This window comes from Labeo rohita, chromosome 6 (assembly GCF_022985175.1).
Source record: "Labeo rohita strain BAU-BD-2019 chromosome 6, IGBB_LRoh.1.0, whole genome shotgun sequence".
Taxonomy (NCBI): Eukaryota; Metazoa; Chordata; class Actinopteri; order Cypriniformes; family Cyprinidae; genus Labeo; species Labeo rohita.
The window spans coordinates 10,308,683-10,380,771 of record NC_066874.1 but is presented as its reverse complement, the minus strand read 5'-3'; the positions used below and the strand labels follow the sequence as shown (position 1 = coordinate 10,380,771).

The 72,089-nt window shown below is 34.7% G+C and overlaps 3 protein-coding genes across 4 annotated transcripts; 2 read left to right on the top strand and 1 right to left on the bottom strand.

Annotated features, from left to right (window-relative positions):
- The first annotated feature begins 5,592 nt into the window (after positions 1 to 5,592).
- fhl2b (four and a half LIM domains 2b) lies at positions 5,593 to 16,007 on the top strand. Of its 2 annotated transcripts, none has more exons than XM_051111609.1 (6): positions 5,593 to 5,705; positions 7,629 to 7,802; positions 11,885 to 12,059; positions 14,412 to 14,581; positions 14,660 to 14,846; positions 15,440 to 16,007. In XM_051111609.1, the coding sequence occupies exons 2-6, from the start codon at positions 7,647 to 7,649 to the stop codon at positions 15,589 to 15,591; spliced, it is 840 nt and encodes a 279-aa protein (XP_050967566.1). In that variant the 5' UTR covers positions 5,593 to 5,705; positions 7,629 to 7,646; the 3' UTR covers positions 15,592 to 16,007. The 2 variants fall into 2 exon arrangements, with proteins under 2 accessions (XP_050967566.1, XP_050967565.1); XM_051111608.1 differs by having other exon boundaries at positions 5,617 to 5,709.
- Positions 16,008 to 17,721: 1,714 nt separating this feature from the next.
- Positions 17,722 to 40,720, top strand: tgfbrap1 (transforming growth factor, beta receptor associated protein 1). Its single transcript, XM_051113005.1, has 12 exons — positions 17,722 to 17,878; positions 19,787 to 20,488; positions 23,459 to 23,653; positions 26,630 to 26,784; positions 26,881 to 26,963; positions 28,245 to 28,586; positions 28,924 to 28,981; positions 30,728 to 30,871; positions 30,958 to 31,104; positions 31,208 to 31,367; positions 35,300 to 35,736; positions 38,738 to 40,720. The coding sequence occupies exons 2-12, from the start codon at positions 19,801 to 19,803 to the stop codon at positions 38,930 to 38,932; spliced, it is 2,604 nt and encodes an 867-aa protein (XP_050968962.1). The 5' UTR covers positions 17,722 to 17,878; positions 19,787 to 19,800; the 3' UTR covers positions 38,933 to 40,720.
- A 3,033-nt stretch (positions 40,721 to 43,753) lies between these two features.
- Positions 43,754 to 67,265, bottom strand: mrps9 (mitochondrial ribosomal protein S9). Its single transcript, XM_051113381.1, has 11 exons — positions 67,131 to 67,265; positions 66,442 to 66,624; positions 58,237 to 58,299; positions 58,112 to 58,142; positions 57,929 to 58,008; positions 49,692 to 49,777; positions 49,445 to 49,520; positions 49,186 to 49,354; positions 46,810 to 46,918; positions 46,067 to 46,236; positions 43,754 to 44,154 (listed from the first exon to the last, which is right to left on the bottom strand). Exons 1-11 carry the CDS (start codon positions 67,227 to 67,229, stop codon positions 44,063 to 44,065), a joined length of 1,158 nt encoding a protein of 385 aa, XP_050969338.1. The 5' UTR covers positions 67,230 to 67,265; the 3' UTR covers positions 43,754 to 44,062.
- Between the last annotated feature and the right edge of the window lie 4,824 nt (positions 67,266 to 72,089).

The window sequence follows — 72,089 nt, the reverse complement described above, 5'->3', positions numbered from 1 at the left end:
ATTCCAGAAAAGTTGGAACGTTTCGTGAAATGCCATAAAATCAAGAATATATTATCAGTTCATTCTCTTTAACCTTTATTTATTTGACTAAAGTACAAAGAAAAAAAAATCCAATATTTTCAGTGGCCAAATTTTAATTTTATTTTGCACATTTTATTTTTATTTTCATGGCTTCAATACACTCCAAAAAAAGATGGGATAGAGAGATGTAAAGGGGTCATCGGATGCTAAGTTCACTTTTACATGTTGTTTGAACATTAATGTGTGTTGGCAGTGTATGTACACATCTACCCTATAATGATAAAAATCGATGCTGTGGATTTTAATTAATTTGTAAAAATAATATCCCCTTTTTTAAATCGAGCCATTCTCAGATGCCTGTCAGTGTGGCCTGTCGGTGTGGCTGCTCCCATGATAGTTGATTGACATGAGCGTCTTACCTCAGACCTGTCAGCTGTAACAGTCCGACCTCCGTGGTTTCGATGCTGGAGCAGGGATGTAAGTTAGACAAGAATATCTCAGATTGAGGTGTTATGTTGCTGGATGTAATAATGAACAGAGTGGTCGTCATTTACTCCCCAAATCTGAGCTGCTGAAGATGCAGTGGATTACGTTTGTTTGTGAAGGGAATGCACCTCCCGATCTACATATATCTATCTATGTTTGCGAGAATCATTCATGATTCAGCTTCACTTACAGCAGAAGTGAGTATCCACCTTATTTTTCAGTGCGGAAGTAAGCTGTTTACTGGTAATGTGTTAGACGTCCGGTTCATAATCTGCCATAGGGAAATAACGAGAAGAATACTGAAGTGCAGTAAAGGGTAAAACAGTTTGCACTACAAACCAGTGTGTTCATAATTAAGATAATACATTAAAATAATATGGTAAGACACAACAGTTTGCAATGTCAAGCAAAAAGTACAATGGCTGCACTCACTCTTACGGGAACAATAAGGTGGATAATGAGTTATTTTTGTTTTGTTTTGTTTTTTTTAAGAATCTTTGTGATCGCCTTTTCTAATAATGTGCTAGTTAGCAAGTTTAGCGGCTAAACACGGCTAAAGTAAACGGGCTCGTCACTCCACAAAGAGAAGAAAGGGGTGGGGTGAGCAGAGCTCATTAACATTTAAAGCAACCTCAACCAGAACAGGATGATTTTTGCAGAGCTGATTTTGGCAAGGTAAAAAAGGTGTTACTTACACTACCATTGAGAAATTTTAACCAAAGCATGTTATAGACTTTTCATTAAGACCCTAAAGAGCCATATCAACTTGTGGAAAATGGGCATCCGATGACCCCTTTAACACTGTGCCACATCAACTTTCCCTTTTAATTACAATGTAATTGTTTGGGAATTGAGGGATTTAATTATATTTATATTTTATATTTATAATTATATTTAACACCGCAGCCTGACAGTTTCTTATGCAATGCCGTCTGAAGGCTCAAAGGTCATGCACATTCACCTGAGGAGTCTTGCCCTACACAGACTGACATTTCTCTGGATTCCCTGAATCTTTTCACAATATTATGTGTGGTAGTTGGTGAAAGACCTAAATTCTTTGTGATTTCCTATTAAGAAATGTGATTTTTGATTTGTTAGACACTTTTGTCATGAAATTTGCCACATATGAGAAATGATCCACTTTGCTTGCAAAGACTGAAATGCTCTTTTTATACCCAAACATGATATCTTCACCTATTTCCATTTCACCTGTTTACTGTGAACTATTTAAAAAGTTTAATTTAAATATTCTATAACCTTTTCACTTTTATTTTGCCTCTGTCACAACTTTTTGGAGGGTGTTGCAGCCATGAAAATCTAAATTTGGTTATATTTACAAAATAAAATTAAAAGTTGGCCACTGAAAACACTGGAAAAATTTTCTATGTACTTTTGTCAATTAAATAAAGGTTAAAGAGATTGAACAGATAACATATTCTTGATTTTATGGCATTTCACGAAACGTCCCAACTCTTTTGGAATTGGGGTTGTACTTAACCACAAAGACATCCACAATTTGGAGAAAAATCATGAAATGTTTCCTCAAAAAACTTAATTACTTTTCAAATGAAGAAAGAAAGAAAGACATGAACATCTTGGATGATATTTTTTGGCCTTTTTAGATGATAGGACAGTGGAGATTGACAGGAAAGTATTGGGTGGAGAGAAGGGGAGTAGGATCAGCAAAGGACCCTGGGTCAGGACTCAAACCCAGGTCAGCCAGAGGCACAGTTGTCCTATATGTCAGTGCACTAACCACATGACTACAGGCACTGACTAGGAGTTAGAGTCTTTACTGTGTAAGTGAACTAATCCGTTAAAGGTTCTTTATGGAACCAGCCAATAAATATTTTTAAGAGTGTATAGACAGCATTAATGTTCTCAAAAGAGCTCATCTTGTTTTAGGAACCAGGGTTAAACAAAACTCATATATGCTCTGAATTGATCTACACCTAAGGCCAGGTATTTTATGGAGAGATGCTATAGGCCAAATCACACTGTACTATAAAAGGAAATCATATCCCAACATTAACACATCTTTTTTAGCTGCGTACACTGTTGTCAGATCTGGCAGGGCAGGTTGATTTACAGCCAGTGTGATGGCCCAGGAGGATCAGTGCTGACCTTATAGAGCTTGAGCTGTACCTCTCATACTGTAATCTAGACAGTTGCTGGATTTATCCAAAGCCTTATCACTGGGCAGAGAGGCTGGCATGGCATCAGCGAGGTGTGTGGCACTGCCAGCCCTGCGTACGTGTGATAATCAGCTTGGCCTGTGCACTTATGGTGGCATCCATGGTTCTGTCCTCACATTCTCGTGTTGTATTGATGGTATGAACTATCAACACTGTGAGGCCCAAGAAGCTGGGTTTCCCTCTAGTCTGCAGTTGGAACAATCAGCTAGAAATACTTAAATGGTTGTCACTGAAATTAATATCTCTCTGATTGCTTTGAGACATTGAGACTATATTTGGCCAGAGTATCTGACATTGTCTTCCGTTCAAGTTCAAATCAGACAGAAGTATGCATTAAGACAATGTGATGTATTTTAAATGACACTAATTTTCCACTGCAAAACCACTTCTGTTTTGGTGTTTGCATTGTCAGAATAACTGTCTGCTGCTTGTTTTGTCAGTGGTGCCTTTTATTAGACAGGGATGGCATAATATCTTTTAGATTGTGTAATAATCATTAATCCTGTCAGTTTTGTTGCACAAAAAGTGTGCATGAAGGAAATGCACCACAAAAAAATCATTAGCAGTACAGAATGGTTATGGTTTTTGTGTGGTCTAATTATAATCTATTTCCTTTGGAAATAACAGTCACAGCCAGGGATAAATGACGCCTCCATTAGCAATCTGATCATGGGAATTCAAGTGTTAACTGATGACTGGCATAAGATTTCAGCTCCTTAGCCATAAGGAAATCTTAGTACCCATGGGAGTGACAGATGAGAATGGATAAAGTTTGGAGCAAACAGGTGTTGGGACTCACCATCTCATTGTAAACCATCAGCCCTAGTGACTAAGCAACTGTAGAGTATCACACACAGACCTTTGATCATACTGTGGCCAGAAGGATGGGGACGAGCCAGGGTGGGGCAGAGGAATCCAAAGGACATGATGGAAAGCCAAAACCTACAAAACTTACTGTTTTCTTTGCAAATATTCAGGCATATATACAACATTCTGTGTGGGTATACCATAAGAAAAAAATCTTGCACCAGCAATGCAAAGGCCATAAATTCAGTTCCTAAGGAATGAATGAAGCGAATGGTTAAAACTTCTTCTTAAATGGTTCTCATACTTTTAAGACCACCCGGTCACCATCTTAACAAAAGCCATAGAAAGTCCAAGGATGGCATGACCTTAAATTTGAGACACAGCTACATATAGCGCAAGAACTTGGTTCAAAGATTTAAAGGGGTTCTATTATGCTTTTTCACTTTTTGAATTTTAGTCAGTGTGTGGTGTGTATGTTTGGGCATAAAAAAGATCTACAAAGTTACAAATCTCAAAGTCCACTCTAAAGGGAGATATTTTGTTTTTTAAAAAATCCCTTTTCAAGAACTACAACGAACAGCTCCTTTGGAGCTTTGTTTTCTGGGTGTTATGATGTCACAAAGCATGTTCGAATGGTTGGGGGGTGGGTAGGGAGGAGGTGGGGGATTAGCCTAACTTTAGCGATGCAGTGTGGAGAGCTGCTTCTGGGACGCTTCAACAAGCCAGTATAAACTGCTAGTATAAACACAGGCATTAACTAGAGTGGCGATCAGCTCCCGTGGCCTCATCAGAGCTGTAACATACCACAGATGTGTGTGGTAAGAGATTTATTAATCATACAGTGTAGATAGATTCACTTATAACATTTTTTTTTTTTTTAAATGCATAAACTTGCACTAGACTAGGCTAGGCTAATCAGTGATGATGTTCTTTGATACTGTTAATGTTCTTTGCTCGTTTTCTGTAGCTGCTTTTTGAATAGCTAAGGAAATGTAAGCATTACAATTAGTAACTTATAATGTTTTAATTCAATTGTTGTCCTGTTAAATACAAATTAAGTCATTTAAAAATATTTGGTTGATTTTAACCTTATGCTGGAGCTGGTTTCGGACAATGAAACTAAGTATGTAAATAATTCAATAAATTAGCACAATGATATCATGTATCGGCGATCTCGCAGGCTTACGATAGGACCCAACACTACTGTAGCATCAACTATACCTTAATACATCCTTAACTATAATGGAGCAGACGGAACTTGCTGCTTTGGCAAGGGGCGTGGCAGTACTTAAACACCGTCTAAGCTGTTCGCCAATCACAACGCAGTGGGACAGCTAACCAATCACAACACATTTTGTTTTTCGGAAGGCGGGCCTTCATCAAACCTGGAACTAATCAAGCCATTTGTGCCAGGAGCCATTTGTGGGGAGAAAGGTATTATAATAATGTAACTTGTGTAAAAAATAATGCGTTTTTCAAACCACCAAGCATGATAGCATGTTCTAGTACACCCCCAAAACAAAATCAAGACTTTGTATAAGTGCATAAATAGAAATGCAAATGTAATATCTTGCATGTGGAATGAAAGAGACAGCATAGATGATTTTCAGGGCATGAATGACTGAAATAAGATGGTGCTTGTCTAAAATTCAAGACAGTGGGTATCCCAGTGGCATCCCAACATAAACTTTAGAAGCAACAGAACTTCCTTTATCATCCAGCATGGTATTATTGGTGGAATTGTATGAAAACATTAAAAAGTATTGTTGGTTATCATCCAAGGCTGTGTTTCACAAAAGCATCATAAGCCTCAGTACATCATAGACCTATTGACACCAATGGAACTATGACCAACTTAGGCTTACAATGCTTTTGGCAAACACAGCCCTGGTCTAAGATGGTCTTTACAGTTTAAAAGACAACTTTAGGATGTGAATGTGAGTTTCCTATATGTTGTAATGATTAAATTCACATTACACCGAATTGGTACAAATGAACGTGCACTGTGAAGTACTGGCTTAGTAGTGCCTATGTATTTATAGTTCCTGATAAAGTGTCCAACCCATTTCAATCACCCCATTGCCCCTTCCAAAGGGCGGGTAATCCAATAAAGAGGAGGACAGGAGCCGCTCCTCCATCGCTCTTTCAAGAACCAAAGACGCATAGCACAGCACATCACATCACTGCACAGGACAGGCAAGTAGGGCTTCTCTTCTCTTCTCTTCTCTTCTCTTCTCTTCTCTTCTCTTCTCTTCTCTTCTCTTCTCTTCTCTTCTCTTCTCATTTCTGAGTTTTATAGCTATATGCTTTTTAAAGATTTCACCTTTTTCCCCACACTAATTCCACCAGCTTTTGCCTGTTGCTTTATATTAGCATCTAAAAAGCTGCACTGAAGCTGAAATCTGCAACTTCTCAATCTGCACTAAAACTAGATTTTTTTTTCTAAAAAAAAAAAAAACATCTGCACCACAATATTAGTATCACTCTCTTTTTAATATAATATTAATATTAATTATTCCAATGCATAAACAGTTGTTTCACATTCTATCTATCCTGAAGAATTCCATTCTGAATTCTATTCTATTCTGAAGAATTTTAAACTATTTTTTTGACTGTCCATGTACAGATGGTTTACTTTCAGACAAATACTTTTCTGTGCTCTATATTTTACTTATATTGGTTATTTATTATGACACATTAGAGATGGAACAGTGAAAAGTGGTGTGGAAAGTATTTTAAAACTGTCGATTATAAAATGTTTATTAAAGCATAAATGAGTATTTGTATTTTGTCTGTATTTTTTAAATGGATGTAGTCTCCATCCTCTAGGTTTGAGATTTATACCTCAAGCAGAGTTTTAGTACTGGCAGAGTTTTACCAGAGATTCAAGCAGAGTTTTAGTTTCAGGCAGAGTTTTAGTACTGGTATTTAGTACTTTTTTTATTTCCTAGTTGGTATGGGTGTAAATAAATGTGTCAGGCATCTCCATAGCCACCTGTCATTCCTTTATCCAGTTATGGATGAAGGGTTCCACTTCTTGTAGTCTTTAATTAGCTGCACATTTCACTTTATCACTCTTGGTTTAATTGGAAATGAGAGGGTTGGTTTGAGGCTTCCTTATGGTTCAAAATTAATTCAAATGACTCAAAAGATTCTCCAGCTAAGCTCCTTGTTTGAGACAAAGGAGACTGAGGGAGACATGTCTCTTTACTGATAGTAAGGGACACACTGGGGACAGCTGGAACCACTGAGACTTGTCTTGATCTGGTGCCCAGTGTTGGTGCCAGCCAGCCAGGCTGAGGACACATCAAAGAATCCATTCAGATACAACAGTGTGATCTGACAAGTGTTTACAGTGCAGATTTAGCTAACTCCATTACCTTTCTACGGGAGACACACAGTACATAAAGGAGTCAATCAAGTTTATTTAAAGGTCAAAATGACCTCGAAACACTTTCACCACAGTGCATGATTTGTAAACTAAGATTAATCACATTTGCATTACATAAGTAGCTGTATGGACTAGCTGGATGGCTTATTTGACATTGTAAACTTGCTCTGCGGCTCACCTGGTAGGCTTACAGTTTTGCACTTGAGATTTGAAAAACAAATCACGACACTTGATGAAGAGCTCAACAAATTGGTTAACCATTGGTTAGGTTTAGAGCAGACTTTAATATATTAGCCACTCACTAGACATTTTATTTCCAAACTCTTAAGAAACTTCTTGTTGTTTACTGAACTGACTATGCCAGATAAGGTTTATAGAGAAGTTTTTGCATCTCTATAAGCCACAAGTTTGTGTGGAGCTCACAATGGGTAAGCATTGTGTGCACAAAAGCCAGTCTGGACACAGTTCTGAGGGATAATGCAGGAATATTAGCAGGGCTTTACTGAGGGAGACACAGCAGCTGGGACTAATACACTGGCACGCCTTCCGCTCTTGCTTTAGAACATTTGCGTCATAAAGTTAGCCTTTATCTAGCAGATGTTAAGCACTGGGATTATAGGCCTACAAGTTAAGTTTCATACTTAACAATGCCATTTTCAATGACCCCCTCAGCCTGTCTGCACCATTTAAAACATGTTTTTAAGAACTTTGCTTTTACATGCTTTTAGGAACTTTTTAAATCCAAGATGACTGAACGCTATGATTGCCACTACTGCAAGGAGTCTTTGTTTGGGAAGAAGTATGTTCTGCGTGATGAAAATCCATACTGTGTGAAGTGCTATGAGAGCCTCTACTCCAACACCTGTGAGGAGTGCAAGAAACCCATTGGCTGCGACAGCAGAGTATGTTAATCTTCATATTTTCTACTTTTGCATACAAAAAAAAAATAAAATATATAAGAGTCCAAATGCACTACAAATGCACATTCAGTATCATTAAATCTACTTCTTTTTCAAGAGTGCTCCAACTTAAATAGCAGAAATGATCTAGAAATATGCACTTTTCCATTACTTCCATTAAATGACTGTTCTAGCGGACTGTGCACTATATTACCAGTGTTGGGAAGGTTACTTTGGAAATGTAATAGGTTACAGATTACAAGTTACTTGATTTAAAATGTAATAAGTAGTGTAACTTTTCAATTACTTTGTTAAAGTAATGTAACTTATTACTTTTAATTACTTTTTGATTACTCTTCTAAATTTCTAATATTTTCAACTGCTAATCATTTTGAAACATTTAAACCAGGCAAAGTTAACCCTATAGTAGCACTCAACACTGATTACTGTCAGACTTTCAAAATCCTTTATCACTTAAATTAAAATTATAAGTAAGCGATAATATATATCTTTATTTTGCGATAACAACTGGCTGAATGTACATTTATCTCACTTATTACACAGCTGCTTGATAGATTATTTAGATGTTTCGTGTTAATTATTAGACACAAAACACTGATCTGAGTTGAAATATTTGAACACAAAGCTTCCATGAATAAACCAGTTGCTAGAAAATGGCAAGTTCAAACTAGACATTTTATGGATACAGTGCAGTCATACCAGTTTTCTTACACAACATTTCACCACATAAATAATTAAGTAGTAGTACCAGTTTGTTAGTTATCTTATAATCCATTACTATGTACAAAAAAAAAAAAAAAAAAAAGGCAGCAGCTGCGTTGTATGACACAATAGAGCAAGTCCACGATACCAGGATGGCAGAATTAAGAAATTGTCCACATAATATTGAATTAAGCTTTAATATTTTATTAGCTAACCAAACGCAAAGCTTCCGCCAAGAAAAATTATCAAGCATATAGCACTGACTTAAGTTGCCCCAAAATAGTCTGAGCTGTGTAATAATTTCATTTAAAGCACAGCTACCACAAATTCTTAAAAAGACTTTTTTTTTTTTCTTTTTACTTATATTTTTGGGCTTTTTATGCCTTTTACTGTGATAAGACAGTAGAGAGATGACAGAAAAGAGCTGGGAGGAGAGAGGGGAGCGGGATCGGCAAAGGACCTCGAGACAGGAATCGAACTCGCGTCACCGTGAGCGCAGTTGCGCTATATGTCATAACAAGATCATAACATACATTACATCATAACAAGAAATAGTTTAATAGCTATGATACTGGGCTTGAAATCAAATGTTTGCATAGTTATGACAGAAAACACTAGCATCTAACAATGCATTGGAAAAACAATCTTAAAAAATAAAGTTTATGCATAAACCCAAATAGGAAATAAAACAGTAATCGAATAAGCATGTGTCCTATTCTGTGTCCTAAACTTCTGAAACATTGGTGACTCATTTTAGAGCAGTCAATGCAATTTAAAAGAAGTCAATTAAATCTGTAAGTGGGGGTGGGTGTGTGGAAAAATTCAGATGTAATCCCCTTTGTAATCACTGGCATTTTTCAAAAGTAACTGTAATTTAATTACATATTTTTTCTCAGTAACTGTAACTAATTACAATTACATTTATTTTGTAATTAAATTACGTAATTCCGTTACATGTAACTAGTTACTCCCCAACACTGTATATTACTCAGAACTCAGTATCCGGAGCGAGATGGCTAGCACTGGCTATTTGACCATTTTTATTTAGTAACACTGTACACAATGATTTAGAGCTTTGTGTGACCACTTGAAAGCTGAGAGATCACCAGGAGAGCGGTAGGGAATCGTGGAGAATGAATGCCAGCTCATGCACTCTGGATTGAACCCAGCAGGAAATCAGTGCTGGGGAGTGAGTCCAAAACCAAACAAAGAAACCAGATGAGCTTTTCTGGAATTACCTGCACTCATTCACCTTGGTAATGGACACGCTGACCTCCATTGCCATTTCAAAGATAAATTTAAACTTTTTATACACTTTACTTACTATAAACATTACAGATAAAACATGTCATTTCAACAAAAACATTTCAGTTTTTTTTTTTTTTTTTTTAAGGTAATTTATATTATAATAGGTACCTTTTACATTATCCAGTTCCAATTCATTGGACATAATGAACTAACAGTGGACAGCAGAACTGTTCAGCCTTAAATAATGTAGAAATTAATATTTACCAAGATTAATATATTCTGTAAAGGTATTGTAAAGGCAAACATCACTATACTTTTCATACATTAAATAGATTCAAAAATGAAAATTCTGTCATCTTTTACTCATCCTTCTCCATTCCAAACCATTAAATAAGACTCCCATTCGTCTCCAGGAGCACAAATTATGTAAATATATTTGTAAAGGTCATTTTGAAATCACATTGAAAGTCCACACAACCAAAATTACGATACAAAAAGACATATGTGTATTTATCAATGTTTATGAATAAAAGCCTAAATTAAAGCACTTTAGAAAAATGTACAAAAGTTGTCACTGATTGCGCTACCCTTTGAAAAGATACTAATATGTACCGTTAAGGTACTAATATGTACACTTTTGTGTATCTTTAATGTACAAATTTGAGCCTGGACCACAAAACCAGTCATAAGTAGTACGGGTATATTTATATTCAAAAATACATTGTATATGTCAAAATAATTGATTTTTGTTTTATGCCAAAAATTATATATTAAGTAAATATTAAGTAAACATCATGTTCCATTAAAATATTTTGTAAATTTCCTACCGTAAATTTATCAAAACTTAATTTTTGATTAGTAATATGCATTGCTAAGAACTTAATTTGGACAACTTTAAAGGCGATTTTTTTTTCAATATTTTGATTTTTAAGCACCATTAGATTCCAGATTTTCAAATAGTTGTATCTCTGCCAAATATTTTTCTTTCCTAACAAACCATACATCAATGGAAAGCTTATATATTCAGCTTCAGATGATACATACATTTCAATTTTAAAAAATTGACCCTTATGTCTGGTTCACAAATATGCACCTTTCATGGGTAAATAGGGTACAACGGTGTACCTTTTGAAAAAGGACTGCGCTTTTTTACTCTTTTTCTCAGTGTTACAGTGTCTTTTTGAAGCATTAATATTTTGGTTGCGTGGACTTTTAATAGACGAACAAAAACGATAAATGTGTGTGGAAGTCTTATGGGATTGGAATGACAGAAAACTGATGAAGATGAGGATATAACAGGAAATTTTTCATTTTTAGCTACTCCTTTAAAATCTATGCTATGGACCTGTACTTTAGAGGTAAATCATACTTCAAGTGTGCTATTGCACAATCATATTGAATTTATTTATTTTTTTATTCCAGATGATGAAATGGGTGAAAAATCCCACCACTGCACCATGTTTCATGCTAAAAAAAAAAAAAAGTGTTATGGTAAATGTTATAGAAGATATACAAGAACCATATAGTTACAATGTTACTTTAGAAATACATTCCCTGCCGACTGCTTCTGTGACTTTCTGTCATTAGTGTCACATTACATGGTCATTAGTCCTGATGAGGAGGCTGTCACCAGTCTGGAGGACAGGCCTGGGGTGGGGCCACATCTGTGTGGCCCGTCCTTGGCCCAGTTAGCTGCTATTCCCCCCTCTAGTCACAGGCAATCAGAATGACCTCATAGCACCTTGGGCCAGCTATTTAACAAGCACATACAATTTCTCTCTTTCCAAATTGGTGGATAATTAAAGCACTGGTGTCATAGGCTCATCCCAAGGCAATGTGTGCTCACAGCCCAGGACAGATTCTCACTAACATACTCCGATTGGCAGATCACACTGCGATTGGTCACAGAAACCAGCACCTGCGTCTCTCATTGGCGAGCGACCTGCTGTGAAGCTGACATTGAGGAACCCTTTACCCTCCCGCTCTCCCTAATTAGCTGTTCAAAGGCTAAGGCCAAGCACTGAGGCCAAGCACACTCTCCCTTAAATCCGAGTTTAATGCATGTGAGACAATGTAGGTTCAAACTGTCCTTACCAATATGCGTTTGTCCCCAGGATCTGTCTTATAAGGACCGTCACTGGCACGATGACTGCTTCCACTGCTTTAAATGTCACCGTTCTTTGGTGGACAAACCGTTCTCCACCAAGGACGAGCAGCTACTATGTACCGAGTGCTACTCCAATGAGTATTCCTCTAAATGTTTTGAGTGCAAAAAGACCATAATGCCAGGTAAGTAAAACATTTGCTTAATCTGTTCTTTACACATCTACTTCAGAAACAGAATGATACATTAAGATTCATACGTTTGTAGTGTTGGACAGCAGCTAATGACATAACAACAATAGTTAACTTTACTATGGGAGAGCTGAGAAACTGAATGAATCAATTTAAAGGGATAGTTCACCCAAAAATGAAAGTCACTTCATCACTTCACGTCATCAATTACTCACCCTCATGTTATTCAAAGCCCATAAGACTTTCATTCCTCTTTGAAACACAAATTGAGAAACCTGAAAGATTTTTGTTCTTCCACTGAATGTCCATTCCACCAAAACTTCAAAAAGTTCCTAAAGACATTGTAAAAGTAATGTATGAATTGATTAGTTTAATCCAAATCTTCTGAAGAGATTTCATTTCATATGATGAAAAGATTTAACCCCTTAACTGATAAAATGCACTATCATAACTGAAATTGTTGTAATTCATGAATGCTACAAAGCTAAAAGTGGCTTTTTGGAGGCTCTTTTTTAAAGAAGACAATCAGCGGATTATTGCTGAAGTGAAATCATTCAAAAAATTAAAGTATGAAGAAGTTATAGAAGTTTAAGTTTACTGTAAAGAAAATGTACTAAAAAGTATTTACACTCTTAAAAAGCAATGCCACAGAAGAGCCATTTTTGGTTCCACAAAGAACCTTTCAGTGAAAAGTTCCTAAAAGAACCATTTTGAAGAACTTTTTAAAAATCTAAAGAACCTTTTTCGACTATAAAGAAACTTTTCTGTATTTGAAAGGTTCCATGGATGTTCAAGGCTCTTCATAGAACCACTGATGCCAATAAAGAACCTTTATTTTTAAGAGAACAAAATAAATAAATATGTTACAAAATATTTTTAATCTAAAACTACCATAAAATTAAAGCTATATGTCTAAATAAGTTATGTTCCAAATTTCAAGTTGATATAAAAAAAAGAGGTTGTGAGATATTTAGGGTGTTATACCAAAAATAGCCTCCACGTAACACCCAGATTTTTTTGATGCATTTTCCTGTCACATATTATGGAAGACAGTTCCCGCCACTGAATAAAAGATTTAAAAAAAATCGATATTGCAACGTTTTATCTTATAAATCTTACTTTTTTCTCAGAATTGTGTGATACAAACTCACAATTCTAACTTTTTTTCTCAGAATTGTGAGATATAAACTCGCAATTGTGAGTTATAAAGTCAGAACTGAGAGATATAAACTTGCAATTCTGAGAAATTAAGTCAGAATTGCGAGATTTAAACTCGCACTTCTGACTTTTTTCTCAAAATTGCGTCATATAAAATCACAATTACGAGAAATAAGTCACAATTGCGAGATCTGACTTTTTTTCTCAGAATTGTTAGATATAAACTCTCAGTTGCGAGTTTAAAATAAAAGTCCAAAGTCTTTATAAAGTCCAAAGTCTCTTTTCAGAATTGTGAGTTTATATCACAATTCTGACTTAACTGTAATGAAGTCAGAATTACGTAAACTGCATAAACTTACAATTCTGCAAAAAGATCACAATTGATCACTTTATTTCTCTCTCTCTCTTTTTTAAAGCGCTTTTCACGATACATATCATTGCAAAGCAAGTTTACAAGTTTATTTCTTGCAGTTCTGACTTCAATTTTCAGAATTGCTAGTATCTCATTCTGACTTTATAACTACCAATTGTGAGTTTACATCTCACAATTCTGATTAAAAGTCTTTAAAGAATTTTTTTTTTTTTTTTTATTCAGTGGCAGAAACGGGCTTCCAAACGAACATGCTTGCATGACATGTGAAAACAAAATTCATTGTAATTCTTTCACAATGTCTTTAGAAATTTGTTTTTATGTTTCAAGGTTTTGGTGGAATGGACTTACCTCAATAGAGAGAGACACATAAGGGTCTTTTAGTAAGAAATGATGTCACATACAATAGATGTAGTGTCTTAATGAAAAATGTGTTAAAATTAATGTTTTTTTTTCCCTAGACTTACAAATTGCTTGTGCAAAATAGCACAGTATTGCACAATTGCAATAACATTAATAATGACTGAATTTACAGCACCTTCATAAACTGATTTAAAACTTTTGACAGCAAAAAAACACCTGACACACATTCTCTATTCATTATTCTGTAGATGTAGAGTTAAAAACTGTGTTGAATTTTATACATAAATGGTAAATACAAAAATCCCCAGTAAATAAATGCACCATGAGTAAATAAGGATTACATTTTTGGGGTAAACTAACCCTTTAATACATAGGCTATAATCCATCCTCGCTATTATCCAGCCAAGTCATTGAATATTTGCTTGATTGTTTCCAATTTGCTCTATTTCTCCCAGGCTCCAGGAAGATGGAGCACAAGGGGAACAGCTGGCATGAGACCTGCTTTACCTGCCAGCGCTGTCAGCAGCCTATTGGAACCAAGAGCTTCATTCCTAAGGACAACAGTAACTACTGCGTGGCCTGCTACGAGAAGCAGTTTGCACTGCAGTGTGTGCACTGCAAGAAGGTAAGGACAGCTGAAATGCAACATTTTGCTTTGAATAAAAAGTTTTGTATGACATCACAAATGTATAATTCCTCTCAGCCAATCACCACTGGGGGCGTGACCTACCATGACCAGCCATGGCATAAGGACTGCTTCTTGTGTACTGGCTGTAAGCAGCAGCTGTCTGGCCAGCGCTTCACCTCTCGTGATGACTTTGCCTATTGCCTCAACTGCTTCTGCAATCTGTATGCCAAGAAGTGTGCTGCCTGCACCACGCCTATTAGCGGTATGAGCAACCAACACATTTTCTTTGGAAGGTGCTTATCAGTACTGTACTGTATATCTGACTGAAACAGATGGGCAAAAAAGTTAAAAATGTAAGGCAGGGATTTGTTTCTATCCATCAGTTGATTGAATCAAGACTATTTCTTCATTACAAAAAAATGATTGTTGTTTAATCGTGGAAAGTGAATCAGGATTGGAGCTATTAAACTCAACATTGACAGAAAATGACAATGAAGTTATAATAAAAGAAGTTTGGCTGAGAATTTGTGCAGTATTTCTGGTGTTCAGAAGCCATACAATTGTGATTATGTAAGAAACAGACCAAAACTGACATCTTTTATCAGTTTTATGATATTTCTATTGTGTTTTTACGTCATTTTAAGCCCAATTTCTAATTAATGTTTATTATACCCAAAAATCACCTTTTGGGTTTCATGGAAAATAGAAAGTCCTACAGGTTTGGAATGACATAAGGCTGTAAAATAATGATTATTTTGATGCTGAAATGGTCTCTCTGACCTCAGGACCTGTAGTCTCCCATGATATTATTACTATCTGAAGCTTTGTTATTTGTTACTGTCATGTCCTTTGCAGGTCTGGGAGGTAGCAAATACATTTCCTTTGAAGAGAGACAGTGGCACAATGACTGCTTCAACTGCAAGAAGTGTTTGGTGTCCCTGGTGGGCCGTGGCTTCCTGACGGAGAGAGATGACATCCTGTGTCCCGACTGTGGCAAAGACATATAATCAGAGAGCATAGCACTGCAATTCCTAACATTTTATTCTTTAATTAAATAGCATTTATTCTTAGAGTTAAATAAAAAAGCTTTTATCAAAAATAATATATTTGTCCAATAAATGTTCTCTTTAGAAAATTAACTTTTGAAGAGGCCTGTGCATGCCTATTATTGTAATAATGTGTCTTGTTTTAGTGATCAGGGTTTAAAATCCAGCCAATCAAAAGAAACATCCTATATGCAGTGTGAAAATTATATATATTTCTTTAGATCTAGAGACATACAGCACAATGAATGTTACATTTTACAGTATAATTGCCTACTTTACCTTTTTGTGACTAACATTTGCTTTTGACTCATCAGTCAATGTCTGTCATTTCTAGCCTGTGTGAAGAATTTGCTGTAGCTCATAATAAACTTCTTAAAAAGGCATTCATGTAAGGCTCAGTACTGTTTACTATAATAAAATAATGACTCACGTTCAATGGATTTAATCTAAATATGCCTCAGCTGTTCTCAGCTGTGAAACCCAAAACAAAACCCAAAGATCTGACTCATCATGCACCTGTCTCTGTAACTTATTAAAAGCAACGTACATTTATTTGAATCAAATCTTACTGGGATCAATTTTCTTACATGGAAAAAAACAATCAAACAAACAAACAAAAAAGATTATTGTAATTAGTAATATGAGATCCTGGACCACAAAATAAATAAATAAATAAACAAATACACACACACACACACACACACACACACATGTGTGTATATATATATATATATATGTATATAAAAACATCTGAAAGCTGAATAAATAAGATTAACAGATGTATGGTGTATGATCTATTTGAACATTCACAGATGTATGATCTATTTGAAAATCTGGAATCTGAGAGTGCAAAAAAAAAAAAAAATATATATATATATATATATATATATTGATATATTTATGGTAGGAAATTTACAAAATATCATGGAACATGATCTTTACTTAATATCCTAATGATTCTGGCATAAAAGAAAAATCGATCATTTTGACCAAAACATTATATTGTTGGCTACTTCTGACTGGTTTGGTGCTCCAGGGTCACATGTTATGATAATGTTTGTTCCCTTACAAACGTTAACCATGGTTTTATTATAGTTAAATTTTAGTAACTATGTTTTTTTTTTGTTTTGATTTTTTTGGCGCATAAATTATCATTTGTATAACCACAGTTTTACTGCAAATACCATGGTTAAACTATGGTTAGTGCAGCAAAACCATGGTTAATCTATCGTTACCGTGGTTTAACTTTAGCAAACATTTTTGTTTGTTTGTTTTATTTGTAGTAAAACCATGGTTAATTTTCATAATTTATTTCCCAGTCCCTATACTTGCACTGATGCTAAATTTGACCTATTCTGGCCTGTTCTATTAATAATGAGATTACTCTAGCTGGTAAAATTAAGATATTCCACCATTATCCATTTATTATTATTATTATTATTAATATTAATATTATACGTTGTGTGGTTAGCTAATAAAATAAAATAAAATAAAATATAAAATAAACAATTTAGAAATAATGTAAGATAATGGTTGTCGTCAGATGTTGGATCAGTTTAGGTCCTTAAAACTAGATTACTAGAACAGAAGAAGTTGACTTATGGCTCCCTCTTGTGGTAAACTTTTAAAATTCTTACCTGTTATATTATTAAATATAAAAGTTGTCCGATTCCTCAGTCGCATAAACTTACATTTTTGTAGTAGTTGTAGTCCGAATTTAGCGACTTTAGAAAGATTTAGAAACAAACAAACAAACACATTTGATCTCCTACTGTTCGTGTATTATGTTGTAAAATAGAATGTGAAAACCGTAAATTAAAAAAAAAAAATAATAATAATTGGAAATTAGGAGTCTATAACTTGAAAGTGTTGGTGTTCTTAAATGACTGTAAAAAAAAAAAAGTCTATTATAATTTAAATATCTAACATTCTATAGCTCTATAAATGAAGAATAATTTGCTGATTTTTTTAAATAACTTGTTTTCTGTTATAACGACATTAATGTTAAGACAATTTGCAACCCTTTTCGGTTTTAGATTTAATGATCATAAACGCTTTAAAAAAAAAAAAAAAAAAAAAAAAAAGCCAGAGCTCACCCTCATCACGTGGCCGGATGTATTTCGGCAGAGAAACAGGAAGCTTTACTGCAGGGAGAGAGAGGGAGGTGGAGTGGGGCGCTTGAATGAAACGGGCAGGCCGAGAAAACGCTGCCATCTCTCAAATCAGGACCGCACTGGCCACGGTTGGGGTACGATATGCGCTCAGCGTTCTTTAACATCACCTGTCGCATCACCCGCGCTCGCTGCAGGCGGCAACACACAGACATACACACCACCAGACACGTAGGCTGTGTGTTAAAACCTAGCGAACTGTCTGCCAGCACAGCTTTTATGACATAATAGGCGCATATTCGGAAAACACAGACAATGATTTTTGATTGTCATCTCACTAGGATTTGAACAGCCATAGACTCGCAAGATCACTCGCTATCAAATCACTTCTGTCTGTCGTTCATATAAATGCTTATACTGGATGTGAAGCTGGTGCTGGTGCTTAAAAGAGGAATTAAGTGTTGATGCAAATTGATATGGTTTTGCTAGCGTAGGGTTTGGCTGGTTTGACAAGAATTTATCTCGCTAACAACTTTCTGCTACTAAAAATAAATACCTTTTTATGTTTTCTAGAGGAAGTTGATGGGACATGTCTGTAAGGGCTAATAAACCTGTGTGCAAAACAAACCACAGGTTGATAGGCACTTGTTTTTATGCTTGACTGTCCGAGCTGTGATTTATTGCTTTAGAGTATGCGATTATGATCAATTATACCAGTAAGTGCCGTTGATAAGCCATTTTGCGTTTCTGTTTACAATATTGTTCATATTTGTTGTCAGTGCAAGCTGAAGGTTTTCTTTCTGTTTTCTCTCTTTTGCCACATTTCCAGCAAGAGACAAAACAGAAACAAAAGTCCATTAGTTTAGACAACAAATGTGAACGATATTGTAAGTCACATTATTAAGACGTTACATTAATAACAAAAGCTGTAATAATAGCAACATCTTTAGTTTTATACAAGAAGGCAGAAAAGGAAATGTTAATTATATTGTTTGTCCTTTTAATGTCTGTAATATTATATTATGGTTATTTGAGTTAATGTCTTTACACTATGTTTTGTACCACAGTTTTGCATGTATTCATTGTCAGTTTAAATCTAAACTGAAGGTTTTGTTTTCTCAGTCTTGCCATATCTACAAAAAGAAAGAGAAAACAAACATAAGCTTTAGTTTAGACTTGACTAACAACAACTGTAAGCAATATTACAAAGCATTTGATACCATTATATAAAGCTATTATTATTATTATTATTATTGTTATTATAAAACTTTTAATGTAGACTTGCACTGCAAGATGGAAGAAACTCTTAAATGTCTTTATAATATTCCTTATAATATTGCTCATACTTGACAGTGCAATCTAAACTTACATCACCACTTAAAAGTTTTTGAACAGTATGATTTTTAATGTTTTTAATGTTTTTTAAAGAAGTACAATGTTGAAGTACTTTTACTATTTAAAATAACTGTTTTCTATTTGAATATATTTAAAAATGTAATTTATTGTATTGTAATACGTTTCAGCATCATTACTCCAGTCTTCAGTGTCTCACGATCCTTCAGGAATCATTCTAATATGCTGAATTGCTGTTCAATAAACATTTTATTATTATTATTATTATTATTATTAACAATATTTAAAACAGTTGAGTAAATTTTTGTAGGATTCTTTGATGAATAGAAAGATGATCCGAAGATCAGCGTTTATCTGGAATAAAAAGCTTTTGAAACATTACACATGTAATGTTTTTCTGACCAGCAAATCAAAATATTAGAATGATTTCTGAAGGATCATGTGACTGGAGTAATGGTGCTAAAAATTCAGCTTTGAAATCGAGGAATAAATTACATTTTAAAATATATTCAAATAGAAAACATTTTTTTCAAATAGTAAAAATATTTCAAAATTTTACTGTTTTTGCTGTACTTTGGGTCAAATAAATGCTGGCTTGGTGACCAGAAGAAACTTTTTTTAAAAAACATTTGACTGGTAGTGTAAACTTTGTCTAAACCTGGACTATGTTTCTGTTTTCTCTCTCTCTGTAGATGTGGGTGGCATCATGAGCGTGAAAGCTTTTGAGCTGGTTCCCGCCGTGGAGCGGGAACGGGTGATGGGCGAAAAAGTGCGGATAAACATCGAATGCATAGAGTGCTGTGGCAAACACTTGTACCTAGGCACCAATGACTGCTTCATCCATCACTTCCTATTAGAGGAGCACACTACAGCCAAAGGTAAGCTGGCCTACAACGCCCAGAAGCTCCTTCACAAATACCTGGGCCTGAAGAAGCCAGTGGCGGAGCTGAAGGCTGCCTCTGCGTTGGAACGTTTAATCGTCCTCTGTGATTCAAACATCACTGTTGTGGACATGGTTACTCTAGAGCCTGTGCCCACAGGGGGCACAAAGCTCAAAGGTGTGACTGCATTTTGTATCAATGAGAATCCAGTGACAGGGGATGCGTTCTGTGTGGAAATGGCGGTGGTTTTGGCACGCAGACGGGCCGTCCAAATCTGTACGGTTCATGAGGACAGAGTGCAGATGTTAAAGGAAGTGACCACACCAGAGCAGCCCTGTGCTCTGAGCCTGGATGGGTATAATATCTGTCTAGCCCTGTCCACACAGTATATGATTCTGAACTACAGCACAGGAGCCTCTCAGGACCTGTTCCCTTACAACTGTGAAGAAAGGAAACCTATTGTCAAGAGGATCGGCCGGGAAGAGTTTCTCCTGGCTGCTCCAGGCGGGCTTGGTGAGTTAAATGACCAAAAACGGCATTGATCAGTACCTACGCATCTACTTTTTTTCTATTTTTTCACATTTTGATATAAGCTTGCCAGTGTGAGGCTTTTCTTTTCCTTATTGAAACATTTTAGTTATTAATGATATTCAGAGGATCTTCACCAAATTTGGAGGATTTCAGTCAAATCTGTGGCTGAATATTCAGATTGGATTTAGTTTTTTTGGGGGCCACAACTTTTATGGTTTAGGAGATATTAATATAAATAAAAAATATGCACTTATGTAAATATTAAATTTCATTCTGAAATATGTTTTTAGGGTCGGTTTCAAATCAACCAAATTTTTAAAAACTTCCCCCGCTCGAATTTTTGATTTTGCTTAATTTTTTTCTCAAGAGAGACGAAAAGTGACGAAAGCCAAAATATTTTATTTTTTTTTTGAGGGAAAATTTTACTGATTGTTATTTTTACACAGAGATTGGTAGGTCTGTTAGTAAAATTGCAATTGCAGTTAGAAAAATTGCAGCATTTTTGCAAAGTCACCCAGCCATATTCAAATTCCAATATCTCTGGAACCAAACCATGTAGGGCCTTAAAAATGAAGATGCCAAAAGGATAGTTTGTTAAAGGAGAAGTTCACTCCCAGAACAAAAATTTACAGATGATTTACTCACCCCCTTGTCATCCAAGATATTTGTGTCTTTCTTTTTTCAGTTGTAAAGAAATTACGTTTCTTGAGGAAAGAATTTCTCTCCAGTATACTGGACTTCTATGGTGCCCACGAGTTTAAACTTCCAAAATGCAGTTTCATTGCAGCTTCAAAGGGCTTCAAATGATCCCAGCTGAGGAAAAAGGGTCTTATCTAGTGAAACGATCGATTATTTTCCAAAAACATGTACAATTCCTATACATTTTAACCTCAAACGCTCTTCTATTCTCTGCAACGCGCATGCAAACTCCATGTATACCGAGTCAATGCAGTTAGGGTAGGTCGAAAAGCTCTTTACTTTCTTCTCCAACTTCAAAATCGTCCTACATCGCTGTTTTACCTTTTTCTTGTAAAGGGCATTTGATCATCTTTGCACGTTCACTTTGTAAACGCTGGGTCGGTATTTCTGCAGCGATTTAAGACGATTTTAAAGTTGGAGGAGAAAATTAAATGGGAGTTTTTCAACATGCTCTAACTGTGTTGCCCTGGATTACACAGAGTTCGTATGCGTGTGAGCGTTTGAGGGTAAAACGTTTTTTTTTTATTTTAGAAAATAACTGATCATTTCGCTGGATAAGACCCTTTTTCCTATGCTGGGATCGTTTAGAGCCCTTTGAAGCTGCATTGAAACTGCATTTTGGAAATTCAAACTCATGGGCACCATAGAAGTCCATTATATGGAGAGTAAGAAACATAATTTCTTTTCGAATAAAGAAAGATAGACACAAACATCTTGGATGACAGGGAGGTGAGTAAATTATTTGTAAATCTTTGTTCAGGAAGTGAATTTCACCTTGAACACCCCAATATCTGAAAGGGCATTAAGATATCTTCAATACTTTTTGAGTTACAGGCATGCAAATTTGAACAGTGCTGTTTCCACAATTTTGAATGGTCACCATTGGCACATAATGCAACAAAGACTCCTAAAGTCAACAGAATTTACTAACAGAACTATCAATCTCGGTGTAAAAGTAACATTATAATGCTGCCATCTTTCTGAAACCATTTTTAACCCCCTGCAATTTGGCTCTGAATCTCAGGTGAAAATTGCCAGTTTGACCCCCTCTTCTAAATAGTGGATTACTCGGTAAATACTCATCCATGACATTTCATATTTTGGCTTTCATCACTATACATATTTATCTATCTTCAGAAAAAATATGACAAAATCTAACATTTGAGCCGGGGACTTCCGGTTGAGTAGACACGGAATGACCCTGTGGGCTTGTTAAGTGGTGATGTAATGCGTCGAATGAACGCACCAACGAATGTTGTTTCCGGGTCCACGCCCCAACTCATTTCACTTGAGAATACTCAGCCGTTTATGAGCACTATTAAACATTTAAACTAAACGTTTTCAAATTAACTATGTACACTACAGTCTCCGTGCTCACAGTGTCCCAAACACAAATAATTTTTATCTTTATTTATTGATATTTTTATTGTCTGGCTATCTGGGATTTCAGTATGGAGTTAAAGGGTAGGATTATATGGTATTATATGACATTGTAAATGTGTAATTAGTACTGTTTGGTGTTTTCTTGTGCCATCTGATAGAGCTGGACCCGGAAGTCACGGAATAGGTGACGTGTGGCATTAGACTTAACAAGCGAATAGTAAAAAATAGATTTTGCTGTCAATAGAGCAAAAAAAATGCCAGTAGATTTGAGTTACGATCATTTGCAAGAGTGTGATTAGTGAGTACCCCTATTTGCGTGATTTTTAATGTCCCTCATTTAGCCACATGTTAGCAACCGTCTTTTTCAAGACAAGTAAAAGCTTTTTTTTAAAAAAATAGGGTATAACTAATGTATTTAATGAAAACATAAAAATGTATTGTGCTTATGTTAACCACAGACCTTATTTCAGGCTTTTAACCAAAAACCCATTTAAAAACCTCATTGACAATAACGGAACCATATATGCAAAGTGGTTGTGGCCTACCAAAAAATGTCATCCCTGCAAAAAATGCAAACTAATTTTGCTTCTCTTTTCCTTTTGGACTTTGAATGATAGTATTTGAGGTTTGAATTCCTTTATATTCGCTCTAGTGCATTTAAGAAGGAAATGCCTCTTCATATGTCTCTGAGGACTCTGTATCATGAATTGTTTTCTATGGTGAATGCATCTATTGTATGTTTCTATGTCATTTTTATTATAACTTTAGCCGCACCCCTTCTGAGATATGAATCTGTCTTCTCAGCTGTGACCGTCGTCATGGCAGTCATTCGTGATGAGTCATGCATCTCTCTGTATTTTTATCACTCAGGGATGTTTGCTAATGCCGAGGGCATATCTCAGCGTGCTCCGGTGAGCTGGTCAGAGAGCGTGATTGCGGCAGCTGTGTGTTTCCCGTATGTGGTCGCACTGGATGAAGGCTTTGTGACAGTTCACAGCATGTTGGACCAGCAGCTCAAACAGACGCTGTCATTCAGAGATGGACACCTTCTACAGGATTTTGAAGGTGAGAGTGCTGTGCCATTTATTTCACCCTTACACTATATTAAAGTTCCTCTATTATGGATTATGAAAGGTTCACATTTTGGTTTTGGGAGTCCCCAACAAGAAGTTGACATGCATGCAAGGTCAAAAAACACTTTCATTGTCTTACAATATGCATTTATTTTTACTGCATTTGCTCTGACTCCCAAATGATAAATTTTTCCAAACCCCTTCTTTGCATGATGCTAATTCGTGGTGATTGGTCTGATGATCCAGTTTGTTGTGATTGGTTTATTGCATGCAACACATGTTGGAAATGGAACACCCATCAACATTACATTAAACATACAAACAGCCATGGTATATGCGTTAGCCCAACGCAGAAAGGTATTGATAAGGCACTGCAGTTTGTACACCAGCATATGGCTCTATTCATTAACATAACTCCAAGTAATAACAATAACAAACATTTACTATTCATCATTTTATTTTTCTCCATAAAGTGGACTTCCATGATGCTCAGCGAATTGAAAGTTAAAAATGCAGTTTCAGTGCAGCTTAAAAGGGCTCTATAAGGGTCTTATCAATAAGGGTTTTGTCTGGCAAAACGATCTGTCATTTTCTTAAAACAGATAATAAATGTAGTGTATATACCTCTATTCAGTCATGAAATTATTTCTTCCCAGCATTCCAGAGTCAGAAAAGATTTACTGACAATTAGACTGGACCTGCAGTTGAAATTTAAGTATATTGATAGACAGTACTTTTTTCCTCATAACTGTGTGTTCAGTTACATCAAGTTTAAGGGATAGTTCACCCAAAAATGAAAATTCTGTCATTAATTACTTACCCTCATTTCATTCCAAACCTCTAAGACCTTTGTTCATCTTCAAAACACAAATTAAGATATTTTTGATGAAATCTGAGACCTTTCTGACCCTGCGTAGACTGCAACAGAACCACTATGTTCATGGCCCAGAAAGGTAGCAAGGAAATTGTTAAAATAGCCCATGGGACCTCAGTGGTTTAACCTTCATTTTATGAAGCTATGAGAATACTTTGAACAGAAAAAGTATTCTCGTAGCTTCATAAAATTAAAATAAAGGTCTGTTGTTAACATAAATTGTATTACAGGCTCTGTGAATTTCCCTTTTTGCTTGTAAACTCTTCTCTGAAGGAGGTTTCTTTGTTTTAACGATGGTCTGTGGTGTGAATAATGTTGCTCATTAGTTATGGCACAAGCTGTCAGAACTAACAAACTGGCAACGTCACCGGATACAAGCTTTACTAAAAAAAATCTTCTGTACTACACTGCCCTCCAAAAGTTTGGAAACACCCATGGCAAAGTGTGATTTTGGACAACATCAGCATAAATCCTTATCATTTTTTGCTGCAAAAACATTAAAGTAACTTGACATTATCATTAAAGACCAGCAATAATAATTTTCGTTTTGATTACATAATAATGGCCACATATACATGTCAAAGTCAGACATGTCCCTTTGCCAGCTGTGATGCCTGGTTGCTGGTTTAAACTTGGCCCAGGTTTTTAAAAGATTTTTGGGTCAGCACACCTTAATAGCTTCAACAATTGATTGCCAGTTAAGTTTAGAATACAATGAATTTAGGCCCAGATTATGCAGAGCTGTAATAGCTGATAATGGTTGATATTTTGATGAATTGAAAATTTAAGTTTTTTCTATGTATAAAATGTTTATGTATTGCCTATTTTGTATTGCCTTTTATCAGTTCAAAATTATCACAAATTAAAAAAGGATTCATGCCAATATTGTCCAAAACCCCAATTTTCTAGGGCGTTTCCAAACTTTTGGAGGGCAGTGTGTATCTGTATAGTGTGTAAGTATATTCCTCAAAACACAATAGTAGTTTACACAAATAATACTGTTCCAAAAATGGATATATGTAAATTGTCAAAAAAAAAGTGTTTTTTTTTTTTCACCTAAAACATTCGCAGATTACTGTAAAACTAGTAAATGTAGAATCACACATTTTTTTTTTATTTTTTTTTTTTTAGCAAATTAGGCTGTCATTCTCAATCCCAGGCGTCATTGAACTGAATCAGTCAGACAACTCATTTCCACACTGAATCAGCTTGTATGATTGTCTCACTTGGTGAATCACAGTTTATGATTCCATGATTAAAAATAAGCGGAAAACTGCAACTGTGTTATGTATTGTTTTTTTAAAGATGCAAATCTGGAAGGTTAGTCAAATCAAAATCAGAAAAAAAGAAAAGGAAAAGCAGAGATTCAGAAGAAAATCGTGTCTCAAACACAATCCTGTAGGAAACACTGAGGTGAAACAGCAGAAATGGCACTGATTCAAACATTTATATATATAATGATCTCTGGTGTCTTTGTTGGTATTCCTTTAGATTGCTTGCTGCAGCCTAGTGCTTACCAGTATTGATTTCTCTGAAGTGCTAAGGTAAATTTCCCTACAAAGCAGCAAGGAAATTTTCTCCTGTCAAGCCTTGCTAAAGCTTGATAGCGCTTGAATCAGGATGACGAAAACCAGACTCATTCACATTTAATGAAGCAAGCAGTGCAGAGAATGTAGTGAAGGCAATTTACTCAGGAGCACCTGATGTAATGTGTTATGACAAGCTCAGATCAGGTCAGTCACCATATGTCTCATGTCAAAATCTCATTATTGTGCTGATCACAAGCTTGATTATTTTTCAGCTGGTAAATCATGTACGACCACCAGCACTCACACATTGTCATGCCTTATCAGAGTGTTGTATTATATGCTAGAGCATTTATTTCCATGAATGTGGCTTGTTGTGAAATTTGTGTTTTATGTAAACACCTGTCACTCCTTTCACGTCACTCAACGTTCCCCAATGCATTGAACTACAGCTACATCAGCTATAGCATTCAAGTACTGCGGTGCTCATCACAACAGCCAATGAGTGTCTTTTTGTGTCAATTGTATAAAGAATCTCTCAATTCTTTATTTCCGGTCCCTCTTTCAGGTAAGGTGGTGTTGGCTTCTTCAAAAGCAGTGTATATATTGGTTCCTCTCCCTCTGGAGCGTCAGATCCAAGACCTGTTGGCAAGCCATCGAGTGGAAGAGGCCTTGACCCTCACCGAGGCAGCACAGAGAAACATTCCCAAAGAAAAATACCAGGTACACCAAACTGTTTTGACGTTGGTGAAGATACAAAAGTGTTGGTCTCAATTGGAGAAAGGATTTAATTGACAATTTTCTCTTTTTGTGTCGTAGATATTGCACAAAAGAATTCTCCAACAAGCAGGATTCATCCAATTTGGCCAGCTTCAGTTTTTAGAAGCAAAAGAACATTTTAGGTGAAGTGCATCATTTTGTCATGTAATTAATACTGTTAATTGCCTCTCAGACCCAGATGTTTCAGAGGATGACTGAATGGAGTTAATTAACTTTGTTGCTAATTACTTTCTATCCCTCTGCGCACCTGACCCTAATCGCTGTATGCTAATAGTTAGCAGTAACTTGTCTAACAGCTGAATAAATGGTCGACATAAATATCAGTGGACGTGCCATGTTGAATTTTGCATAGTATTTTAAGCTTCTGCATCTATCATACAGCAAGAACTAGTAATCTGTTTAATTTACTGATTGCCAGTATTGCTGTAATATTCCACTTAGTATAGAGAAGCATGAGGAAGGTGCTTCTGGAATGATTTACTATGTACAAACATGGCCTTCTTAAAACTTAGAATAGAATTGGGCGAGTGGTCAGTTTCCACCTTTTTTATTGTAGTATTATTAATATACATTTTTGGTGTATTTGTCAGTTTTTCTTCTTTAAAATGTATTTATTTTTTGCAATAATCATTTCAGTACAAATTTTTAAACGCTACATTTACATTTTTTTTTCTTTGTAGTATTTCACATACTAATCAAAGTATTTCAAAGTATTTCAGTATATATTATTTCAGCTTTATTTCAATGTAAAATATTTTTAGTAGTTTTAGGTTTAATTAATAACAGATTTAATTTAATTTTTTATTATTATTTATTAATTTATTGTAATTTAATATGGCTGATTTTATTTTGTAACTTTTTTTGCAATAAACATTTCAGCTAATTTTTAATGCTAATTTTTAAAGGCAACATTTACATTTTTTTTTCTTTGTAGTATTTCAAGTACTTCTGTGAAAGTATTTCCGTTAATATTTATATTTTATTTCAGCTTTATTTCAGTTAAAAAATATATATTTTAGTAGTTTTGGGTTTAATTAACAATAACAACACAGATTTAATTTAATTATTTTTATTATTATTTATTTATCTATTTATTGTAATTTAATATAGCTGATTTTATTTTGTAACTTTGTTTTGCAATAAACATTTCAGTACTATTTTTTTTTTAAATGTATTTGCGTTAATATTGTTGCGTTTATTTTATTAAAAAATATATATTTTAGTAGTTTTATTAACACGAACAAAACAGGTTTCGTTTGGTTTATTTATTGTAATTTAATATGGTGGTTTATATATATAAGGATTATATAGTAATAATAATAATACACTGATTTATATCAGACCATCAAAAAAAAAAAAAAACATTCTTTAATAAATTTAGCTTTTTCTGATAACCCTTATAGGAAAGGACAGCTGGATGTACGGGAGCTGATCTCTCTTTATCCGCGGCTCCTTCCTGCCTCTTCCTCTTTCACACGGTGCCATCCACCACTTCATGAATTTGCTGACTTGAACCACCTGACGCAAGGGGACCAGGAGAAGGTACAACGCTTCAAACGTTTTCTCATTACCTATCTGCACGAGGTGCGCAGCAGCGATGGTGCTAATGGTTTTCGTGAAGATGTAGATACGGCATTACTAAAGCTCTACGCAGAGACCGGCCACGAGAGTCTTCTGGACTTGCTGGCCTCCGAAAACGCCTGTCTCCTGGCAGACAGCGCCCCCTGGCTGGAGAAGCATCACAAGTGGGTACTCGCTTTTATTTTTCCTTTGAGTAGCTATTGATTAGAAGATTACGTCCAGTTTTGTCAGTTTAGCTAAAGATTATGTTCCAAAGCTGATGCTTGCGACGCCTTTGCTGAGCGTCACGTTTTGTAGTATTTTGGTTGGTGTCTCATAAACCATCATGATGCATTAATCATCCATGCCCTCTGTTCTTTTATTCACTGCAGTTACCATGGCAGCGCATGAATTAAAGCTTTAATAAATGTCAGTGTTTGACAATGGTTAAATAACCTTTGCTACAGTTCTGAATGTGTGTGATTTGACTGTTAATGTTTTTTTTTTTTCCTCTCTGTTCAGGTATTTTGCTCTTGGGCTTCTATATCACTACAATGGTCAAGATTCTGCTGCTTTACAGGTGGGATTTGATTGCTGATGTGCTGTTTGAAGATTTTGATTGTGTTGAAACGCTACTCAAAGTTGGCTACCAATGTTACAAATATTCTGGGTTAAAGCTCCGTTGACGTGTGACATGCTGTTGATTACCACAGAAAATATTTTGATTTGTCTCTCCGTTTAGAAAAAAAGCAAACATTTTATTTTTAGTTTATTCCAGTGATGACAAGGCTAAATCTGCAGGAGCCATTATTCTGGTAGGGCCCTGAAACGCAGAAGAAATTGGGGATTCCAATCATAAAATTGGAATTTTCTGTATAATGCGGAATGTCACGAAATTTGCCAAATTTTGGATGGAAAAAATTTAAAGTAGGTCGGTATACTTGGTACACAATGGACTAGTGTCTGTGAATATTAAGCCACAAAAAGACTGTAAATATGAATCCATCTTCTGCATCTCTCTGTGTAAAACTTAAAGGTCTTCACAGCAACCCGTCATAATAGTTTGGGTTAACTTAAAGAAACTGCGCCAGAAATATATTATTTAATGTAATGATGTACCTGCTACTAATAATAAAAGTATTATTAAAACATTATTTTTAAGCAAAATTTACCAGAAAAATTATTTACCAGAATTTATATACCAGAAAAATTAAAATACAGAAGAAGAATTTCTTATATCTATATATATGTAATAACAAAATAAAAATAAATGAGAAATCTAAGAAATAAAAACCTTAATATGAGTAAAGCATAAATAATTAAAAACAAAAGCTCACTAAAAAAAGCTTTTGTGTGTGTGTGTATATATATATATATATATATATATATATATATATATATATATACATATATAGGGCCTTAAAATTCTATATTTTTGTTAAACTTTTGATTAATTGCCATTAAATTGTGTACGTTTCATGGTTTTGAATAATTGGACATGCATTTTGATTGATATTTTTTAATTTAACTATTGAAACAGAGTCTTGAAAAAAAAACGGAATTCAGAAAAATTAAAATGGAAAAAACTGAATATAAAGAATGTGCTGCTCCTTTCTATTTTTGTGGAAACTGTGATGCAAAAAAGTAAGAAGAGCAAAAAAGTATTTATAGAAATGGAAATAGAATCTTTTCGAAATAGAAATCTTTTATGAAATCTTTTATCTTTTATTATTATTATTATTTTTTTTTTTTTTTACTGCAGTTGATAAATTGAATGCATTTTCACTGAATGTCAGTAAACAATTTCTTTAAAAAAAAAAAAAAAAACTTTTTCACTTTAAAAACACTTTTATGTTATATTTACTTGAACGCACATGCACAAAATGTAGAAAATGTGCACCTTGCATTTGATGAGGCTTTTTCTGTAGAGTTTGAACTGAGCAGAAGTAGTAACCACTTATGTTAATCAATAAATGTCATAAATAATCTATAAATGGCCAAATATTGTCAGTTTGTCCAAGTTTGACTGCTATGTTACCAGTCTTATCTGTCGAAATATACAGTATATATATATATTTTTTTGTTTGTATCATGACCAGCTAAAAAGTAGTAGTAATAAAAAAGAAGTAAGCAGCTCCATTTACTTCTAGAGTGGTGGGCATGAAAGGAATATTACTTGAGATGCTTTCAATAAATGTTTAAGTTGTATTTAACATGAAATATTCATTTTAAGCTAGATGCCGTTTTATTTTAATAACCTTACAACTGAATATACTCTCAGGCAATGCATGACTAAAAACCTTTTTTTGGTCCTGTCCTGTTGTAGATGTGGGTGAAGATTGTCAACGGAGATCTCCAGGACTCAACACGACCAGATCTGTTTGAATATGTTGTGGATTTTCTTAGTTTTTGCTCCAACCTTGATCTTGTGTGGCGGCATGCAGACTGGGCACTACAGAAGGATCAAAAGGTTTGTACTTTATATTTTCATTTACCCACAGAATAGTCATTGGGATGTCACTGAATAGCTCCCTTCAACTTTTAAATCGCCTACAGATCGGTGTGCAGATCTTCACAAAAAGGCCTACCTCAGATGAGAAGACGGGCCAGTTAAACCCAGATGACGTGATCACATACTTGCAGAAGCACAGTCAAGGCCTTCTGCTGTACCTGGAACACCTCGTGCTAGAGAAGAGATTGCAGGTAAATTGTTACTGTGCCAAAGCATTTTTAATGCTTAAGCCTAATGCTGTACTTGTGCTAAAAGTTTCCTTAAACATTGTGTGTTATGTCTCTGTTTTTACAGAAAGAGAAGTATCACACACATCTAGCTGTGCTGTATGCAGACAGAGTGCTAGGTCTGATGTCCCGACCATCGGCCACTGATGACCAGCTGTCTGCTGCCCGCCAGAAACTACAACGGTTATTAAAAGAGTCTAATTTGTACAGGGTCCAGTTACTACTAGGTAGGTATCCAGTACATGTATGCCTTTGTACCTCTTCTCAAATAGATATATCAGGTTTTTATTTTAATGTCACTGACCTTTTGGTTGCAGTATAATTAAGTGTCTTTAAGTAGATCTCTAGTAGTCTTTATTGAATTTGTGGAAATGGATCATCCTTTGTAGATGTGTTGTAGTAATATTTAAAGCTTCTGACCATCTAGAGCAGGGTATCTCAAAGGGGTGTTAATGAGGTAATGGAAACCTACTAAATTTAGTGGAATACTAAAATAAGTCTGTGCAGTTTACAGTAGACTTGTAGTCAAGACCGCCTAAACCGAGACCAAGACACTACCAAGACCAGAAGGTATCGAGACCAAGACAGACCATGTCAAGACCAAGACCAAGTCGAGACCAAGACCGATACCAAGTCAAGACCGGAGAAAAAAAAACAGACTAGTGTTGAAGCTACGCAATAACTTGTATGAACAGCAGCATACTAGGGTTCAGCCGCAGTTTACATTCAATACATATTAGACGGTATTACTTCAACTACAGGCAGAGCAATACAGAGACAGACCATGTCATGTGTGTGATTGAGCTCACTGTAAATGTTTTTTCAGACTGGGTGAGACCAACTATGTGTAGCAATTGTATGACGGCTAGGGCTGGGCGATAAAACGATAACGATATGTATCGCGATAAACACGTGATCGATATCAATAAAAAATGTGTTGGATAAAACGTTCGATATTTTTTATTCTTCTGTGTCGGAAGAAAACAGAGGTTGCGAAGCAAGTTTGGTTGCATTAACAAAGGCACTCGCTCTCTGGTAACCTAGCAACGTAGGGAGTGAACGCTAACAGCCAATCATGTAACAGTATCAACTTTCGTTGCGCCATATCGTTGTCTCGTGCTGGTCTGCTGGATTCCTCTTGATAAGCAGAAAATGAGTGCCGCAGCGAGCGAGGAAATTTTAAATAAAAGAGGAAAAGTCAGCTCGCCAGTATGGCAGTTTTTTGGATATTATAAGTCTGACCGTAGTCAGACCAATGTCGTCTGCAAATTATGCAAGACCGTCGTCCCCGCCAAGACGGGTAATACCACGAACTTGATGTACCACCTCGCGCTCACCAAGAATTTTGACCGATTAATACAATCAGTTAAACGGTTTAAAAGGTCTTTTTTCAGTTATTTATCAAAATATTTTAAAACGTTTTTTGGATGGTTAAAGTAAAATGAAATTGAATTTTTGAGAGAAAAAAGATAAATCGCGTAGGCCTATAACGTTAAGTCGTATTTTATTATTACATTAGGAAAGACACCAGGTCGCGAAATATTTACAATACACTATAAACATAGGCTAGGCTATTTTAGTTCCCCTCACTCCACAAAAATAATTTCAATTTAACAGTATTTAGAAAAGAACAAAAATGAAAAATATAAGAAGCTAGGGGACAAGCAAAAACGAAACCATTTAGGGTAAAGCGAAACTGAAACTAACATTGGGTCTCTCACAAGACACAAATCCAATGTCTCTGTATTCAAGATGTATTTGAATGCTAAAATATTATTTATTATGTAAACCTGGTTTTGTACTTCTCGCATTACAATATCCACATTAAAAAAATGTTTGGAATAATATCACGGCAGTACGTTGATAACGATTAAGCAGTGTGATTATTTTTTTTTCCCATATGTTTGGCTGATTTCCCCTCTAACAGGGGAAACAACTCTTTACACATAATCGAAACTGTAAACGGTTCGCTGTTTGTAAAATAAAGAAAAATAGGATACCGCTTTCAGCCGTCTTCCTTTCGCGCAGCACAAAAATGTACCAAAACTCTGCATGCTAGCTACTTGTTGCACTTTGTTTGTTTTATTAAGTAAAAATAATTATCGTGTAGGCCTATTCATTCATTATATATAAATATAGCCTAGCTTTTATATATAAATATAGCCTAGCTCTAGACCGGTCTCGAGACATACATCACTAGTTTACAGTGTAGAGAGCCTTTACAGTATACGCAGTGAGTCAAACATGGATTGTGGGAATGCAGTGTCCACTAGATTCACACTAGATGGTTTCCCCTTCTGTAAAAATTGCATTCTGAGGGGCACCGAATAACAAGGCAGGGTCTCAAACCTCTTTAAAACAGTGGTTTACAGATTTCACTAGAATTTTCATTCAAAATACACATGATATTGCACTCTGAAGTAAAAATACTCTAATTTATTATTAGTCTTGGCAGAAAGTAGCCTTAGGAGATTTTTATGAGATAACAGTATTCATTAAATTCTATTCAGTTCAATTTCCAATTGCAATGTACACTCTCTGGCTACTTTATTAGGTACACCTATTCAACTTCTGCATTCCATGTCGGAATGTTTTTGTTTTAGTCTGTGTGATTCTGCCCACTTACAGCTCACCTAATAATATTTCAACAGCCTGGGTTGCCAGTTTGCAGAAAACAGCATACTGCACTGCAGCCATGTAAGTAAGCACTGGGTTAGAGATGGCAGATTCTACCCGACCTAAAAAGCCCCAGTACTTTTTGATAAGCAAATACTTGTGTAAAATGAAAAAATATATCAAATCACCATTATAACCAGTAGAAGGCAGCAGAGGAGCACTTATTGGCTTATTGGTCATTTCTACTTTTTGCTTTATAGTTTGAAATTATAAAATCACTTATAAAGTATCAGATCATCAAGAAATCAGTTTTTCACTTTTTTTTTTGTGTATGAAGTAAGAAAAGTCAAGAACTGCCTTGAAAAACAAACTTTTCTTAAATTTGCGAATAAATCACACATAATTAATATATATATATATATATATATATATATATATATACACATACATACATACATACATTTTTTAATATAAAATTAGATTTTGTACATAAAACTAAATTTTGTATGCTTCCCAACTTAAGCATGCTTTACAGTCAAATCTGTATAAACATGAAATAAACAAGAAATGAACACGTCATATTATTAGCACACATCAAATGATCTATATTTTAATACTTCCACACATTACCCCCCCCAGTGCTACCAAATCTGCTCCTGGCACCACCATCTGTAGAACTTAGGCTGCGTGTCCATTAAAGCGTTTTTTCCCCACGGCTAGTTTATTTTTATGGGGAGTGCTGCATTTTTAAAATGCGTTCGGGTGTTTTTTTTTCTCTGCTCAGAGAGTTGAAGAACGTTCAACTTAACGCTACACTCATTACTGTCAATTTTTTTAGTCAGCTAACCAATCAGAGTTGAGGAGGGGCAGGACCAGGAACATTGGAGAAGTTAATGTTGCTTGTCTCCGAGTATTTATGTCTTTACCAGATGGAACTACAGTATTATTGTTATGAGAAATAATGCTTGGAGAAGCATTTCATTCGTGATGCGTCTGCCATTACTTCAACGTATATACTATATTATTGCTACCACAGCGTCTCAACTGAAAAAAAAAATGTTTTCAGCAGAAGGTCTGGCATTTTCAATTGGCTAAAAAAGCTTTGGTGGACACACAGCTTTGGTGGAACTGATCTGGAGCCATCAGTTTACAGTGTAAAGTTCATTGCTTTCCATTGTCATTTGTGCTCATTCGTGTTGTGTATCCTCAATCTGTCTACCCACATGAGCGTTGAGTCTGAGAAGGAGTTGGTGGGAGAAACAAAATTTAGAATTTAGACTGCAGTACCCATTTCAACCACTAGTTATAATTATTACATACTGCACTTTTAATGCAAAAATGTAATCAGCAGGGCTGGTCTGCATATTTCAGAAAGTACTGATCTGCTGGTATTTTCGCAATAATCTCAAGGGTTTACAGAAAATCTGAAGGCAAAAGGCCATCCAATCCCGTACTAGTAAGGTAAACTTTATAAAGTGGCCGGAGAGTGTATATGTATACTGCTGCAATATGGTTTTATTGTCATCTGCTTGTGTGCTTGTAGGTAAAATTCAGGACTCCGGGCTGCTGCTGCTTGAGCGAGCTACACTACATGGGAAGTTAGAGGAACATGACAAGGCCTTGCACATTCTAGTGCACCAGCTCAAAGACTCGTCTGCGGCTGAGGAATACTGCTCTTGGGCTTCTGCGTCTCAAGACCAGTCCTATCGTCAGAACCTTTTCCACCAACTCTTGAGCGTTTACTTGGACCCCGATGTACCGGGAGGGGCACAAACAGTAGCTGCCGTTGACTTGCTTAACCGGAACGCTGAAGTTTTTGATGCAGTGCGTGTGTTAAAGCTGCTTCCAGAGGAGTGGTCTCTACCGTTACTCCGTCCTTTCCTGTGTGGTGCGCTGAGGGCCAGTGTGCATGCACGGTGCACTTCCCAGGTTGCATTGGGGCTGGCCAGAGCACAAAACCTCCAGCTTCAGCATGACAGGGTGAGTTTTCATGAATTAGGAATTTATTTTCTTTACACTGCAAGCAAATGTGGCTCAAATCCGACTCAGATCTGTTTTCCATGACCGTTTGAACAGCACAAACCACATGGAATTTTATTTTTTCAATTCCGATTTGTGCCTCTTTCATATGTGGTACTAAATCCGATACAGGTCAGATGTTTTGCAATGCGACCGCAGTCTGAACAGTCATATCAGAATTCATGCAACTTTTTTGTCACTCTAGATCAAAATTTGTCACGATTCTGCACTCATGGGAGTCACTTTAAAGATTTGACATATCCAAAGTTATCAAGACAGTTGTGAAAGATAGTCAGTGTAAGTACAGCGATGTATCAGAACTTGTATTAAAGTGACAACTCTATATACAAGCAAAATAAGGGCTTGTATCATAAAAGTTCAAAAACTTTTGAAACTTTTTTGCTCTCTTCTGTTACATCCTTGTTTTTATTTTTCATACTGCCTACACATAATTTCCCTGGCTTCTGTGGCAGATCACACGATAAATTAGCACATAATCTCTTACTTTATGTTCTCCATGTTTATTTCCGTATGAACACTTGCTGTGCAAGTGTTGCCAATTTTCACAGAATTGAGGTTTTTCACTGTTGCCACGGATTGTTTTTCAACTCGATGAGTTAAAGTGACCACACTTAGACAATATTTACCCCCTGGAGTTTTGAGAAGCAATTGGGTGGATTTTGTTGTGAAAACCTGGCAACCCAGTTTATATTGTTCTTTTCTGCACACAGATCAGTTTAGAAACATTATCTGTTCATACTGGAGATCTGATATTGGCCACATTTAAAACAAAAATGTGAACAGCTATACAAAAAAGATCAGATCTGAGCAAAAATTGGAATTGAGCACTAAGGCTCTCAGTGTGAACGTAGAAACAATCGGTCACATGGTACTCGGAAATCAGAAGCAAAATTTAGTCCCGGTGATAGAACTGTCCAGATATCATAATGAAGGGGGAAAAAAACAACCAAAAAAAAAAAAGAATGAAATTTTTGGGGAAAAAAAACAAAAACGTAATTAAGTGGTTTGGCGCAATCTTATAGTATTATTTTTAGAAATAATATAAAACAAAAACAAACAAACAAAACTACCTGACTGTTAATTATTATTTAGAAAAAACTTGTCTGCAAAAAGTCATATGAGTGTCAATGCCAGTTAATTGCTAAAAATGTCAGATATCTTGAGTTTAATGACAAGGTAAGGTTAGTTTAGATTGTAAAAAAAAAAAAATGTCATTTATAGCAAATGGCCTGAAAATGATTAAAAAATAAGAATTTATGTTTTAAAAAACTTTTTTTTTTAGCATTTACTAGCTTTGGTGAGTTTAATGCTTTGCAAGCTTTTTTTTTTTTTTTTTTTTTTTTTTTTTTACACAAAGACTTTATTTGATCAAGATTTAAAATAAAAATATTATTTTTGTAAAATATATTTACAATTTAAAATGATTCTTTTCTGTTTTAATACTTGAAAAAATGTAATTTAATTTGTGATCCAAAGCTGAATTTTCAGCAGTCATTACTCCAGTATTTAGTATCACACGATTCTTTAGAAGTCATTATAACATGTTAATTTGCTGCTCAAAAAACAAACTAGAAAGTTTATAACAAATAGAAAATAGAAAGTTAATGAAAACAGCATTTATTTGAAATCTTGTCTTTACTGTGCCTTTTGATCAATTTAATGCATTCATGCTGAATAAAATAATTAACTTATCATTTTAATCAACTGACCCCAAATGTTTGAATATTTTAAAAAGTGTTTTTTTTTTTTTATTATTTTGTCATGTTTACAACTGAGAATGATAGTTTTCTATTTTAATAGTGAAAATGTAATTAATGAGTGATGCAAAGCTGAATAATAAATCATGCTGAATAAAATAATTTTATCTTTTTAATCTAGTGATCACAAATGCTTGAATATTTTACAAGTTTGTAATTTTACAAAATATATTTACAATTTAAAATTTTTATGATATTTTAATACTTTAAAATGTAATTCATTTGTGCTGCAAAGCTGAATTTTCAGCAGTCATTACCCCAGTATTCAGTGTCACACGATTCTTCAGAAATCATTCTAATATGCTAATTTGCTGCTCAAAAAATAAAATAATAATAATAATAATAATAATAATAAATAGAAAGTTAATACAAATAGCATTTCTTTAAAATAGAAGACTTATCTTTACTGTCTCTTTTGGTCAATTTAATGCATGTTTTAACAGTAAAAAATTTAATGTGTGATGCAAAGCTAAATTTTCAGTGGTCATTACTCTAGTCTCGTTCATTCAATTTAATGCATTCATCCTGAATAAAATAATTTTTATATTTTTAATCTACTGATCCCAGTTTTTAATTGTACGAAATATATTTACAATTTAAAATGATTGTTTTCTATTTTAATACTTGAAAATGTAATTCATTTGTGCTGCAAAGCTGAATTTTCAGCAGTCATTACCCCAGTATTCAGTGTCACATGATTCTTCAGAAATCATTCTAATATGCTAATTTGTTGCTCAAAAAATAAAATAAAATAATAATAATAATAATAATAATAATAATAATAATAATAATAATAATAATAATAATAAATAGAAAGTTAATAGAAATAGCACTTTTATCTTTACTCTCTCTTTTGATCAATTTAATGCATTCATGCTGAATAAAATAATTATCATTTTAATTTACTGCCCCCAAATGTTTGAATATTTTAAAGTTTTTTTTTTTTTTAATTTTGTGAAATATTTCGTTTAAATTGATTGTTTTCTATTTTAAAAATGTAATTTGTGATACAAAGCTGAATTTTCAGCAGTCATTACTCCTGTGTCTTTTGATCAATTTAATGCATTCATGCCTAATAAAATAATTATATCTTTTTTTTTTTAGGTTTTCCTTTCTTTTTATAATTGAACACTCTTTCAGTACATGCAATTGATCCACTAACCACTGCATTCTGTGTTGCGCAGCTGAAGTATCGAGGCGGCCCAATATTAGTGTCTGAAAAGAAAGGATGCCAGCTGTGCCACAACACCTTTAGCGAGCCAGACTGCGCCTGCTTGCCCGGAGGAACGCCTGTTCACCTTCACTGTGTCGCCAAGAAAGCTCGGAACTTACCAGTAGAGCGCCAACACGAAAACGCCCACCGCAGCAACCACACATGAAGCTGATCAGTACCATGGGGCAGTCGACACGTGCTGGCGTCGCACCTGTACCGCACACACGGGGAAGAAGGCTGAGTGCATAGGGCACCCGTTCAGAGCCCACGGTAGAGCACTTGATGCGACCAACACCTGCTTGCTCTGTGTGTGAGGGAGTCAGTCAGCGAGTGTGTGGATGTCTGAAATCCTATTTATTCCGTAACACATCACAACACTGACAGTGAATATGAGAATATTTTAATGAACATCAAACAAAAACTCTAAAGAAAACCTGACATTGTCTTTTGGTTGATCTTTTTAGCATTGCCTTATGGTGTCCAGTGGCTATCTTTGCTTTTAAATGGATGGTATCCATAATAACTATTGTTTGGGGTCAAAATACTAGTGTCTTGATTGCCTCTGTGAGCAGATTTATCAAAAATAAGTTTATGTAATGGTCAATAGTTTTCATTAAACAAAACAGAACACCAAAGTTACTTGCTCTGTTCTCAGAGAGTGACAGGTTATAGCCTTAAGTGATTGTCATGATTTACTTAATGTAAGGGGAATATGCTTGAGAGACAATTATTTTCATAATTTCTTTATGAATATGGTTTGTGGTCATCATAGCTATTTCAAATCATTGAATAGAGATAAACAGAGAAGATTTTCCATGTCCTTTTATAGTCTGATTTGGAAAACCTTCAAAGTTACATAAGTGTTATGTACGATTCTTCAATGAAAGTCTGATTAATGAGCACAACCCAAGAACGATTTTTTTTGTGTGTCTCTCTCTTCCTCTTTTCCACATCGCAAGGTTCATTTGACTTGGTATTTCCGCTTGAAGTCAAGTTTAAGTGATATTTAGTCAAACTGTAGCCATATCAAACCAATGGACTCAGGCTGTGCTGTGTTTGTGTACATGTTATAACTAAATGCTAAAATACATATATTACATCCAGCTGTTTGTTTCTCATATGCATGTGGTGATATGGACATGAGTCCTCATGTCTTAAGAATGCTAAGCTGTGATTTAAATGATCAAAAAAATATTTTAACATGCTAAATTACATGTGATTTGTAGGGAAGCACGGTAGCAAATAGCTGCGGGAGGTTTTGCCTGAGAATAATCTGTAACCTCATATTCAAATAAGTGAAAAATATTTTGTCTGTGAAAGCGAAAATAGTGGGATTTTTTTTTAAAGGTGGAAAGATGTGAAAAAAGCACAGAATAAACACTGCCTATCTAATAAATACATAAAGTGGCCTCGGCTGTGACGAGGAAAAGGTAGGATGACCTTGCCTTGAGATGTTTTTACAGAAACGGTTTAACAAGTGAAACTATTACATTAGTCACTGGCTACAAGGATGATGGTAAATTCTATCCAAAAAAAAAGTTCCAGTTAAATACATAAATTAAATGAATACTTTGGGTACTGTACACAATGTCTTGGTTTGTGGATCCGGCACAATGCCTGTGTAGTAAAGTGTATGTGTGCTGCTTGGTCTTTGCTTTGATTTGCTGATGCATTTTTCCTAGAAAAAAAGTTCCATTCATCATACGTGCAACCAAATCGTTCCTCCCCCTTGTCTAAAGAGAGACTTTTTCAGCTTGAGCTAAATGGAAATCCTCTGTTGCTACATCTCTTTATATCCACTTAAAGTATTTTATACATAAAAAATATACATAGATACTGGTGTGTACATACTGTATTATTAACTGTTTGTTGCTTTGTAAATTGATGCCAGTGTGGGTGGAATGTACAGAATGTAAAGACGTCCATTTTAATAAACAAGACTATGCCTACATGAATGGAACACGTGGTTTGTGATGCATTACTTCATTCTAACAGAAAACCTGAAGAGCCAAATGTCTGGGCCTCTTCTATAAGTTTGCTCGTGTTTATGAGTCCAACATCTTAAAAACAAGTATGCTATGAATAAATTAAGTTATAAGTTCTTATAAATCTTTATTGTCCAACAGCGACAACAGCAGGTAGCTGCGTTCACACTAGCGGCGACTTTTGTCTGCTGGCGATGAGGTTGCTAGTGGGCGTTCTCACTACTGGTTGCCTTGACAGCGACAATACAAACATTTTGGAGGCAAAATACTACATATAAATATAAATTAAATCCGTACATACAAACAAAAACGAATGAGAGGCACAGCCTACTTTTTTTTTCCATTGCGTGTTTATCTACAGCTGAGAGGAGAACGGCCACATGAGCTCTACCATCTTCTTTCCTATTGGCTGTTGCTCCCGTAAGTCGCTCTTCATTTGCGTTTAGCCACTAAACTTGCTAACTAGCACGTTATTTGGAAAGGCCATTGCAAAACTTCATAAAAAACCCTTATACTCATATTAAATAAAAAAAACCCTGGGTGGATTTTTATCATTATGAGGGTGGTTGTGTACACACAGTGCCAACACACATTTATGTTCAAACAACATGTAACAGTCAACTTTGCATCTGATGACCCCTTTAAAAAAGTAAACAACTCACACACAGAAATAACTACTTCCTTACGTCAAAACAAGTCTTAAAGGGGTCATCGGATGCAAAGTTCACTTTTACATGTTGTTTGAACATTAATGTGTGTTGGCAGTGTATGTACAAATCTACCCTATAATAATAAAAATCCATGCAGTGATTTTTAATTAATCTGTAAAATTTTTTTCCCCTTTTTCAAATCGATAGTTGATTGACATGAGCGTCTTACCTCAGACCCACCCTAAATCAGCTGTAACAGTCCGACCTCCATCGTTTTGATGCCAGAGCAGGGATGTAAGTTAGACAAGAATATCTCTGATTGAGTGATTGAGGTGTTGTGTTGCTGGATGTAATAATGAACATAGTTGTCGTCATTTACTCCCGACATCTGAACTGCTGAAGATGCAGTGGATTACGTTTGTTTGTGAAGGGAATGCACCTCCCAATCTACATAAATGCGTCTATGTTCCTGCAAATCATTTGTGATCCAGCTTCACCTACAGCACCAGTGAGTAAAGTTTTTTTTTTTATTATTATTATGAATCTCTGCAATCACCTTTCCTAATAACGTGCTAGTTAGCAAGTTTCACAGCTAAAGTAAACAGGCTCATCACTCCACAGAGAGAAGAGAGAGGCGGGGCAAGCAGAGCTCATTTGTATTTAAAGGAACAATCCCTCAGAATGGGTTGATTTTTGCAGTGCTGATTTTGGCAAGGTAAAAAGGGTGATGTTTTACACAACCGTTGAGAATTTTTAACCAAAGTATATTATAGAATTTTTATTATCACCCTAAAGAATCATATCAATCCGATGACCCCTTTAAAATGGCATGAAAACATGATCTGTGGGAGTTTTTAGTGAGTAATCAGCTTGGTGAAATTTTAAGTAAATCTCTGTGTCTGCGACCAATATTTGCCGAGCTTTGATAACTGATGATCCGAAAAATTAAAAGATAGTTAAAAGTTAAGGTAACACTCTAGAATAGGGAACTTATTCACTATTAACTACGACTTTTCCCTCAAAAAATTCCTAATTTGCTGCTTATTAATAGTAAGTTAGTTGTTAAGTTTAGGTATTGGGTAGGATTAGGGATGTAGAATAAGGTGTTTAATTAGTACTAATAAATGGCTAATATTCTAGTAATATGCATGCTAGTAAGCAACTAGTTAAGAAACTGCAAAATAAAGCGTAACCAAAGTCAACTAAAGAATAGCTGAACATAAGTTCACAAATAAAAATATGTTTAAATTGTTACTGCCTTGAGCTATTATTTTGGAATAAATGTAAATGCTTAAAAATACTGATGAGATTTATACTTTGCTTTAATTAATAGAATATTGATTATGCTGTTCATATAACATTAACAGTATAAACTAGTTTAAATGATGTTTATTTAACCAAGATATAGAACCATACAAAAAAAAAAAAAAAAAAAAAAAAAAAAAAAAAAAAAGTAATTTCAAAGCTATTCGATAAAGGAAGACAATGAAAAGTGATGAAGTTAGGGGTCTTTGAGGTCATAGAAATGCTGGCTGGAGAAACACATCAGGTTGTCTTACCTGTATAAAGTTTCTGTTTGTTTCAGAAGGTCCACAAACATCCATCAAACTGCTGAAGTTACAAGCAGTCATGGCAATCACTAAAGCTCCACTGATTCAGAAACAAGTGTTTTGCTGTATTTTCATCATTCTCTCTCACTGTCCTTTTGACATTGTCTTCTCTCAAACAAAAACACCATTGAGAGCCAGACTTTCCAATTAAAGAATTCCATTTTTAAATGCCAAATGGCCAAAAGGACATGAACAGAGAATGATGCGACGAGTTTTTCAAGCTTGCTGCTTATTGTTGTCATGGTTACAGATGAGGGCAGTCAGGTTTCTTCATATTTGCACACTAGCATGTAATTTGTCCTCCAGGTCACAGCTTTAAATGCAGAGCCCTAAACAAAATATTTGCATTATTAGGACATTATTAGGTTATTATGTGCTTCAGATATTTTGTATTGAGTTTAGCACTTGGGGACGGTGTAGTGACCTGTAGCTGTCATGTAGCAAAAGTGAGCATCTTTAAATGTGTAGGAAATATATTTTTGGACGACAAAAAAGGGTCTATAATGTAAATAATTAGGGTGGAACTGCTGAAATATGTGGTAACTGCCTCAGCCATCATAGTAATACGATTATTAAATAAAACTAAAAAAAGAAATCTAAAATAATTTAAACAACATAATTTGATAATTCATTTCAAAAACACACTGTCGCCCTCATGTGGTATTTAAGAGGATTGCAATCAAACGAATCTCACTATATTCTGGCAGATGGGCTTATTATTGATAAAAATAAACTAGAAATGTTAACATATGAAAAAAAATGTTTATTGAAAGATGTTTATATTAACATTTTCAATACAGCTTTAATATACACAACAGTTTAATCTCAGAAAAAAGAAAGATGATCTTTCAGCTCGCAGATGTCCAATGCCATCAACCAATAGAGCCAATGTTATACATTCTAACTGATGCAAGATGGTTTGATGTAGTAGGGGTGGTTTATGTCTGTGATCAGCAGGGTATGGTTGTCCGCAAAATATCCCAATTATCCAGTGAGAGAGAGGAATTGTGTCCTCTCTCAGGATTCCTGTGCTGTATTGATCCTTTCCAGTTCAGCGCTTTTTCCAAGTGAACTTCTTCCTGGCTCCTTCCTGCCCTGGTTTCTTCCTCTCTCTGATCCTGGGGTCAGCGGTCAGCAGGCCAGCTGTTTGGGTGATCAGAGAAAACAGATGATGACAGACACAAATTAACATGAATTAGTTCATAAAAGAATATCAGTTATTCATGTCAATATCCAAAGTGCACATTTTTTATAGGTCTGTGCATAATCTGCACAATTAATGGTTTTCTGTGTAGCTGCTTATCTAGCTGAGTAACAATTTTTTTGAGGGTCTTCAACAGTGAGAATAGAGTTTCAGAGCTTTTAGGAAAAAGGGCTGTAAAAAAAAAAATGGTCCTGAAGGGTCGGAAACATGTTTTTCTCTTAGTCTCTTACGCTCATCAAGACCGCATTTGTTTAATGAAAAATACATTAAAGATTCATATTGTGAAATAGTATTACAACTGAAAAGAACTGTTTCTATTTTAAAATATTTTAAAATGTAATTGATTACTGAATTAACTTTTAAGTACTAACATGTCTACTAGTATCGCAACTGAAAAAAAAAAAAAATATATATATATATATATTATTATTACTATTATTATTATTATTATTAAATATTAACATTATTATTATACATTGTTTTTCAAGATTCTGTTACGATTCTATATTCTATTATTTATTCAAGATTCTTTTGAGAATAGAAAGTTATAAAGAACAGTCCTTACAGTTTGATGTTTCACTGAGGAAAGTATTACTTTTTTTTAACCTTTTGTTTTCCAGTTATTTCAGTATTCAAATCTTAGATGTTTACTGAGATCCTTTTACTCCCATATGAAAAGATACTGAAATAATTTTTGCATTTTATTCCATTGTTTTCAAGAGTTCAAAAAAATATTTATTGTATTTTTTTTCATAAATAAAAAAAAAAAAAAAAAAAAAAAAAGTGTCCCGCATTTGCATGTCACTACCGAAACATGTTTTAGTCCATTGGTTGAGACTACACCCCTACATTTATGATCAGGAAATATTCATGTGTCCCTCTCTCTCATAGCTACATGGTGAGTAGATATGCCCTGTGTAACTTTACAGAAAATGTCACTACCGAACACCATTTTTCTATAATTAAACACTTTCTTTGGGAGTACTTTCATAACATTTTTTGTGTACAACTGTTCAGAACTGTCCTAGCTAACCATGTGCTGATTAGCATCTTTGAGCCAGGTTTAAAAATATCTAAAATATTCACTACGAAAACAGTCACGACTGAAACATTTGGAGGTGTTTTGGTAATGGCATCTTTTGACTGTTATCCCATAAAATTGCCACTACCGTAACAGTCACAACCAAAACATGCCATCGTTGTTTCGGTAGTGACAAAAGGAAACGCATAATCTTTTATTTGGGGGAAATAAACAATTTTAGTAGTTTTTCAAATTTTTTGTATTTTAGCATGTTTTAGTATGCAAGTTAAAATTCTGTAACGTGATGTGGTCGCTCCCAAAACATTACTGTCACTAACAAAAAATATGCTGACCGAAACATGGGATCTTTTGTCAAAAATTAAATATACTAAATTATCAACTAAGATGTTAAAAAACAATTTCTTTATGACTGAAGAAAGAAAGACATGAACATTGTGGATGACAAGGGGGTGAGTAAAAAAAAACTTTTTAATAAATAAAAAAATATATATCTTTACAAGGAAGACCTTAATAGGCCAATATAACCATTAAATTAAATTTAATTATTATTACTGTTTCTCGGTAGTGACAAATTTGGGGAGAGGACAAATATTACAAAACTTTATAAAAACACAGTATAAGAATCAACAGCACAATAATTAGAAATGTGTACCTTGGATATTATACAATTTGCATACATACAAAATTTGTGGTCTTTTTTAAATACTTTTTCAATTTTGACTTTGAACCAGTTCTGTAGAATGACCCATATATGAATATGCATATGCATAGACATATCAGTATAATGCTTTAGGCTTCTTGTCACACACCTTGCCTCATCTTTTCAACTTCTCCCTCAGAGACAAAGCTGAGCAGTGCCCGTGAGATGGCCAATCGCAGAGCTCCAGCCTGAGCTGAGTGACCACTGCCCTCCACGCTCCCCTCAATGTCAAACCGGCTCAGCATGCCCACAAAGTGCAGAGGAAACATCAACTGCTCCCTGAGAAAGTGTGAAAATATATATATAGTATGAGGAGTAAAATTAAGAACATGTTTCTCTCTGCTGGACTACTCAAGATTTCAACATCTGTACGAATGACACTCCTGCAAATCCCCCTTTGAGGACTGTATCATCATATTTAGACAAAGCGATAATCCCGCCACCGCAAGAACTATTGAGAGGATGCGATGCAAGAACATGCTTTAGTATGTGTGCGCTCGCTTGCTCGCTCGCGGGGACGGCCCACAGTGCTGACACAGTGCAACACTCCCCTTCTGCTCCAATTAGGCCTGTGTGAAGCGGACGGAGTGATAAGGGCGGGCAACCGGCCGCACGCTGACAGCACCAAGTCTCCGGCTCACTCATCTGTGTAATTAACTTTTCAACCACATTAGAAAAACCCAACACACTCACCACGCACGCTGGACCACAAATGCTGGATTTGAACATTTTTGGTGTGGCTCTTATTTATGGCATACTAACTAGAGTAAAAACAAACATTTAAGCGCTTGATATGCTAAAAGGATCTTTCCACAAAGATGCAACGCATGACTGGGGTACCCTCGTACGCACTTGTCTTGTAGTAGGGGAAAGTAGTGGAGGTAGTTCCTGCCATTGATTGTGATGTTCCCAGAGCCACTGTCTCTGAGGGTGATACTGGCTTTGGCGGTCTTCCTTCTGCCTGTGGGAAAGAGAGAGAGGGAGATAAAGACAAAGTCAGAGTGATGTGGGAATTAAGTCAGTGTGTAAAGAAGAAACAGAGTCAGTTTTAGGGGAGAAGGCAAGAAGAGCAAGACAAGGTGGAACGCTTGCAGAATAGCTCACCCAAAAATTAAAACACTGCCATTATTTATTTTCAAATTGTGAGGAACAGATCAGAATTCTGATCAGAAGGTCTGAAAATGTCTGCTGTAGCTCTCAAATCTTATGTGTTATATTTTAACTCAGGGTTATTGTATGTAACTAAAATTAAAATGAATGTTTTTGTTATTTAAAATAACGTTAAACGAAATAGACATGTTAAATAATAATAATAAAAAATTATTTCAGCTAGCTGCCAAGGCAGAATTCCTTTATTTAGTTTAAATTGAGGTACTCAGTTTAAATTAACTGCTAAACATGAAAAAAAAAAAAAAAACATCAAACTTAACACAACAAATCACAGAACACCATTATGGTTGTTACAACCATGAAACGTTTGTAGACGATTAACGTCGTACAAATAATTGTGGTAATTACCAGTGTTGTTGTAACTTAAACTTAAACTATTATATTCTACCAGTCAAAAGTTTTTGAACAGTAGGATTTTTTTCCAAGTTTTTTTTCCTCTTCTGCTCATGAAGTCTACATTTATTTGATCCAAAATACAACAAAAGCAGTAATATTGTGATAATTTTACAATTTAAAATAACTGCTTTCTATTTGAATATATTTTAAAATGTAATTTATTCTAGTGATCAAATCTAAATTTCCAGAATTATAACTCCAGTCTTCAATGGTACATGATCCTTCAGAAACCTAATTCTAATATGTTAATTTGCTGAAAAAAGAAACATTTATTATTATTATTATTATTATCATTATTATTATTATTATACATTTTTTAAAAAAGTTGAGTTTTTTTTTTTTTTTTTCAGGATTCTTTGATGAATAGAAAGATCCAAATAGCATTTATCTGAAATAAAAAGCTTTTATAACAACTTTTTGGGGGGAGAAATAAATGATAGAACTTAACACTTATTTAACAAGGATGCTTTAAATTGATCAAAAGTGATGATAAAAACTTTTATAATGTTACAGAAGATTTCTATTTCAGATAAATGCTGTTCTTCTGAACTTTATATTCAAAGAAACCTGAAAAAAATTCTACTCAGCTGTTTTCAATAATAATAATAATAATAATAATAATAATAATAATAATAATAATAATAATAATAATAGTAATAAATGTTTTCTGAGCAGCAAATCAGCATATTAGAATGATTTCTAAAGGGTCATGTGACTGGAGTAATGATGCTAAAAAAATAAACTTTGAAATACATTACATTTTAAAATATATTCATATAGATATATATTTTAGTAAAAATAGTAAAAGTAGTAAAAATACTTCAAAATGTTACTGTTTTCGCTGTAGTTTGGATCAAATAAATGCAGGCTTGGTGAGCAGAAGAGACTTTAAAACACATTAAAAATCCTACTGTTCAAAAACATTCGACTGGTAATGTAAATAGTATATACCGAAGTAAAAAAAAAAAAAAAAATAATAATAATAATAATATATATATTATAGACTTGGAAATTACAAATTTTGCCTTGGCAAACAACTGAAGAAGTTAGAAGTGCAGTTTGAAGTTAAAATGACTAAAACAAAAAAAAAAAAAAAAAAAAAAAAAAAAAAAATCTAAAAAAAAAAAACAACTTAATGACTAAAGCATAAAATAAATAAAAATAAAAGTTCATTTAAAATATTAATACATACTGTAATTATATATATATGATGATTGCAAAATTAAAACTAAAGTATTACAATTCATCCCACTTTCAATTCAGAATGTTTAAACTTATGTTTGTCTTGTGAATAACGGATACTGTGCAATTTTTGTCCTAAACATTTCACATTCACGCAATTTTCAAGTGTATTGACTTAGAGCACTCAAATAATAAGCAGTGTATTCTCAGTTCACTTACTTGCATAGAAATAATTGAAATTAAAAGTGCACAATAAATTCAGTTATTGTAAATAATCACAATCAGATTCAGAATCAGACCTATGCATCACATATGAAAATGTTAAGGTTTAACTACAGATAAGAGATCTGCATCTGACTTTGAATAAAGGTGAATGGACTTCATTTATGCTGCTTATTGCCATATTTGGAGTGCTCACAAAAGCAAAAAAACTGATTACACATTTAATCAGCCGAATTTTTTGAGATATCAATATCATACCTTCAGCAGTGCTGAAAGCGACTCCCTGTGGGTCGTACTGCAAGGCAGGAATCTCGTGTTTACTGGACTGAACCTCCAGCTGTTTGCGGAACTTCAGTACGAACTCCTCCTCCAGAGAGCAGTAGGGCATAGACAACAGCTTCTCCATCAGCTGGATCAACCGCATGTACTACACAAAACAAGAGAACTCTTAGTTTGCCAACAGCACCCTCTTGTGTTTCCATCCTGAATTATTCTCAAGTTCTATACAAGTTCTTACATCTTGATCTGAAATGTTCTCGACCAGATACTCTTCTATTTCCTCTTTTAACAGCCACCGGCTCCCAGTCAGCACACTGAGGAAACAAACAGTTTGTCCATTAAAATCATCACAATGTTCTTTTCTAGATTGCTTCCTAATCTAATATCCCTAGCATCGTATATTACAAATACGGTTGGCTCTATGACAAACTGCTTTCGCTCTTTGCTAAATGCATGTAAATGTTTTTCTTGTAGAAAGTGCTCACATTTGTTTGGTATCTGATGTGAAGAGGCCTTTACTTCTCATCTTGTCCTGGTGTCTTTCTATTGCCAAAGTCTTCTCATACACATCCTAGAATGACAGAAGAGAGAAATGGAAAGTGGTCAGTTTCAAAAACCAAAAGCAGAATTAATGCTAAGAAAGAAAGAAAGAAAGAAAGAAAGAAAGAATCCTCTGAGCGTGGTCCCTGTTGACTAATAAGTCAATGAATACACAGAATGAAGGACGAGGTTGTCTTCATAGATATTCAGGAATCCCTCAAAAGAAAAGATGCAGTGAAGCAAAAGCAGGGATTTGAAAATCCCCCCGACGCACACGCTCACACAGATACACATGCGTGCACACACACACACACACACACACACAGTCTCCATTATGAAGGCAGATCTCATCTCTGTCTCTCTCTCTTCAACTCCGGCTGAATTTAATTGTGTGTGTGGAGGGAAAATTGAATTGGGGAGCACTTGGGCCGTAACCCCCCACACTTTCTCTCTCCTTTCTAACACGCGTGCTCGCACGTCCTCCTGACAGGAGAATCTGCCATGCGGAGCAGGATGGCATCCTCGGGCACACTTGTCTAAATTGGCATCGCGCCCGTGAGCCTGGAGTGCCCGTCAGGCGTGGTGGTGCTGGAGCGGCGCGGAGCAGGGGTCTGACGCGGGGCCCCGACGCTGGCATGCAGCTCACGTCGGCACCTTCCTCACGCCTGTGCGAGAATTCATTTCCCCCTCAATTATCCCACAGCTGTTTGTTTAATTCGGTCCTGATAGAGTGCGTATAATCCACCGCTACTCGCCAAAAAAGCAAACATCGGGCAAAAACCAATTTTCAGCACAAAAAAGGAGGAGTAATAGAAAAGAAAGGGGGGGAGGGAGAAAAAAAGCGGGGGAATGCACGTTACACGTTCGTGATCACAGCGCCATAACGAATCCAGAGAAATTCAAATGCCTTTAGGAGGGGAGAGAGGCTCCTCGATCTCAGCTTTTAAGATGAACTTTCAATGTAGCCTTTTGGTTGGCCGGGGCTCCTTGTATTCAACAAATCATGGGTAAATTTTACAGACTCGCTCCTCCCAAAGCGCACATGGCATTTTTTTTTAAAGGTTAAGTTGAAAATACTGCATAATCAACACAAGTTAAATAAGAAGTACTAATGTCATGAGGCTGTGCTTTTATTAAAAAAAATTTCCCATGTAATTAATTGTTGCTCCAAGTATAAACGTGTCAGATGTGTCGTTGCCAAAGTCAGTCCATTCTGACTGGTTTGTCAAAAGTTTAAATAACATATTTCAAAATATTAGATAAACCTAACAACAGCAGTGTTATAAAGTATGCTTCTTTAGCTCAAATTATGCAATAAAATAAAATACTTTTAGGTTGGTCCAGCTATTGCACATGCAATAAAAATCTAACAGCAGTTCTTCAATGACAAAAGTGACATGCTCTTTTAACTAAAAGTTGCAAGAACAACTGGCCGATTCTGCACCATCACTGCATATTAAATCTGTAGATTTATTTATGTTTTAATGCCAGCAACAATGGCTATAAGTCTTTTAGTATATTTTCTGAGTAAAAATGTTAATAAATTAAATCCATTTATCTTTTTCTGATCTTTTCAGGCCTTGCAAATGTAAACTCTAGTTGTTTTTTGTTATTTTTTTGTAATCTTTTGAATTAAACTCACCAAGATGACTAACAAAAGTTCCCTGAAATTGTAAGAATGACTGAATAATTGTTTAATCTGAGTAGGAGAAATGGTTGAAAATTCCAAACCAATAAGTACGTTTTGCATCATATGCCATTTTTAAAATAAATGTACACTACTATTCAAAGGTTTGGGGTTTATAAGATTTTTAAGTGTTTTATTGTGTCAATGCAGTTCTTTGGTTAAAAAAAATCTTATAAAATCTTATAAACAGTAATATTGTTAAAGGAGTAATTCACTTTCAGAACAAAAATGTACAGATAATGTACTCACCCCATTGTCATCTAAGATGTTCATGCCTTTCTTTCTTCAGTCGTAAAGAAATTGTTTTTTGAGGAAAACATTTCAGGAATTATCTCCATATAGTGGACTTTTATGGTGCCCTCGAGTTTGAACTTCCAAAATGCTGTTTAAATGCGGCTTCAAGGGTCTTATCTAGCGAAACGATCTGTCATTTTTTAAAACAAATCATTAAAATTAAAATCATCATCTTGTCTAGCTCTGTGATGCGCATGTGTACTCTGTGTAATCTGGGTCAATACAGTTAGGGTAGGTCGAAAAACTCCCATCTCATTTTCTCCTCCAGCTTCAAAATCGTCTTACATCGCTGTTTTACCTTTTTTTGTAAAGGGCGTTTGGCCTTCTTTGCATGTTAATTTTGTAAACACTGGGTTGCTACTTCTGCAGTGATGTACGACGATTTTAAAGTTGGAGGAGAACATTAGATGTCATTTTTTGACATACCCTAACCCGGATTACACAGAGTACACATGTGCATGGCAGAGCTAGACAAGACGAGTATATGAGGTTAAAAAGTATATATATTTTTATTTTTTTGAGAAAATGACCGATCATTTCACTAGATAAGACACTTACTCCATGGCTGGGATCATTTAGAGCCCTTTGAAGCTGCATTTAAACTGCATTTTGGACGTTCAAACTCACTGGCACCATTTAAGTCCACTATATGGAGATAATTCCTGAAAATTTTTCCCCTCAAAAAACAATTTCTTTACAACTGAAGAAAATATATTCTATATTATTCTATATATTATTTAAACAATTTTCAGCAGCCACTACTTCAGTCTTCAGTGTCACACAATGTTTATAAAAAAACAAAAAAAAAAAAAACAGTCTTATACGCAGATTTGTTACTAAAATAATAGGTCTGGGTTTTGACACAAATTTCACAATTCGATTTGATTCTGATTCTCAAGCTTGCATTTCGGTTTGATTCAATACTGATTATTTTGGATATATATCAGGTACAATACATGCCATATTTTCTCAAGGGGGAGAAAAACCTCAACTAATGCTGTAAAATATACATGAGAGTCAGTTGGTACTACATTGATTTGTATACCAACTTAAATTTAACTGAATGAAGTTTTGATAATAAAGTTACAATTAGGCTACATAATTGTATTTCCACTCCAATTTGTTTTTTGAAATATAAACGCTTAAATGTGGGCTGTCACAAAAACTTGACGGATGCATTCTAGCTGACTAACAAATTGATGGTCACTGAATGTTTTTTCTTAGGTAAATGTGACATTACATGACATTGTTCACAAGCTGTAATACTGACATCTTTGCACGGCTGAAAAACTGATTAAGCGATTACATAAGACAGGTTACGGATTTTGGCAAGTTGCACTCTTTCCTTTTTAAAATAACCTTTCGATGTTTCCTCACTTTTTTGAATGGCATTTATTATTTGAATATTGTAATAAACAGTACCAAGGCACAAAGCTTATTCTGATTTATCGGATGGAATGCAGACATCCAACATTCTGTTCGTTAACTGGAAAACAGGCTATATCGAGTCTTTGGATTTAAGATTCAATACAATTGTGTAAAAATGAGATCCCATTAAAATTGAGAAATCAACATTTTTTACCCAGCCCTATAAAATAATTTCTTTTCTTTTTTTTTTTTTTTTTGTAAATTTACTCTTAATCATTTAAAGTAACATTTCTTATTCATTTCAGTTGTGCTGCTTAATTTAGTTGAAACTGTGACATTTTGTTCAGGATTGTTTTATGTAATATAATGTTATAAAGTCTTTACTCTCACTTCTGTTCAATTTAATGCATCCTTGCTGATTTTTTTTTTTTTTTTAAAAAACAGCAACTACAATAATTTGCTTTCCAGTTGCATAGCACTGAACAAACACCACCCCACCTTTAACTGTACTATGAGGTACCACCCAAATCCATCAAATAATCAGGCCCAATTTTGGCATGTATGTGTCCCTGAACCACAAAACCAGTCATAAGGGTCAATTTTTAAAAAAATTGAGATTTATACATCACATGAAAGCTGAATAAATAAGCTTTCCACTGATGTATTTGTTGGGACAGGACAATATTTGGCTGAGATACAACTATTTGAAAATCTGGAATCTGAGGGTGCAAAAAAAAAAAAAAAAAGTTGTCCAAATTAAGTTCTTAGCAATACACATTACTAATCTAAAATTAAGTTTTGATATATTTACAGAGGGAAATGTACAAAATATCTTCATAGTAAATGATCTTTACTTAATTTCCCAAATGATTTTTTGCATATAAGAAAAATCAATAATTTTAACCCATATAATATATTTTTGGATATTGCTACATATACAGTATACCCGTGCTACTTAAGACTGAATTTGTGGTCCAGGGTCACACCGTTATTACACTACATTAACTTTGGTGAAATGTATATTTTCAGTTTGAGAGCGCAAAAAAGGGTCACACAACTGATCATTGCTGTACTGGAATACTTTCATTATTCGAGTGTGCAAGTGGGTTACACTGATAGCTGTATAACGTCCTGATATATAAGGTACCGACTATAAACTAAGTGTCTATATTTACCGCCCATGTATCTTAGTGAGTTTGTGTGTTTGTGTTTTGCTTCCTTTTGCTCATGCTAGAAAAATATTCCTGTCTGCAGGAAGGAGAGTTGTACATTATTTTCTGCACACTGCAGGGTTTCTGAACGCGGGGCACCTCCATGCGATTCGAAGCTGGATGAGAGAGCCGGTGCACGCCGGCAGATTTGACATACCTATTTAAATTAGCAGCAGGGGTCCCAGCCACTGCAGGGCAAAGGGGAGGATGAGGGGCTTGGGCGCACCGAGGACAATGGCGCATTAGTCAACTTGCACGCACACACCAAACTCCTTACCGCTACTGAGAGACGTCTTAGCCCAAGGTCGAGTCCATAGATGAATGGTAGAGAAGGGAAAAATAAGCTAAAACAAACAAACTTTGAAAAGGAATTAGCCGTGGTGACAAAGAGGCGGTTAACGCAGGAGGCTCTCTGGGGCTCTTCCCATCACCGTAAAACCCCTGAGGCTAATGTGCACACACACCTACACACAAAAAACAGCACGCGTGCACGCATACACACTCACACGCACACCTAATATCACAAAGCCCTGGCGTGCCTACTGAAGTGTGTGATGCTCCCTGTTGTAAATGGGATTTAAGGAGGAGAAAGAGCTCCGTCACACTCATCTTCCTAACTCTCATTCCTCTTCTTCTCACAAATCCAAACCTGACATTTGCATTTTCCTTAACCATTCCAATCTCCTGTTTATACTGGTTTGTTTTAACACCAACCATTCTATTTCATTTGATTTAGCACACTAAGTGTGAAATGTCAAACAAAGCTTGTCTCTGAGCAGAGGGTCTATTCCACCCCCATCACCCCATCCAGGCCCTTTTTAGGGGATCAGAGACCCGAGTCGCAGCCTCCCTTCCCAGCTTTCTCTGTCTGCACCCCTCCTCTATCCCAGTTCTCTGTGATGTGCCCCCACCTACCCTCTGTCTGTGCCACTCCCTTCCTTCAATCACAGACCAGACAAAGCAGACTCTCTCCCCAAACCAGTTTTAGATACAAAATTTAATTTCTGACTGATACAGATAAATTTAGTGATTTAGTGAAAATTATTTTCTTACCAAAACTAAAGTTTTCATTTAGCTAAAAACTGAAAAAAGCTTATCAAATTCAATTATTTATCCGACTGACCTGTATATAAACGAGTAAACTGCATAAGACAGTTTTTATACAAACTTTAATGATATAATTATTTCTACACCAGTTTCATTTAACCAGTGTCTGTAATAGAATACACTCACAACAGATTCTGATGCTCATTAAGGCTGCATTTATTTGATTAAAAATTCAGAAAAAAAAACAGTACTAATGTGAAACATTATTTCAATGTAAATTAGCTGTTTTCTATGTGAATATATTTTAAAATGTAATTTATTTCTGTCATTCTATGTTGTTTTATTATCAATCTTGTAAACAGCTGTGCTGCTCAATGTTTTGTTGGAACCTGTTATGCTTTGTTTTTTTCAGGATTATTTCATAAAAGTTAAAAAGAACAGCATTTATTTAAAATAGAAATCTTGTGTAACAATATAAACGACCACTTAAACGTTTGTGGTAGTACATTTTTATTCTTTCTTTCGTTTTGAAAGAAATGCTTACTTTTATTCACCAAGGATGTGTTAAATGTATAAACAGTGAGAGAGAAGAAAAAAAAAGTGTTAGAAAATATTTATATTTTGAATAAATGCTGTTCTTTTTAACTTTTTATTCATCAAAAAAATCCTGAAAAAGAGAATCACAGGTTCCAAAAAAATAAGTGAATAGATAAATAAGCAGCACAACTGTATCTAATACTGATAATAAAAGTAATAAATCAGCAAATTAGAATGATTTCTGAAGGATCATATGACACTAAAGACTGGAGTAATGGCTGATAAAAATTCTGCTCTGCATCACAGGAATGAATTATATTTTAAAAGTATATTAAAATAGAAAACTATTATTTTAAACTGTAATAACATTTCACAATATTACTTTTTTTTTTTTTTTTTTTTCATTTTTAAAGTAAACGCAGCCTAGATGAACATAGGAGAATTCTTTAAAAAAAAAAAAATTAAAAATCTTACTAACCCCAAACTTTTGAATGGGAGTGTAATCAAAATCAAATTAATATTGTCAGCTCATCCCTAGCAGTCATACAGGTGACATGGCGGATATAAAAATTCTACACTATTTTGTCTAAATAGATTAGAAAAAAAAACTAAAAGATAAAATTAGGCATCCTAAAAACAATAATGCTTTTACAATATTATGTACATGATGAAAAACAGATATTAATTTTGAGATATGCTAGAGTCTACATTTAAAGGTGCATTAAAGGAGTTAAAGTCCTTTATTTTCATAAAAATAATACAATATATATACTTTTTAAATGTCAAACGTTCGCCTTGTCTTACTTTTTTTCCAGTTCATGACAGTTAGGGTATGTCGAAAAACTCCCATCTCATGTTCTCCCTCAATTTCAAAATCGTCCTATATTGCTGTTTTACCTTTTTTGTTAAGGGTGTTTGATCTTCTTTGCATGTTCACTTTGCAAACACTTGGTGGGTACTTCTGCAGTGATGCAGGATGATTTTAAAGTGATTTTTGAAGTTGAGGGAGAAAATACGATTGGAGTTTTTCGACATACCCTAACTGTCCTGAGCCAGAATACACAGAGTTCAGGCAGAATAAGATAAGATGAGCATTTGAGATTAAAAAGTATTTAAACTGTATTTTTTTTATGAAAATAACCAATTGTTTCGCTAGATAAGACCCTTCTTCCTCAGCTGGGATCGTTTACAACTGCATTTGGGATTGTTTGAAGCTGCATTTAAACTGCACTTTGGAAGCTCAAACTCAGGGCACCATATCAGTCCATTATATGGAGAAAAATCCTGAAACGTTTTCCTCAAAAAACAATTTCTTTACGACTGAAGAAAGAAAGACATGTACATTTTGGATGACAAGGGGGTGAGTACATTATATGTAAATTTTTGTTCTGGAAGTGGGCTTCTCCTTTAAGCGATTTTTACCAAACTATGTTGATATTTGAAAGCACCAAAACAAACACTCCCATAGACCAACAGGACCTCGCCCCATTATGATATCTCCACCCCACGCGTACGTACACAACCCTGGCATAACAACGATCGTAGAAACAGGCAAAGATGACACACCTCTTGCCTGATCGTAAGCCTTCTTTTTAATGTTTTGTTCCTCCTCTTTTTTTCTCTTCAAATTCTGATCTATAGTCAATCTGCTAATATCCGTCCTGTGCACCCAAATCATTACAAGACACGCCCCTTACTTCTGATTGTCTACAAGTGTGTTTTGGGACCCGGTCCGACATTGTGGTCAAAAGCGTTTTTCAATAATTGCTTAGTGCACCTTTAACAGTGTTGTTAAATTTTTAGTGTTTTTAAAGTGAGACTAAAATGATGAAATTAAAATGTAAAAATAGAGGAAATGAGCATGCATCTAAATTACAGGAAGTATTAAATATCAACCAATGGCAACAAATAAATACATTTTATCATCTGATAACCTATATGGTACTTATATATTGTATATATACAGCTATTATTCAAATATTAGTTATAACATACTGGTTTTGACTGTTCTACGTATTTAAAAGGAGTATGAACTTACATGCAAGAGAGAATAGTAGGACTGTTTTCCTGTGTAGAACAGAAAGTGAAAAGGGCGTCCTTCTGCATCCCACTGGATAGCTATAAGACAGAACAGAGCATGAGAAATGTATTACCAGAAATCAGCAAGCTTATATTTGGTGTCAAAGAGCATAGATACAGTTAAAAGGCAGCTGTTACATACCTGTCTGTCTTGGGAATATTTCCTCTGGGTGCTAAAACAAAAAGAAATGAACATAGTAAGCATACTGACTATGTTATAAATTATAAATTATCCCCCCCCCCCCCAAAAAAAGGACAGAATCTCACCTTCATAACAGGTCTTGCTCGCTTCTCAAAGAGTCCAGAGGGGAAGAGATATGCGATGCTCCTCTACAAAAACAAACAAACAAAAATGTATTAGAATGCATGGCAAATTTAATGGGAAATAAATAATTGACACTTTTTTACATTTGTTTTATTCATTTTAGGAAAATCTTTTTAAACATTTTTATGAACTTTATGCAAGCATTCATGCAGCCAGGCCTCAACTCTACTACTGTAGTAGACAAAGGCAGGCAAATAAAAAGTCAGCTTTGTGCCAATTCTTAAATAACATGCAACAGCATGATAATATTTTATTATTATTTTTTTTTTTATTGTGTACCCCTAGATGTCTCTCTATGCACCCCAGGTGTGTTTTACTACCTGGGAAACACTGATCTCTTCTACTTTAAAAACTCTTATAAAGCACCAAATTATTCCAGTGATAGCATTCAGCGGGGCATAAAACTTTCATTTGCATAACATGAGACATTCAGAATGGCAACCTTTGGGTCTTTGACCCTGTTTTCAGGATAAAGAGACAGAAAACAGAAAAGAAAAAAGTGAGGTGATGGCAGATGCACTCTAAGAGAACAGACATCCATGTATTGGGCCATCAAAACCAGAGGGTGAGGGAAACTGAGTGAAATAAAGCAACACAAAGAGAAGAACAGACAGAACGGTGCAGGATGCAGTGACAGATGAAGGCAGCACCTGTTCATACCTTGAAAAGCAATATGGCCCAACTCCCTCAGGGAGGTTTAGCCTCGTCATAGCATTCTAGAAACCTCTGCTGCCTAAACTTCACACAAGCCCAATCTGGGAAAACAAACTTGCTACTCGCACTACCTCAAAACAGATTTTTTTATTTATTTTTTTTTTGAGACATCTGACCACTCACTTCATGTGCCATGAAATAATGTAGCACTGAAAATCTAAGTGTCTGACCTTCTCAGGTGATAAGGACATACATGTTTTAACAGATCTTTTTTTTTTTCAAGTTAGTCAAGGTTTCTTCGACCAAGTCATAATTTACCCTCTTGCTGACCCTTACATACTGTACAATTAAAGGAACAGTTCACACACACACAAATCCTGAATAAACAAAATATTCATAAAATAAAAATACTGAATAGTCATTGATATCCAAGTAAATATTTGTCCTAATCTATTCATTTATTAAAGGGATGATTGATTGTGATTTTTTTTTTTTTTTTTTTTTAAACTTTAGTAGTTAGTGTGTAATGTTGCTGTTTGAGCATAAACAATATTTGCAAAGTTACAATGCTAAAAGTTCAATACAAATGGAGATATTGTTTTTTAAAATTATGGCAGTTTAATGCCTACAAATACAGCTTCTGGATGGTGACACCACAAACCCTGAAATTTACATAAACCCCACCCGAGAACATGTGAAAAAGGGGGTGAGGCCATGTTTAGAGCCCTATAATTTCCGCGACGCAGAAAATGCGGACGGAATCAGTGCTGTTTTTCCAAAAAAGCGCCTGGCGACAAATCTAGCGACTTCTTGGACAAACCTTATTTAGTTTCTGAGACTCTCTGATACTGCCGCATGAGTGCGAGGTCTTGCTTTCCCAGCGCGCACATGCCTCTCCCGCTCTTTCTCTGCGCCTGCTCTGTTCAGTGAGCGTCAGATAGGAACAGGGCTTTTAGTTAAAATATATATATTCTGTTGCTTCTAACTCTATTTTATATGCAAGTATAGCCAAAATCACAGCACAGCCATTGTCTTAATCGTATGCATATTTGATTTCATTAGACAACGTCGTGATTATGAATCAGGATTTTAGTGCAGATTAATATTTTCGGGAACTGGTTATGTAGTCTTAATGGGCTGTGTTTCAGTCACTATTTCATATTCATCCCATTGTCTGACAACAGAAAATTAAATATGTCAACGAAAACAGCTTTATTGAGAATTTGGCTGCATTAAAATGCAGTATTTAAGCACAGGGATGCAAGACAATATGAGGCACTGGCATATTTCTCCATATAATGGACTGATATGGTTCCCCCGATTTTGAACTTCCAAAAGGCAGTTTAAATGCGGTTTCAAACGATCCCAGCCGAGGAAGAAGGGTCTTATCTAGCGAAACGATCGGTTATTTTCATTAAAAAAAAAAATTATTTAAATGCTTTTTAATCTCAAACGCTCATCTTGCCTTTTTCTCCCTGAACTCTGTGTATTCTGACTCAAGACAGTTAGGGTATGTCGAAAAATTCCCAGTCTTTTGCAAACATGCAAAGATGATCAAACACCCTTAACAAAAAAGGTAAAACAGTGAAGTTGAGTGATTTTGAAGTTGAGGAAGAACAGATGCGAGTTGAGAGACATACCCTAATGTCATGAACCGGAACAAAAACAGTCCAGGCAGAGTAAGACAAGACGAGCGTTTGGCATTAAAAAGTATATAAATTGTATTATTTTTATTAAAATAACCGATTGTTATGCTAGATAAGACCCTTCTTTCTCGGCTGGGATCGTTTACAACCGCATTGGGACCGTTTGAAGCCGCATTTAAACTGCATTTTGGAAGTTCAAAATCAGGGGCACCCAATTCATATGGAGAAAAATACTGAAACGTTTTCCTCAAAAACAATTTCTTTACGACTGAAGGAAGAAAGACATGAACATCTTGGATGACAAGGGGGTTAGTAAATTATTTGTAAATTGTTGTTCTGGAAGTGGAGTTCTCCTTTAAATACAAATCCTGCATGTTGTGCGTGTCTCTGTGTTAATGAATGGCGCACAGATGTGGTTTTGTTTACTACACACATACTGAAGTGCGCGTGACACTCGCTGTGTTTTCAGCATCTTTCATCTCACTAAATGAGAACATGAATACATGAACAACATTTGTCAAGTCACTTCATGAATTTGAGTAAAACTAGTGTCATATCATAAACACAGAACTGTAAAGGTAGACACGGCAACCCGTCAAAATAAGTGCGGTTTAACTTGAAGACTTTGTGCCAGAAATGTATTACTATTGTTAAGTAGAATTCACATAGCCTACTACAACTACTACTACTAAAATGAAACAAACATGATTTTTTAGGTTATAATTACACAACATATCTTCCATACTTTAAATTTAATAGTAAATCCCCTTTGTTTGCCAAAAAATAAAGTTTGCTTAATTTTCAATAATTAAAAGATAAATTAAATTAATGTTTTATGCCTTCATTTGATAACAAGAAAATTTTAAACACACAACACAGAATATCTGAGGAAAAAACAACAACAAAAAAATTCATAAGGCTATTTTAAGAATAAATCTGAAAAAATAAGTATGCATTTACATGCTAAAACAGAATTTGACAACAGCAAAAACTGGTGAGAAAAAGATAAAACATTTCATAAACGTAGTTTTTGTTGAAAAAAATGGAATTTGGGAAAAAATAAAACGGAATATGGGAAAAAATAAAATGGAATTTATAGGATAGGGTCCTACATTTTGCACTGCTTTAGAGAAGAGGAAGTGTTGCTGCCATGCCGTCAAAACTAGGGGTGCACAAAAAAATCTATTCATATATGAATCACAATTCTGTCTTTTAACGATTGTAATGGGTTCACAAGTTTCAGAATCAATGTTCATAACCAGCTGTTCCTGCATTCATGATTTCTGCCAAGGGGTTCATAGGAGAAGGGACAGAAAGGTGTAGAATAAAGGTAAATTATGTGGAAAAAATAAAAAAATAAATAAAATAAAATAAAATAAAATAAAATAAAATAAAATAATAATAATAATAATAATAATAACAACAACTATATATTTATATATATATATTTTTTTTTTAACTAAGCATTAACACGTTAGACTGCACCCCATAAACAATCAGGCCTAGAAATAAAACAAACCAGTCAACCACCACTTGACTTGCTCTACTGTTCAAAAGTTCAAGGTCTGTAATTTTGTAAAGACAAACAGTTAAGACATTTATAATGGATATACATTTATAATCGACGCATGATTTATATAAATGTAAGTAAATGCTGTTATTCTGAACTTTCTATTCTTCAAAGAATACTGAAAAAATAAATAAATAAATATTATATATGTATATATATATATATATATATATATATATTATTTCCACAAAAACTGCACAACTGTTTAACACTGACATAAGAAATGCTTTTTAAGTACAATTTCTGGATGATATTTTGAAACACATTAAAATTGAAGAGAGTTTAAATTAGTTCACAATATTTATGTTTTTCTTTTTTTTAATAAATAAAGTAAGTGATCATATTCGTACTAAACTATTAAAAAAAATACTATACTGTTCAAAAGTGTGTAGCCTGTAATTTAATTAGCAAGGACAAATTAACTTCATTTTACAGCAAAGACATTTATAATGCAACAAAATAATATTTCAAGCAAATGCTGTTCTTTTAAACTTTCTTTCTTTTTAACAGCTGCTGAAAACTTATATTTTGAAATACAATAAAACTGAAATTATTTCTACTATTTATTTATTTATTTTTTTTACTGTTTTTGATCAAATAAATGCAACAAAACAGTGTATAAAAATATTCAAGCATAAAACAACTTGAATACACTATAATTTCAGGAAACTTTTACATTTCTGAATTAACACACTTTTTAAACAAAAGGTTTTAAAATATAAATAAGTAGTAAAGCATTTTAATTTTTTATTTTTAAACGGTATGATTTTTTTAAAACAATATAAAAAAAAAAACTGACATTTTAAACCATCTTTTTAAAGATTGTTTTGTCATTGAGTCATGTGCTAAAGGAACAGTTCACCTAGAAATCTACTTTGTTGTTTGATATGACTATTTTCTTTATATCTGTGGAACCCAAAATGAGATTTTGTATGCCTATGCTAATAATAACAATGTATGCCTATGCTGATAGAATCAATGGAAATAAATTGTCACACTACCAAGCTCCAATAATACGCAACATAAACGCAAATCATATAACCTGCACTATTTTCTAAGACTTCTAAAACCTGTGCCAAGACACTCTCCTTAAAAGTTCGCTCAAGTTGGAATTGTCAAAAACTCAGCAAATTTCTTCCCGATTTCAGTTGCATGGGCTCCGTGAACGTCAGAGCCCACCTGACGGGTGCAAACGCAATGTGTGTGCGAGTAGACGAAAGACAGCGGGAGAAGGCAGGTGAGGCTTGCAGTCTTTATTAATTACTTCCTCCTGGCAGTGCTTGCTGTGCAGCTGTTTCACACCTTCAGCGCATTCACGGGAACGTCATGTCGGCTGAAGCGCTTGGCAGACACGCCGGTGCCAGCTCAGGCACAGACGCCCCATCCTGTACTTGCTCTGTGCCCTGCAGTCGCAGCCATTTTCCACCCCTTACCCACCGATCAGCTGGCAGAGGGACGGTACGTGTCAACTTCTTTTAGCCACACTCACTCTGAGGACTCAATTCATTAATGGTGACAGAGATTGGGGAATAATGCTAAGAATCGAGAAATTGGACCAAATTAGTGGGATAAATCAATTACGGCTATTTCTGTCTGGCACAGAATAAAATATTTGACATAAATACTGTTTGTAAATATATGCCAATTTTTAAGCAGGTCCCAGAAGTTCCACTGTGACACCAGATGATGACTTTACTTTTAGCTCGGAGGGATCACAATGACATTGATTATATCAGACTTTGTATTTTTAGCAGGGTTTGTTCACATTTTTACCAATAAATTTCCACGACTTTTGAGACAATATTCTTGACCTAATGTTTCATTATTTTACAATAAGAATAAAAAATTTGTTCAAATTTATTACAGCATATATTAACTAAAATAAATGACTATTAATGCTACTTGTTTGCTTTCTATTTGTTTTAATAATAAAGCACAAGCTGCAACTGCGCCAGACGTTACTCCACACAGAGATCACTGAATAATGTTATTTATTTAACTGACATTGTCAACTAAACTCAGAAAACTGAATTTTTTTTGGAAACCATTTAGGTCTAACAGAGGTATTCAGGTACAAAAATTAAACAAAAAAAAAAAATTAAAAAACGATTAAATTTACAAAAGCTATTCAGTCAAGAGCAGCGAGTGATTTTCTGTCTTTTGTTCTTTGATTAAAATTAATGATAGACCGAACAGTTTGATTAGGCTGCTGTCATAAGACTTAATGCACGGATCCAATACTGATACACATGCGAATCTAGTATTCTTTTGAGGCTTGTTAGAAAACCAAAGAGAGGCACCAAATAACAGCCAGATCCTAGAAAGGTAATGGAGTCTAGAGGGCCCACTAGGGGCCTCAGATTTACTTGATATTATTGATAATAGATAAACCAAGAAAAAAGAATACAATAAGCTAAACCAACTAAATGCAAAGATGATATTTCTTTGCTTCTTTTAACTTATCCCATTTAACAAAAAGAAGTTGAAGCTTTCACAGTTTAAGAAAAAAAAAAAAAAAAAAAAATCAACGTATGATTTCTATACAAATATAAATTAGGAATATATTCATATAAATTAGGAAAATCTTAAAACTTAATAGGCATTTTATAAAGGAATAAACATTATACAATGAAATTCTAATCTTATCCTTATCAAGAAAATCAAACATGATTAAGAGTCATGTAAATTCATTGGTTAAAACGAGGGGAAAAATGAACAACATTTAGCTCTTAATACTTTTTAAATCCTTAAAGGAGTAGTTCACTTCCAGAAAAAAAAATAAATAAAAAAAAATTACAGATAATGTACTTACCCCATTGTCATCCAAGATGTTCATGTCTTTCTTTCTTCAGCTGTAAAGAAATTATGTTTTTTGAGGAAAACATTTCAGGAATTATCTACATATAGTGGACTTATGTGGTGCAGTGCACAGACTACGTGTGTGCATGGCAGAGCTAGACAAGACAAGCGTTTGCGTTTTTTTTTTTTTTTTTTTTTTTTGGAAAATGACTGATCGTTTCGCTAGATAAGACCCTTTTTCCTTGGCTGGGATCATTTAGAGCCCTTTGAAGCTGCATCAAACTCGCGGTCACAATAGAACTCCACTATATGGAGAAAAATCCTGAAATGTTTTCATCAAAAAACAATTTCTTTTACGACTGAAAAAAGAAAGACATGAACATCCTGGATCACAACAGGGTGAGTACATTTATCTGTACATTTTTGCTCTGAACGTGAACTAACTACTCCTTTAAATGCATTTTTTTTATTACAATTATGGTAGTTACTTTTTTCCCCATTTACAAAAACTGAAAGTTCCTATAGATTATAAGAAGTTTTGAAAAACAAAACTAGGAGTAGTTGGCCTTTGAATATTGGACGATAGGAGGGCTTCGAGTCAAAAAGGTTGAAAAAACACTATTCTACAATATCAACTTCTACATGTCATTATAGAAGACACAGACAGGTTAAAAAAAAGATAATAAAATAAGATCTTAAGGAACACTATTATTTAAAAATAATAAAATTATTTATCATTAATGTTGTCAAAAGCACAGGAACTTTGGTAAAAAATCTAAAAATGATATTTTAGAATACACTGCCCTCCAAAAGTTTGGAAACGCCCTAGAAAAGTGAGGTTTTGGACAATATTGGCATGAATCCTTTTTAATTTGTGATAATTTTGAACTGATAAGGGACAACACAAACTACGGAAACATATTTTATTACATAAACAGTTTATACATAGAAAAAACTTACAATTTCAACTCATCAAAATATCCACCATTAGCAGCTATTACAGCTCTGCATAATCTGGGCCTAAATTCATTGTATTCTAAACTTAATTGGCAATCACTTGTTGAAGCTATTAAAGTGTGCTGACCCAAAAATCTTTTAAAAACCAGGGCCAAGTTTAAACCAGTAACCAGGCATCACAGCTGGCAAATGGTCATGTCTGACTTTGATATGTATATATTACCATTATTATGTAATCAAAATGAAAATTATCCAAATCAAGGATTTGGATATTTGGGCTAAATTTATGAAAATGAAAACTATGTAGAACAGCAGAGCAGAGCAGCACTGCTACCCACACACACCAAAAAAAAAAAAAAAAAAAAATAATATATATATATATATATATATATTTTTTTTTTTTTTTTTTTTTTTTTCAGATTTCCGAGAGATTTATTCTTAAAAGTCTTTAGTGCCAACATAGCTCATATACAGATAGAATAGAATAGAATAGAATAGAATAGAATAGAATTGAAACTCACATCAATATCCTCTTGTGTGAATGTCTCTGGGTCTTCCCCCATCATGTTGGCCAAATGTCGTTTGCCAACTTCAAACTCCTCCACCTGTTTGTCAATGAACTCCTGTGTGAATTTCTGAGGACCTGCTGCTGCCAGGTTCTTCTTCCATAAAGAGGATGACACACAAATCTGTCGGACCGGCAGCTGGAATTATGAAAATAAGAACCACTTTCAAACCATTGCTACAAAGAACAAGACTAAAAGTAGCCTTGGTGACCAAGCTCACCTGTAACAATGATATATCAATAATAAGTACAGAAGAAATAATCTAAAAACAAAAAGCTTTTATTTATTATAAATAATATTCTAAATAAAAGTAATGATTATAACCTTGTTTTTATTTCTGACTTAAAACGGCAGCTGTACCATCTACTACCTGACTTGGGCAGAGGGCATCCATGTCGAGCCATTCTGTACTGCATAAAATACTACCGTTCAAACGTTCAAATGGTACAGGTCATTAACGCAACATATATGCAATGAAACGGGAGGTCAACACTCCACTCTGTCAAGCTACACGTTTTATACAATCTCCAAAAGCACTGTACTGTTACAAGGACATTATACTCTCAGCAGCATCAGTATCAATCCTAACCGACTAGCCGCAAAAAAATGGCTCTGTGACGGAGCAAAATAAGAAAGCATTTCACCTGCGGAACCGTCTTTGATCGGGACACACATAAATTCTTCCCGCAGCTCCCATACTTCCATAAAATCGACCTCACGCCTCTGCAACCGGAGGCTGCCATGTTGGCTCGACGACTCGCGCTTAAACAGGAAGTGAAGACTACATCACATCCTGGAAGCAGAAAAGGTCGTTCATCACTCACGAAAATATATTTGACACATTGTAAAGGTAGGCAAGATTCCACATTCACAGATCCAAATATTCAAATTCCAGATTTCTCTTTTTTGTTTTCATAAAAGAATCTGAGCAAAAAGCTGTAGGCTAAAAACATTATCTATTTGCAGTTCTTTTCTTTTCTTCAATGACTTCTCAAAACTGTTTCCAGTTTGTAATGTACTTAATGCTTCCTTTATTATTATTAATTAATTATTTGCATTTGTCATTGTTTATCATTAATCATTGATTATTATCTTTTATTGTCTGTAAATTGTTTTGAGCATTATTTAAAAAAGAAAAAGAAAGAAAGAAAACATTGTAATGGTACATTAAAATATTAAAATACCAAATAAAATATAAGATATTAAATACAAATATAAAATATTTCTCCAGGTACACTGTAACTAAATCAATTCTCAATTCTCAGAGACTCAGAATATATTTGGGAAAAAAAAAAATACCACCATTCTAATCAAAATTAGACTTTTTAAACATTCTTAAGATGAAATAAATTAATACAGTAATAGTAACTATATCAATATGATATAGTAATAATATAGTAATAATAATAATAACAAAATTTTACAAAAGGTTACAATTTTTTGTTATAATGTTTAACATTTAAAATAGTGTAGTAAGAGTATTATTTATTTATTTATATTTTTTATTTATTTTTATAATTATGTATTTATTTTTTATTTAATTAATTTTTTATTTTATTTTATTTTATTTATTTATTTATTTATTCATTCATTTTTTTATGCAGTGCAAATATTGGAACTGAAGTATATTGGTAATTTATTGCTACTTTAAATGCATTTTTAAGTATTTAGCAAACGCTTTTATCCTAAATGAAGCTGCATTCAAGTTATTAATTTTACATTTTACAGTTCAGACATTCTCTTGTGAACAGAACTATGACCTTGGTGTTTCTAGCGGTTTTAATTTTACATTTGTTTACATTTTTTAAAAATAATGTAAATTTTATTTAATGCAGTAAACACATTTACTTAATTTAACATTAAAACTGCTAAACCGAATGCACTAAGGAACTTTTTAGCACATAGAAAACTGAGATTACACTCATGAACTCCAGAAAAATGTAAATAATAATAATAATAATAACTAAAAAAAAAAAAGATATTCAGAATTTGTGGAAGGTGCAATTGTTGATTATTCAACAATATGCACCAAACCAGAGAAGTACAATATGATGGCTTTAATCCCACCACCTCTAAGAAATGGCCTAGCTGTCAGAATCAAGGCTGATGGGTGTTAATACCAACATCCTTAGTACAATTGTGATTAATAAAAATATTGAAGTAAAGCATTAAAATAGCCTATGTACCTCTGAACTGTTAAAAAGCACATTCTTCAAGTATGTGAAGTATAAATATTTGGACATACTACACCCGAAAAGTTGGATTTGTCATATGACCTAACATGTCAGCCACATTGCTGTTCTCTGTCAATGGCAAATCCTCTCCCATGGCCTAGTGGAATAGTAAAATGTCCATTAGAGGTGCACATAAGAATCTTAACAGAACTAGCAGGTCATCTAGAGATTTTTTACATACTTTGTGAAAATTGCATATTTTATGCAAACTTCACAACTTCACATTGACTTACTATTTTTTATATACTAAATAGCCTGGAAGTAGGCATAGTCGGATGTGGGGTGAGAGCAACTTGAATGAATTAAAAATTAAATAAATAAATAAATAAATAAAAAAAATCCATCTCCTTCACACTATTCTATGTATGTACAAATCAGATGGAGGGTTCAGAGCCACAGGCCAACATTTATTCCAGGGGTTATATGTATGTGTGCACTGCTCCTAATAGATGCCAGGTCTTCACTCATGATAGAGTTGGAGTGAGTGTTTGTGAACATTAATCAAAGTGAAGGGGCACACGCTTCTGGTTTGTGCCAGTCAATGCTCTGGCGAGCTAATGTGGCGCAATGATGAACAACGTTTGCGCTCAGGTTTAGCCACAAGCGTTCACAAAGAAAAATAGACTCGACCCCTGGTCTCCAATTCACCATGGGGGTTAGTGAGCTTCACATTAATCACATGCTAGTTCTGGCCTAACTCAGCTAACTCAGGGCTAACATGCCTGCTGGAAGTGTTTCTCGCAAATATGAAAAATGTCAAATGTCACAAAGGTGTACAGCACAAGGTTGAAGAATTCTATTAAATTTAATTTTTGTTTTTAAGCCCTAAACACTTTGAACATTCTCTCTATTTAGACAGTTTTTCACACTTATTAATCACTTTTCATTGCAGTTACATGAAATGTCAAAATGTAAATTAAAGGAATAATTGCTAAGAACGTCCACATTGCTAAGAACTTCATTTGGACAACTTTAAAGGCAATTTTCTCAATATTTTGATTTTTTTAGCACCCGCAGGTTTCAGATTTTTGAACAGTTGTATCTCGGCCAGAATAAATCAATGGAAAGCTTATTTATGAAGCTTTCCATAAAAATTGACCCTTATGACTGGTTTTGTGGTCCAGGGTCACAAATAATATCCATGTTTTAATCTAATAATTAATGCAAGTACATTAGAAAATTATTTTTAAAAAATTAAGTAAAAACATCCTGGGTGAATAGGGTTAAAAAATAAATAAATAAATAAATAAATAAACTAATAGATATCACCATACTTCCCCAGTTGATTGATAATATTAAAAATTGCAAACATTTTTGTATTACAGGTTTTCTGAAATGTTATGTTTAAATATGCAAATGTGAAATTATCTAATTAAATATCCACTAATTTGCATACATTTCCAAAAACAAAAATCTGAAGATTGGATGAATAGGTTTAAAATTCATTATTTTATTTTGTTGACATATGATTTTTACAGAGGGGATTTTGGATTTCTCTTTTTATTGATTTTATATATAAATAATACATTTTTACAAATAAAATGTTGTATAAAATCAGGTAAGCAATATGTGAATGTAGATTGGAATAAAACTGTAAAATCTGGTGTGTGTAAGCGCTGCTAAAGTGTAGACGTTTGGCTCAGTGCAGGAGAAAAATCTCATTTTGAGAAAATGGTCTTTGAAGATATGTACTGTAATTGAATTCCACAGATACAAACCGATGAAGTGCTATAAAAGAAGTGCACTTAAAAGTGTATTTTGGTCTTTTTACTAGTAGAAAACACTACTTTATGATAAGTCAAAAAGCCCAAAATCTCAAAACTGAAAGATGCATTAAAAACTGTGTTTTTGTCTGATTTTTAATAAAAGGAACAGGTTCAAATCATTTTTGTTTTTGTTGAATTGAACCTGGAACATGTCAAAAATTCTGCAAGACTAACAAAGTGTGACTGCTTTATCATGCTTAACTGTAAAGCATGACGACGTGACTTTACCGCTCTCTCGCGAAGATGGTTTTGTTGTCTTTTCAAAAGTTTAATAAATGTTCTCCTTTCCTGGAATGCTGGAAGGTGGCTGTAGTCCAGAAAGTAAGTTCCTTGAAAGGCAAAAGAGCTGTGTGGTTTTAGAGAACGAGAAAGGAATAGCAAATTCCACAGGCTGAAATGTGGAAATTGTGTCTTTTTGAGAAATACAGATTCACACTGCAGGAAAGGGGGGCGGAAAAGAGTTAGAAGTGGCATGGCATGAGAGGGCAAGAAAAATGAAGGCAAAAGAGAGAGAGATGGGCCTGGATTCTTTAAGCTTTAGTGGTAAGATGCAGGCTTATTCCAGTCATAATTTCCATCATGCTTTTCCTAATATCCTTACTGGCTCGTGATGGGATAAGCACATCTCACAGCGTGTGTCGTTTTCACCTTAAAGCTTTCACACTGCTTACAGCGTCCATTGTGGCTGACACAATCAGCCATAGGGGCAGTCTGCTTAAAACTGCTTTTCCTCTGGTATTTTGCACGCTGTATCTCTCATTCCATTCACGAGGGATTTATGTGAAAACATCTTAGTGGTTACAAACAGCACATGCTTTCTGTTAAGACGTGGTCTAATGATTTTGTTTACTCGGGGCCAGTGCCAATGTAAATGGCAACTGTCCAGAGATTTTTTGAAATGGGCTTTATTTCAAGAAAAGGAAATATTGCGACAAACACTACAAATGTGTTCTTATGAGTTTGCATAATGTGATGCAAAGTGGCTATTTCAATAGCAATGAATATAGCAAGGCCATTATTTAACCGTCTAGCATACAAGTTCACTCGTACTCATAACTCGTTTGCTTATAACGGAGCGCAAGCCACAATTTAGGAAGAAGGCGCAACGCAGGCCGATATTACAATAATGAATCAAATATGAATAGTTCAACGATGCAGGGAGCACCACTGATCGATACTAAGACATAACAGCTGGAGGGGAGTGAAAGAGTGAAAGAAAAACAACAGATTTCTTTTTTCCCCCTTGAACACACACTTGTGTTCGGGTGCAAACGTGTGAGTATCTGTGTGTGTGTGCGTCTTTGTCATGGGTGCCAGTGCTCCTTTCATGCCCCGGGGCCATGGAACCCGCCCCGTGCCCCTACCCTGCATGAACTAGCACCTGCACTGATTGGCTGCTTATCTGTAGGGAGAAAGAAGAGGTAGAGAGGCAGTGATTGGAAAAGGCAGCCGGAGGATACGAGCGGGGCCCAAATGGTGTCCTCTCCTCGGAGACACAGACAGAATCCAGGAGAGCCGTAATCCACACAGAACACACACGGCCCAGGGACGCAGACGGAGTGCTACGATGCACACACATGTAGCACACACACAATCAACTAAG

What these genes read in the sequence shown, in the direction of transcription:
- tgfbrap1 (XM_051113005.1), top strand. Translation starts at nt 19,801, where the DNA reads ATGAGCGTGAAAGCTTTTGAGCTGGTTCCCGCCGTGGAGCGGGAACGG. An exon ending in GAAGCAAAAGAACATTTTAG is followed by an intron (nt 26,964 to 28,244) that starts GTGAAGTGCATC and finishes TAACCCTTATAG; the next exon opens with GAAAGGACAGCTGGATGTAC. An exon ending in CACTACAGAAGGATCAAAAG is followed by an intron (nt 30,872 to 30,957) that starts GTTTGTACTTTA and finishes AATCGCCTACAG; the next exon opens with ATCGGTGTGCAGATCTTCAC.
- fhl2b (XM_051111609.1), top strand. Translation starts at nt 7,647, where the DNA reads ATGACTGAACGCTATGATTGCCACTACTGCAAGGAGTCTTTGTTTGGG. An exon ending in CAAAAAGACCATAATGCCAG is followed by an intron (nt 12,060 to 14,411) that starts GTAAGTAAAACA and finishes TATTTCTCCCAG; the next exon opens with GCTCCAGGAAGATGGAGCAC. An exon ending in AGTGTGTGCACTGCAAGAAG is followed by an intron (nt 14,582 to 14,659) that starts GTAAGGACAGCT and finishes AATTCCTCTCAG; the next exon opens with CCAATCACCACTGGGGGCGT.
- mrps9 (XM_051113381.1), bottom strand. Translation starts at nt 67,229, where the DNA reads ATGGCAGCCTCCGGTTGCAGAGGCGTGAGGTCGATTTTATGGAAGTAT. An exon ending in CGCTTTCAGCACTGCTGAAG is followed by an intron (nt 46,919 to 49,185) that starts GTATGATATTGA and finishes TCTTTCCCACAG; the next exon opens with GCAGAAGGAAGACCGCCAAA. An exon ending in AGTTGAAAAGATGAGGCAAG is followed by an intron (nt 44,155 to 46,066) that starts GTGTGTGACAAG and finishes TCACCCAAACAG; the next exon opens with CTGGCCTGCTGACCGCTGAC.